Here is a 70,804-nt window from a genome sequence, read left to right as displayed (position 1 = left end):
TTCAAGTATGATTGGTCTAACGAGGTGATTGCACAAATTTATGCTATAGTGTGGTTTGTTCATGCAACAGATACAGATCATCGTTTTGCTCACTTATGAAACCATAGAACTAGTTACCTCAAAGAAACCATTGGAATGGTTGGAACAAAAAATGGACTTAGGAGGATTGAATTGGATCTAAGGAGGTAAACACAAATGATGTCGTGTTTCCTCTACCACCCACATTGTCCTTGGATTTTTTATGTAATCTAATCCCAATTTTATCATGGCTACCTTTTTAAGAGAACACCTTTTTCTATGACTAATGTAACGATCGAGTGTGCATTGTGTTCATAACCATGATCACTATGAGAATTGCAACATAAAACTTCTAATTTATAAGAAAAATCTACGTGTTATGCATTGTTGAACTGTCAAATTTGCGCACTAGTGAACGGCCGGGCAAATGCTTTGTTTGTTGGTCAGAGTGGTGCACCAATGGATGGTCTGGTAGTGACACCGCTGAACAGTTCCCTGGAACACAGTGGCAACTAAGACATGTTGTTTGTGAGGTGTCTCCTCTACACCCTTCAAGGACCATATGTCAACACGAGTAGCATCAGCACCCCCGTCTCGCTCCCTCTCTAGCACATTTATCTTTACACCCCTGTCTGTCTCTCTCTAGCAAGAAAGGAGAAGAACTCTAAGCCTCTCCCAATTACTAGGTTGGAGCTAGTACACTACTACATAATCCATTATCACAACCACACCCTTATCTCCGACATTTTTTTCTAAAACTGACGGTGAAAATATTTCACCGCCGATTTCCGGTCCAAAAGGGCTGCACATAACTTGGGATTGACGAAAAATCTTTTTACCACTGGATCATAATTGATTGTTTTATTGCTAGCGGTGAAAACTATTTTTACCACCAAATTGGTTGATCTAGCCGACGGTGAAGAAATGGCTGGCTAGTGCAAAATTAGATTATGTGTGTCCCACCGTGTGTGGCCGGTGTGGGGCTGGAGGTTTTTGGGCCGGCGTAGGAAAGGGAGGAAGGATGGATTGGTGTCACATGTGGTCTGCTCTCCTTCTTTGACTGCTCCTCATTGGCCTATGAAAATGATGATAATCTTAGACATGTCATTGTTCCTATGAAGCTTCTCAAGTACTAGTAGGATATCCCTCTCTTATGTACATATGCATTCATTCTTGACCCTAGAGCTAAGATGAGAGGTTTGTATAATGTTTTTCAACTGCTTGTTGAGTCTATTGGTACTTATTACAGTTTAGATTATTTTAGTGAAGTTAAGACTGAATTGTGTAAGATGTGTAACAAGTATGAAAAGTGCAGCTTGGTCACGGAGGGCCTCACAACCAACAAGTCTTACATGCAAGAAAAAGAAAGCATGGGGCATAATTTGTGGAGGTCCTGGAACCGGTGTAGTTGCATTGGTCCTTCACCTGTCTCTGTCAATACTTCTTCATCTTCTAGATCTGCATTTGCTTGTGTTGCTTATGTTTCTGAGCTGCTAGTGTACCTTGATAGAGGATGATTTTGACATCCTTCATTGTTGGCTTGAGCACAAATTTACCTACCTCATTCTATCTATGTTGGCTAAAGATGCCATGTTAGTTCCGATTTAAATTATTTCTTTGGAGTTTTGCTTTAGTTTGACTGGCAGGATTATTGAGGAGCGGCAATGGTTCTTGGCCCCTAAAATTGTGGAGATATTGACCTGCATCAAGGACTTCGAGTTTGGAGAATAAATATCACAACATGCCGTTGATTACAAAGAATTTTAAGCATCCTTCAAGAATCTCTACCTTGATCGAGATGAAGCTTCTATTGCTGCTAATGAGTGAGAGACTAAGAATGCAAGTGTGTGTGAGCCTATGAGATGAGACCGACATTGTGTGTGTAAAAGTGAGTGTAAGACTGCGAGTGAGTTTTAGTTTGAGAGATTAAGAGTTTGGTATAATTTGTAAAACACTAAGACTTTGAACAATCAAAATTATGAGTTGGGTTGTACTCTATTTTCTTGTCTAGGATTTTCTCACGAGGTGTGAGTTTTTCTAGAAATATTTTTAATGAGGCAACCACCACTATATAAGTGAACAACTCAATAATGTTTGCTATTTTGGTTTCATTTTGATCTATTGTCTTTTACCATTATGAATTTTGATTATTGAAAGAATGCTTCTGTAGAGATTTTGGACCGGTGAATTTGATTTTGGTAATGGTGAAGTTAAATGAAGGAAAATGAGATGCGACACTATTATTGGGCCCAGGCCGGCCCGACATGCTGGTTGAGGCGGGCTACTTGGTTTGGCCTGGGCCAAAGGCTAGGCCTGTGACCTTGATCAATCGGCATGACCTAGCCCTGTGCTCATGGGCCATGCTTTCACCCGGCCCATGGCTATGCCGGGTGGCCAGTTTGGCCGTCTATAAATAACTCCCTCTAATCCACTACTAACTGCTACTGTGTTTGGTAGGATTCAAAGCAATGCACACACGCATGCATTGATCCATAATATCCATTTCAACTACTGCTACTGTCAAAAAGAGGAGAGAGAAGGAAGGGAGAGACCCAATATATAATAAGTGTATGATGGAAATCTGAGAGGCCTATGTATAATAAAAGGTCCAAACCCGCGAACCACACTTTGCCGCGAGGTGGCTACTTCGTCGAATGGAGGAGGGTGGCGAGCGATGTTTACGACGGCGAGGCAACGCCTTGATCACCAGCGTCTCCAGCGGCGCACAGACCTGTTTGGCAAATTCCGCAGCTAGTACCGCAGGGTCTCGTGCGGCATGCGCCTCCACGACGGCCGGGTTGACCGAGCAATTAAACCCTGGGCTCTAGGCCTCCATAAGCATTGGGCTCGATGGCCTTGTTAGGCTTTCCTACCACTTGGCCATTAGCTCCCAGGCCGGGGTCCAGCTATCTTGCTTTTTTTTATTACCTCTCATCTGGTTACAATTGTAGCATCTGTTCATACATACGCACGCTTACTCAACACACACGCACACTACTTACACCATCCGTGTACAAACAAATATATAGCTACACTCAGATTTGAAGACCGCGTCCTTCTTGAGATCACCGAAATCCACTGACTTCGTAGGCGACGGGCACGTCACGATCCCATTGTGGCATCACGCGAGAGAGGCAAGATGCTACACAGCACACACCTGATTATTTATGGGGAAAAACCCCGGTGAGGCACATGAGCTGATCCCAGGGATCTAACCCACGAGCGGTTGCTCCACCACCGGGAGACTCAACCAACCGGGCTGGCGCTCGGTCCTCATCCAGCTATCTTGCTGCTGGACCGTGCTGTATCCTGCCTCTGGAAATACTAGCAGAAAGTCCGGACCATCCACGGGGTCCACGGACCTGCTACCCGTCCCACCAACGTGCAGCGTGAGATCTTCATACAGGAGTCTCCCGAGGAAACCTAGATTCTCGACGCCCGCAACGCAATGGCCGATGGACGCGGCGTCATCAAGGCACTGTGCACGCGGCAGGTCCACCTTTCCCAACCTGGAAGGTGGTATGGCCTCCTCAATGAGCATTGGGTCCGAATCCCTGCCTAAATCGTCCTGGGATAGCCGGACAAGACAAGCCGAAGGGTCACAGCTGTCCTGCTCCAAGTTTCCGCCGAATTGCAGGTCCTCGATCACCATGACTTCACGGAACCCCGCATGCACGCGCCCGCATGCTCCCGCGCGATCAACCGGATCTTGGAAGCGGGCAGTCCATGGAGCCGACGACTATAGCCTGGCGACGAGGTCTGAAAGTGGGCCCACATCCCCGTCCCTGCAATGGGGCGTCGTCGCCATCTTCGCGAGCCGCACCGACCGCAGGCCCCAAGACGAACGACCACGACCACCATCGAGGCCTGGGTGGTACCTGTTGTAGTTGCTGTCACCGAAGTCGTCATCGTCGTCATCTGCACCTCCCTCGTCGTCAGATGAGACCGGCGGTGTGGTCCAGCCCTAAAACTCCACAACCCGCAGCCGCAGGCGAACAAGGTAGCGCAATCCGGGGAGCTCTGCATAGACAACATCATCGGCACGGAGGTAGAGAGGGTCCTCATGGACGCGAGATCGTGGCTCCGGGATCTTGATGATCTTCACATTAGGAATGAGTCACGGATGGATGCACCAGGCCGCAACTAAGAACTCACTGTCGTCTTCTGTTGGCGTGACCTTCGGCGGAGCTAGCTCGACGCCGGTACACGAGGAGCCAAGAATCAGCTGCGCGACTGTCGAGCTTCGCACATGAAGCGGGACATGCCTCATCCCAATCAGCACCTTGAACCTGAACGCACCCGCGGATGCGATCGATGTCCTCCGCCACAGACACCAGATCAGCGAGAATGGCGAGTTAACAGCCGGGGTACCGAGGACGCGCTCCATGTCCTCTCGGCGACAGAACCTTACGACAAAGTCCTCTAGGTCGTGACGATGGACTTTGGCTGCCTCCATGTTGAGGGTCACTAAGCACCTAATTTGACCATCAACATTCCACCCAAATCAAGGTAAAACAACATCACATGCGTCATATTATGTTTATAATTCACCTAGTTCCACTTGTACTTGAAAAAATTATTTGTATGCAGGAAAAATCACAAAAATGGACAAATATGAAGCATAGGAGGCAATGGGACGTGGCAGGGGGGCCGTGGGCCCATAGGCCATGTCGGCCGACGCCATGTGGCATCGCCCAAAGCCCCACCTGGCCTACCACGTCACTGATCCGCGTGATATGCATGGTGGCACCTCCAGGAGTCATCACCAGGCTTGATCCATGTCGGTTTGATCCAAGGATGGACGTTGAGCTCCCACGGATCGCCGGGTCCACCGTCATACACTTGGAGGCCCAAACTGACCTCCAAACCATCATTCTGACCACGACAACCGACTTACATGTCATGCAACCGCCTCCAAGGGCCAACCATCGTCGTTGGATGGCAAGGCGGTGGGATGGACGGTCGGTCGATGCCCCTTGGCGTCGCCCGACGGCCAAGTCACCCCAAACCGCCTCATCTTCTCCTACAAGTACCCCCATGCCCTCTACACACTATAAAAAGGGGTTGTGGTGCTCGGTGGAGATCATCACTCAGCAGCTCTTAAGCATTCTAAGTGTTCCCAAGCTCTCAGAAGCTCTCCAAGAGTAGTAGCTTAGAAGTAGTAGCTAGCTAGTAGTGATAAGAGTAGAGCGAAGCTCACCTCAGAGTCTAGAAAAGTCTTCTGGTCTGGTATAGCTCCTCTTATAATCTTTCTTTTAGCATTTACTTTATTTAGTACTTTACTTTGTCAAGTACTTTATTCAGTAATATAGCTTTGTTTAGTTCAAGTCCTGTCTTGCTCTTGTATATTATTAGTGAGCCTAGGTGCTTGTCCTTTGTCATTTGCATCATTATTATCTTAGTGATTAGTCCGTTCATCGTTAGTACGTGTTCTACCGTCTGGTTAGGGTGTTTCGATCTTATTTCATCAGAGCTCGGATCGAAACAGCGAGTTTATAGATTAAGCGTGGTGCTTAGGATATATCTTGCCTGTAGGTACGGCTAGATCCCCGGATAGATTGTGGTAGTTGGCAGGTGGTGACAGTCCTGTCCTTCCTCTGTATTCCACCATGTTGGGTCTAGTTATTAAAACGTAGGGCTCGTTGTGCTTCGTGTTCGGTTAAATCCAACGCAAGCACGTCCCTCGTACTAAGGACGATCTCACTATCATTGAGTTACTTTTGTTGCTTTAAGATTACATACTCTACTTCTTACACTCAGCTACACTACACTTCTAGTTACCTCTGTTTGTGTGATCAACCCTTTTTATCTTTTCCCGTCCATCATCCATACTACCCTCATCACCCCCGTGTTGCTAGACATACTTACTTAGTCTACCTAACCACAGTGCCCAAACACGTCCTCCCGCCTTCCTTTGGGAAAATATAAATTTGACACTTGGTACTCACCAAGCGAAGTGCTACACGATAGTTCTGTGCGCTTGCAGAATCCCCTTTCCTATATACACACATACGAACCATCGGCAAACATTTCTAGCGCCGTTGCTAGGGACATAAACCTAGTAGCGACGTTAAGAAGTGTCAACACTCCTCAGGCACACCATAGTGGTCAAGGAGGAGCTGACGGACCATGGCAGGCGACACAGGCGTCGGGGTCCCCACACGACTGCGACCAATGCCAACCGCAGCTCTTCTTCCGCTGCCTCAATCTCCGCTGAACGGGATTTTTAACTTTTTGCCATCCTTACGGATGGCACCCCTCCGATTACCAATTTTGTGTGTGAACCACAGATTTACCATCGTAAACAGTGAAATACCTAAGATTTTGCCACTTTTGCTGAGGTGGCACGGCCAGCACGGCAGGGCCCTTAGGAACCACTACTAGGCATGGGAAAAGACAGTTTTGCCCCTATTGTTTCTCTCCCTCCACTAGCTGCCGCGTGGGCCCCACATGTCAGCTCCTCATTCAATCTCCAGCCATCTCTTGGCGCTCGCGTGGGAGGAGGTCAAGGTCAACCTCTCAGTCCCAGCCATTCGATCGGAGCCATGCAAACGTCTCAACCTCACTGTGCAGTTATTAGTCATCAGCGCTGACAAATACACACATAAAGCCAGCGCCCCCCGTTACCATGGTTCTTAGCAGCCGCAGTGTTGGGTTTTTGGTCGGTTCGATACATTTATTGTAAGCATAGCACCGGGTACCATACACTGCAGGCTGGGTTCGATGGAGGAGCGGCTCCCATACATAGAACCCGCCTCTTTCCCAATAAAAAAATATATCACTGACACACATTGTACACTGAAGAAGAATGGGGAAAGCTTCGATTACGGGAAGAAAACGATCGTCTTTTTTTTTGGGCGCGTGGGTCCCAGCTAAGGAGCGACTCCGGTTCAATATGCTGTGGTGTAAAACAACAGGACGAGTCATGTCATCATGGGGCCCAGGATAGGAGCGACCCCGCTCCTTCACATTGCGGGTGCTCTTATATGGCTGGTCAAAGCAGGGATAACTGCATGGGATGGGACGTGTGTGCCGAAGTCGATCTCCTCCCTTGGTTTGGCGCTCGGCTGGTCCCGGCTCCGCTGTCGTCCGCTACGCGGGGTAGCACGGGGAGAGCTTGTGCAGTCCTGGCCCATGTTTTTCTCCATCCCCGGCAACCTTCTCCAGCTAGCCGCCGTGGGCCGGCGCGAGCGAGCTCCACCGTGCACGAGCGTTTCTTCTTCAGGGGATGGTCGGTGCCATGGCGGGCGCGTCTTCTTCCTCTAGGCCAACGGGCGCTCCACCGGTGAAGTCGGGGTGGACAAGCAGCAGCTCTCTGATGGGCATGCGGGGGCCCTACGCGACGTCACGCTGTGGTCCAGATCTGGCGTGCCGTCCCTTCCCTGACCGGGGCTCCAGCGAGCGTGGCCGGGTCCAGCGGTGGGTGCGACATCATCGGGGTATCGGGCGTCTGACAAGCGGTGTCGGTATGGACTGCATGAGCTCCTCCCCTTCTCTCACTGCGTGGTGACGGCTAGAGGTTGAAGGAGAATCTAACGAGTGGGGCCCACGTATCACTGAGTGGAGGAAGAGAAACAGTAGGGGTAAAACTGTCTTCCCATGCCCAGTAGTGGTTCTCGGGGACGCTACCGCGCTGGCATGCCCTCGTGGCGTGCCACATCAGCAAAAGTGGCAAAATCTTAGACGTTTCACTATTTACGATGACAAATCTGTAGGTGCACGCATAAAACTGGTAATTGGAGAGGTGCCATCTGTAACGATGGCAAAAAGTTAAAAATTCCCCGTTGAACGGGGGATGACGACGAGCTGTGTGAGACACGACTGAGCCAGCTCGCCACTGGGTCCGGCCGTCGTTCCCCGGCCTGCATCAGGCAGAGGAGACCCATCCTGCGGCGGAGGCGACATACTTGGAGGAGCGCAGCACCTTCGAAGGGAGCCCGAGCCTACTGATCAGCAACCGCTACGGCGTCTGGTCCGTCACCCACCACCGCTACATCCGCAAGACGCGCCACCACCGCTTCCATGATCTGAACAAGGAGCTCCACCCCATCAGAAACAAGGTACGCATGGACAAGATGAACTAGTGACTGCAGTACAAGCAAGACGAGGAGCTCAGGTCCCTCCGCCGGAAGCTGGCCGACCTCTATTGGTCCCTCATGCCGGAGGAGGCGAGGAGGACGATCGTGCTCCTCTAGTGTCACCGTCGGCAGCGGCTGTAGTAGGGGCGCCTCATGTGCTTCACTGCCGCGGTGGTGGTGGTGGTGGTGGCTCTCGAAGGTTTTGTGCTGCTCAATCTGGTGCACATGGGATGCTTCAGATGCCGAGGGCTGGCAGAAGGTGTTGGCGCGTGTGCCTTCGGATTGCTCCGTAGGAGAGGGGGCTGCTCCAACGCGTCCAGTGCAGAGGGGGCCGCCCAGGCGTATTCCTGAGGTGCTGCGTGACAAGTGCTTCAACTGCCTCTCATCGTCGCATCGGGTGGCAACCTGCAAGCTGCCATCGCAATGCCTGCGTTGCCGGCGATTTCGCCACCTTGCGCGTGATTGCAGGCGTTCGCGCCCGTTGGCTCGGGGCAGCTCGGCTGCCACTGGCAACGGTGCAATCAGCCTGGCTCCCGACAGGCCACTTCCGGCGTCGCAGTTGGTGGTGTTTTTATGCAGCTATGCCTGTGTCCCTATGACTATGGTGGTTCCGTGCTCGAAGCTTCAGTCCGTGGTCGTCTCCACAGACGTCGGAGGCGCCAGCAGAGACGGAAGCATATGGATTCGCTGGATGCTGGTGGTTCGGCCGAGATTGTCGGTGCCACGACACCAGGCTGCCACGACGAGCCGGGTCGTGTCATTTCTGGGCTCGATCCGTTGACGTTGTCGATGCGCCAAGACGAGGGGCATGACGGTCTAGACATTGCAGATGATCCGATGATGGTGGAGCTAGTTACCTCGCTCCCTATCATCCAGACAGCTGGAGCACTGCCGACTGTGCTTGATGGTACTGCGGAGGACGACGCCCCCTTACTGCCATCTTCGCCTGCACGTAGCTGTGGGTCGCTGCGCCTAGGCGCGGGGCATGTCGGCCGCGATGTGGCAGAGGATCCGATCACGGTGGAGCTCGTTACCTCGCTCCATGTGATCCAGACAGCTGCAGCCCAGACAATGGGGCCTTCGTCTCCCGTGCTTGTTGCGCCCACACGGAGGACGAAGCCCCCAAACTGACACCTTCGCCTGTGCGTAGCTGTGGGCTGGCTTCGGATCCTTCGGCGGACTCCCCATACCTCAGCGAAGCGTAGAGTTTCATCGACGCCATCAAGCTACTTATTATGTCACCGCCTAGGCTCCGCATCACCAAGGACCCAAAGGCTGCTGACGACGACGATATCGTTCCCAAGCGCAGCGCCCGTTTAGCTGCTAAGAGCAAGTTCAAAGCAACGAAACCAGATGCCCAGGCAAGAAAGGTGCTCTTGAAAAAGCTCAGGCTCGAGGTTGATGTCGAGACGGCGAAGCCTTATGAGGCGTCCTTTAAGGAGTTTCAGCAGAGTTTCACCACGCCGCTGACCCCTGGAAGGCGGGAAGCCATGGAGGCCCTCTTTCCGGGGAGAGGTCGGCGTCGACGGACGTCGATTACGCCAAGCGAGGTGACGGACGTCGATTAGGCTAAGCGGCCCCAACGCTTTTGCCTCGTTGTATCCATGGCCGTATAATCCTTTGAGTGTGTTGTACCTGCAGGCTTTTGCTCTAGCTGATCGACGAATCCTGGCTACTTATGCACGCTAGCATCTTGCCTGTGGGCATGAAGCAACCGGAGTTCGTCGATGTTGTAAAACAATTCCTTTCGTCTTAATGAAATATGGGTACATGTACCCGTTCGCGAAAAAAAAGGGTCCGCCTGTTCCCAGGCTTGGGTTACCTTGCTCTGGTGTTGCTGCTAGATAGGGCCGCCGTGGAATATGATCTGTGATCCCGACCCTTTCTAGTCTACAGAATCACATTATATATTGTATTATTGTGTCAGGGATCGTCCAGTGGCTAGCATGTACAGCCCATACAGGCCCATCGCGACAGGGAACAAGCCCAAGGCGGCAGGGGACAAACACTACAAAGGAAGCAAGCTACAACAGTTTAGGGCATGAAACAATTTATCAGAACAGAATACCTTTCCCTTAGTTTACTGTTCTTCTTCCTTCCCAAGTCTACCTTTCTGTACTAGTTCTTCCTTCCTTCACTACTCCGATCTCTCTCTTCTCCTGAGATTTTGTATCCTACTTGCTTGAATCCAGTTATATGTGAGCAATCTAGTCAGGTTGCTAACATATTGTTGGGTGCCATCGGTCGATGTCGCACCTATCTACTGGACTATCAAAATTGAGAACTCTGACAACTTACTCTATATCTTGCCTTATTTAAATCCTTACTATGTGTGAGTAATCAGTCTAGAAAAAGGCAAACTTCTTATTATAATACCCTAGCTGTAAGTTTGCCACCGAATGCATACTTAGTAGCTGTAAGTTTTGTTCTTCAGTGTAACCATACATTATTTGTAAACCATGCCTTAAGACATAGGTTTATGCTTCAAAACTGAAATATGCTTTTAGTGAACGACCCATGAGATCATCTAACAGCTCCCGAAACCTACGACACTACGCGCACATGGGGAACATCACTTTGCTTTCGCACAATCTGGTTTGAAACAAGTGCGCCAGCCAACACTGAAGACAAATAATGCATACAGTTTGCCAGAGGAACAATCTGCAGGCAGAGGTGCACAAAATCTATTAACTTATCAATAACTTCTATTTTATACAGTAGATAGCAAAATCCATAGTATCTATTCTTACCATTTAACAAATAATCACTACGGGATACTGATTAATTACCGAGTGTGATAAACACTCGGCAAATATGGAGAAACACTCGGTAAATTGGTTACCGAGTGCCACACTCGGTAAACATGACTCGGTAAACAACGACTCGGTAAAGTTAGTTTACCGAGTGTCAACTAACGGGGCACTCGGAGAATAAATCTTACCGAGTGCTACGCCGGCACTCGGTAAAAAACTACGACGTGACGGTCGTCAGTACCCAAGCTTGCCGTTAACGGCGTCGTTTACCGAGTGTTAGACATAGCACTCGGTAAACAGATAACCATTTTCATGATTAAAACAATTCCGCAAATATTTTTCCCTAATATAGTTTACCGAGTGTACCAGTAACACTCGGTAAACATGTAACTCGTTAACCGAGTGTTCCACTCGGTAAAAAATGGCACATATATCCGAGTGGGATCGTGGCACTCGGTAAAAAATGGCACCACTCGGCAAAATTAACAGAATCAGAACCAATTTGGTTTTGTTCTCTGTTTTACCGAGTGTAACACTCGGTAAACATGACCATTACCGAGTGTAACACTCGGTAAAACTTCTCCACAGTATTTTTTTTTGTTTGTTTCAGTGCATATCCAGCCACAATTAACAACAATTATAACAGAATATCACAGTTACCAACAGATAGACAATATATATCACATATATGTCCACAAATGTCACATCCACTCATTATAACCAACATATAGCTACAACAAATGTCACAAGCACAATGCAAAGTCCACAAACACCATCAACATGTCCAAAGTCCACAAAGTTCAACCCACTTCTAAGTTCAACATACAAACAAGTGAAACATGGTCCTGTCACATGGTCGGAGCCCTACCGAGAAACGGAGACAAGTCCACGTCTTGATCGTTGTTCGATCCAGCTGTAGAAGGTCCCTGGAATGAGGGAGCAAAAGAAAATAAACATATTTGTCAATTAATCATAAGGTAGTATGCCAAATTCAAATATTCCTTCGAAAGACCAGTTAACAGTGACATCAATATATAGGCATATAATAGATAACACATATCAAGTTAGTTGCTGTTTAGGTCTCCTCTATGTGCAAGATATCGTCACACATGGTCGAGTAGACTGAACATGAATTGGGCAAACACCTATGTACTCATGTAGAACCTAACATGATGCCTTTCAAGGTCTGAACAATATTACTAATAATCTAACTTATACATGTATGTATCCTACTCTCTTCTAGGTTCTAACATGATAGTGTTGACTGTAGCACAATCTGAACTAAAAAAGCCTTTCAAGATGAAGAGTGACTCACAGGAGTGCCGTCGCGCGGAGGTGGAGGCACCAACGGTATCATCGGCGGCGGCGGAGGCGGTGGAGGCTGGCCCATGCTCTGAGAAAAGCTGGCCATGTACTCGTACCAGGCCTTCTACGACTGCTGGAAGGCCTCAAGCTGGGCCTGCACTCGCGCCCTCTCCTGTGCCAACTCGGCCTGGTGCGATAGCTGGAGGGCCTGAAACTGGCTCTGTGAGGCCTGCTGTGACTCCTGCAGGGCTTCAATCTGGGCCTACAATTATTTATCACATAGTTAGAATGCAAATAAAGAACGGGTAGAAAATGAATGGACAACGAATGCAACAGAACTAACCTGGAGTGCTACCACCTGGGGCTGTGAGCGTGGGCGTATGGCCGGGCTCGAACTCGTGCTCCGGGCTCTAATCTGGGCGAGTGTCTGAGTGTTGGCCGTGTCTATGGTGCTGTTGCCCATATAGTACCTCCCGTGTGGCTTACCTGGTCCCAACCTCATGACGATGTCACCCTCGAGGTCAGCGGTGCTCGGATCAAATTCTGGCCCATGGATCTCTCTCGCCATCGCCGTGTACTCGCTGAGGCGACTGTGCACGCTCAGGTTACTGTATGCCTCGGGCGGGTCCTCCGGGTTGTAGACGAGGTCGGGGTCCTTTGCCTTGCCCTTGTGTGCCAAGGCATATGCCTTGAACGAGGCGCACTCCTGGCCGAGGTGGAACCGCGTCTGCAGGAAGAAGCACAACAATAAGATATTATGCATTCAGAAGTTAGCGTAGCAACAACGAAATGAAATCCGCGTACATATCTGGCTGCATATTCCTTGAGGGTAGTGGGCCCTTGTTTGTGCGAGGAACCCTGCATCATCGCACGGCAACGTGAGCGTACGGCGTGATATTGCTCGTACTCCTCACTCAACCACGTGTCCACAATGGCCTCCCAGCAGTTGTCCATCCCCGCACACCAAGCAGGAGGCACCTGCACGTACACGAGCACATGACAAATCATAAATCAATTTCAGTGCAATTAATCACAGACGATGTAATCTTATGTTTACCGTCAAGTATTGCTCCTTAGTTAGGGGCAGGTGCACTGCCTGCGCTCTGGTGACTCTGTTTCCTCTGCGGGCATGGTAAATTCTTCTGCACAGGAGCTTTGTCTCGTAGAAGAGGTCCTGCACTCGGTGAACATAGACTCTGTTCACCACGTCATCTGCGTCCTCCCTACGTACTCCCTCCGCCAAGGTGTAGTAATCCTACAAGCAAATACAATCAGTAATATACAATTAATGTGATGTTATTATCAGCATAGTGCGATGAACACGTACCCACAGCTCTTTCATCACCCGGTCGGCCTTGCTGTTATAACACCTGCCAGCTCGATCAGTCTGATCGCTGGCGGCGTGCCAGTGGGACCACTTCATGGCGGGCTGCACAACACCATCGATCCTCACCATCCCGGGGTAGTTTGCCCTGCACAGAGACCCAGGATCTCGTTTACTCGGCGAGAGTGACTCCCTGGGATCACCATTTCCCAATCCCTGCACAAAGTTATTGAGATTGAATATTAGTTTCTGTTATAACTTAAAAACCTGTGAATTAGTGTTAACATGCAAAAATTACTTACTTAGTTCCGGATGGTCGAATCACTGGCCGTCTCTGTATGGGTAAGTCTGGGAGGCGCGACGACCCTCGCATCCAAACCGTAGGCACCCCATTTTCCTCTGCCACCAAGTCGGCATCCTCCTCGCGCTCAACCCGCTCGGAAGCATCCTCCCTCCGTGCCTCCTCCACCGCCTCCGCTATCTCCTCCCTGGTCTCCTCCTCCTCCTCATCCTCCTCCGTGGCCGCTACGAACTCGTGGTCGTCGTCCTGTGGAGGAGGTGTCGGCTCTCGACGCCCTCGTCGTCGCCGTCCTCCTCCTCCACCCTGGGCTCCTCCTCCATCCTGGGCTCCACCTCCCTGGGCACGCCCTCGTCGTCGTCCTCCTCCTCCTCCCTGGGCACGCCCTCCACCCTCAGTCTGTGCACGCCCTCCTCCTCCACCCTGGCTGGACCCCTCGCCACCAGCCAGTAAGGTCATAACCGACCTAAGCTTCCTGATTCCACCGCCCACCATCAATCACCTGCAACAAAAGGAATAAACTATCAGTACGCATATACAAAAGTAAATGTATCATACATGTATAAAAGAGATGCAAAATAAGTAAATGTATCATACATGTATAAAAGAGATGCAAAATAAGTAAATATATCATACATGTATAAAAGAGATGCAAAATAAGTAAATGTATCATACATGTATAAAATTGCCATAAGTACTACAGATCTTACATGTACTAGAAATAATCATCAAGATCATCGATAGGTGGGCCAAAAATCTCATCATCGCTATTGTCGACGTAATTATGATCGTCTCTCAAAGTCTCATCACTAGCGACACTGCCTGAATGGTGTTGCTCAAGTAATAACAAGTCCTTCGTGTTGTGAACCTCCTCTCCATCATCCCCGTCAACAATGATCGTATCATTGTCTACTTCCATTGCGAGATCTACATCTAAGACAATCTCAAAACTCCCTTCTAATCCTTCTTCTTGAAAGAACTCTCCGTCATATGTGTTTGCATCGATGTTATAATCATCATCGTTTGGGACGGGTACTTTACCATGCGGCGATACCTTGTACACAACATCATACGCCTTAAGACGGTCTTTGGTTTGGCACGGGTATGAGAGATAATAAACTTGCGTGGCCTGTTGGGCCACAATGTACACGTCGTCTCCTAACAAGACGGATGACTTTAGAACTTCGACTAACCCAAGCTCAGGGGTCTTTATCACTTCTTTGGGATCAAACCAATGGCATTTGAATATGACAGGATGAAGAGGTACACAACCAGGAAACTTGAGTTTGTATATTTCTTCAATTATTCCATAGTAGTCCAACCCATCTGTGCCTGGCGTGAAAACACCGGTATTTGTGGTTCTTCGATTCGGCCGACGCTGCTCATGCCGAGTTGTGTGAAAGCGATATCCATTGACATCGTACACATAGAATGACTTGACCCTAAATTCGAATCCATTGGCAACTTGCCTCAACTCGGCACTCATAGACACGTCAGTTTTGGCCTGCTAGTTCAAGTAGGATGATTCGTTATATATTTGTCAAGTTGAGAGTTAAGTACAAACAACAAATGAAATTGAACACTACCTCCTCCTTGAACCAACAAATAAAAGTGGGATTTCGTTCTCCCGCGCCATGTCTTAGAAGGGTTTCAACTTCCGCTTCGGTGGGTTCCCTCCGTGATGGACGATGGTAGAGGAGAACAAATTTGCTGTAACGGCCGTTAACAAGAGGGTTGGATGGGTGCATGCGAAATACTGACAAGAAAAGAAACAAGTTTGTGTAAAACTTACGCAATGTACGGGCCAACCTCTTCAAGGTTCCGCAACACATACAGCTGGATAGAGCGCCACTCTTCTAGGCTCAACATCTTCAAGGTAGGTTCACTTGCACTTCCGAGTTGCCCTCGGAAAAGGCTGAGGGTCGACTGATTGTCGGCAGCATTGTAACGAGGGGGTGGATTATGCACGTTAGGAAGGTTGTCGGCATAGTATCTTGTTGTGAAGTATGACACCTCCTCCACAATGGATGCCTCTGCACAGGAAGCTTCAATTTTGCATTTATTTTTGCATTTTGTTCTAAGAACCTTTAGGCATCGCTCAATTGGATAGCACCAACGGGCATGCACAGGGCCCCCCATTTTTGCCTCATATGGTAGGTGCAAGAGCAAATGTTGCATCGGATTGAAGAAGCCGGGGGGAAAGATCTTCTCCAACTTGCAGAGCAACACCGGGGCCATTCTTTCCATTTCTTCAATCTCGGTCCGAGATATCTCCTTAGCACATAGCTTGCGGAAGAACATGCTCAACTCTGCCATCACTCGCCAGATGTGATCAGGGAAATAGCCACGAACCATCACCGGAAGAAGGCGCTCAATCCATATGTGGTAATCATGACTCTTCAGCCCTGTGATTCGCATGGTACTTAAGTTCACACCCCTCCTCCAATTCGCTGCATACCCGTCAGGGAACATCAACGATTGGAACCATTGAAGAACTTCTTTCTTTTGGGCCCTCGTTAGGACGAAGTCGGCCTTAGGCTTCTTCCATGACTTCCCGCGTAAGGGAGGCAACATGTTTAGCTTTGGTCTATCGCACAGCGTTGCTTGATCCAATCTAGCCTTGACATTGTCCTTTGACTTTTCCCAGTCCATGATTGTGTGAAGGACCGCCTCGGCGAAATTCTTTTCAGTGTGCATTACATCAATGTTATGTGGAAGAAGGAGGTCCTTAAAGTAAGGAAGCTTCCACAAGCACGACTTGTGTGTCCAGGCATGCTCTTTTCCATATCCCACGAAGCCCCCCTTTTCATTGTCGACCACAAGACCATCTAACATCTCAAGAACCTGGGCACCTGTCATCATTTCCGGTGCAGAGTCTTCCACTGTGACACCTTTTCGAAAGTTCTTCTTGTCTCTCCTGAATGGGTGGTCAAGAGGGAGGAATTGTCGATGTTTGTCAAACGAAGAAAACTTGCCCCCCTTCTCCAACCGAAAGAACTCCACAGCTGACTTGCATATCGGGCATGGCATCTTCGTGTGAACACACCAGCCACAAAATAACCCATAAGCCAGGAAGTCATGCATGGAATAATGGTACCAAATATGCATTCTGAAGTTTGTCTTTGTGAATCGGTCGTATGTCACTACCCCTTCGTCCCATGCACGGACCAAATCGTCTATCAAAGGCTCCATGTACACACTCATATTAGCCCCCGGGTGTCCTGGAATTATAAGTGACAAGAAAATATTTTGCCGTTGAAAGGCGACGCCAGGTGGGAGGTTGAGAGGGATGACGAATACGGGCCAACATGTGTATGGTGAAGAACCCATTCCATAAGGATTGAACCCATCAGTTGCCAGTGCAATGCGTACATTACGAGCCTCATCAGCTTTGTCGGTATGCTTCCGATCGAAGCTTTTCCATGATTCACCATCGGACGGATGTATCATCTTGTCAGTGTATCGACGTCCAGTTTTGTGCCACGTCATCTGTTTTGCGGATTCCTCGCTCATGAAAAGCCGTTGGATCCTCGGTATGAAAGGAAGGTACCTCAGGATCTTTGCGCCGACTTTTGTTTGCGTCTTCCGACCATCACCAGATTCTAACTCAATGTACCTAGATGCCTTACACTTCGGACAGTACTTATCGTCAGCATGTTCTCCCCTGAATAAGATGCATCCGTTTGGACAAGCATGTATCTGCTCGTACGACATCTTGAGTGCACGAAGGATTTTATTTGACTCATATGTGTTCTTTGGCAGAACGTGATCATCCGGAAGTAGGGTGCCAACTACTGTCAACAGTTGATCGAAGGATTCTCTACTCCAGCTAAACTGGGACTTCACAGCCATTAGACGTGCAATGGCATCCAGTTTAGAAACATTGGTGCGCCCGTGAAGGGGTTGTTGTGCCGCATCCAACATGGCGTAAAACGCCTTTGCAGTTTGCTCTGGCTCCTGCTCTGCACTTCCTTCATCGAAAGCCATGTCATGGTCATTTAACATTTCTGCCACCCCGGCTTCAGAATCAAACTCCTCGATCCGTTGTCTCACGACCTCTTCTCTCGCACGATGGCGTTCACCATGCATGGTCCACCGGGTATAGTTCTCTACAAATCCATTGTTGACAAGATCTTTACTCATCTCCTCATATGTTTTCATTGCCTTGTTCTTACACTTCCTACAGGGACACCAGGCATGTCGCCGTCCGTTTGCAAATGCCTTCGTCATGAAATCATTGGCCTTCTCAATCCATTCATTTGTGTATTGACCCCTCTTCTGATAGCCCGTGTACATCCACTGACGGTCATCCATCCTAACATATAGACGATATTGCAGTTTAGAGCAATAAAACTGGAAATAAGATCAAGGGACAGCACGAGGTATTTTAGGAAGGTGCTTCTATGCTTCACCCCCTGGGAGTTCCCCTAGGAAGGTATTTTATGCAAGAGATTTGTTATAAATGTACTGTTGCCACATGCTTAATCAGTTAAACCTTACAGGTCTTTACTACTGAACACATGTTACATACTTCATGATCAGCTTTTGTTAGATATGAACATTAGTGTGCCCCTAGCCTCTCTTCCCTAATATGGCAGAGCACACAAGATTGTACTCCAGTGGCCACTAGCCCTTCTACAAATTAAGGTGGCAAGCCATTTTTTCTAGTCTCAAACTCTTATAACAAATTAAGCACGCTTCAGAGAGAGTAGCTTGCTAGGGAGAAAACTATAAGCTGGGAATCCGTACGTAATAATTCAATCACAAGTACAAATGAAATGGTCCAAACATACAATAAATTATTAAGCTTAACATAAGACTGAATGGACGGAACTTATTCTTGGACGGCATTGCATTGTTGGCGGAATATATTCCATATATACTCCACCGACTAAACAGTATTTTCCATATATATGCACAATACGTACGGTTCAGTTGCAACAGCGCTTTATTTCTTTGGCGAAAGCAACAGATAACAACTTTTCGCAGGAGATGCATGCTACGTATAAGAATCTTTGAAAATTTTGGCAAAATGAAGTGAACTAAACTGGCTCTTGGATGCACTTTTTTTTTTGGAAACTTTCTTGGATGCACAGCTGGGACTTCACTTCTCCAGACATGACCTCCTTTACAAGCTAAAGTTAAAGCTTCTGATAGTGTCATACAACAGCTAATGAAACAACGAAATCTATGAATTAGAACAGGACACGCAAGGTTTTTTTCCTCCCTATTTATTGCCTGTACAGTTCAAGTTCCAATCAGGAAGTGTAATAAATCATGAAAATCAAGAAAACTATCCAACAACCTTTGCCCACCATACTTGATCAAACCTATAACGAACTGTTAGTCTTTCCCACCCAAAAAAAGCGGAAAAAGAAGAGGGTGGCAAGCTAGTACAGCTCCAACGGAGCATAGACATCAGCAACTTATTACATTGCAGTTCTCCAGCATGCTTGAAAACCACAACTTCACCTTTCCTAGTTTCATCTTACAATCCAGTTTTTTCTACTAAAAAAATATTACTGTACCAAAAACAAGTCTTGCAGTAACCTGCAATCATTGTGTATACAACATACTGTTTGGCATGAACATACAAGCCTACAACTTTTTCATGTACATGATCTGAAGCAATGACAAAAATACAGAGAACACCCCAACTCTGAATCTCCTCTCACGAATAACCAGATATATCCCCTCAGTAGCACTCATGAAAGTCCAAATGACCATTTCCTTAGGCCAAATATTTTTTTTCTTACAAATACCCCAAAGGTCAATTGTCACCATATGTCCATATTGATATGTCAATTGCCTTAAGCGGTCAATGGATTCGCTTTGTAACAGTTAGATACTAAGATCTTACCATATCAGCTTGTATTAAATGTGTGCCTATACAAAGCTTGCTTTAAGTTTACAGAATTACAGTTATAGCAGTCCAACCAGATTCAGGCATGTATTTGTTGACCTTGAACCATTTTCTTTTGAGAATATCTCACATGCAAGTTACAGTCCTGGGGAGGTGGTGGTCAAGGGTTTGCTTGTGTACTTCAAAGGTTTCAGAAAGTCAATGGCAAATGTCTGAAAATCTGACCAAGGTTTTGGCTAAAGCTTGCTGGGCGGGTTTATGTTTAGAGTTATCGTTAAGATATTGTGAGTTAGACTGCTTTTCCCAGCTTTCAAACGAGTTGTCGGTGAGCTAGATTGATTTTCCCTGCTTTCAAACGAGTTATCTGGTCCTGACTAACTTTACCTGGTTAACTGCAAAGTATGGTTTTAGTCAGAAATATGGGTGCTTCCCAGTAAACTGATTGTGTCCAGGTACTAGTCTTGTTCTAGTTATCCAAACACGTGCTATATAGGTGGGCAACTGGCCACTGTGCTACTTTTGTTTTACATCATAACCACACATGCTTGTAAAAGTGGCCTGGCATGCTAATGTTCCACACTATATAATGCCAATCAATGAATATTATCTACCTTTAACCCAGTTTCATGGCAACTCCACTTTGCTCCTTGCATGCCAGATTTATTCGTCTGCTTTGTGGCTGTTAGTCTGTCATTTTTTTCATTCATAATTTAGCTAACTTCTTTCCATTTCTATACACGCTAGCTTCTTGCTGAGAAAATGCCTGAACTTCTTGATTTTGACAAAGACCTAATTAGTTTGGAAGCAGCTTCCAAGGTATTTCAATCAACTTATCTTTTGCACTTCTGGGTGAATAATGAGCTTTCTACTCATCAAGTATGTTACGAAACAATTGAATTTGTTAATCCCCACAGATCCAGCTGAAATTGCTTGCGGAAGAAATGCAAGCAATAAACAAAGGTCTTGAGAAGGTGGAGCAGGAGCTAGCTGCTTCAGAAAGTGATGGTGCAATTTCAGTTGGCTTTCGTAAGGTATGGTAGGGTTTATCTCTTCTTTTAGGAGTTGCTAGATGACTGAACTTAAATCAGTTTACGTCAATACATCACTTCAAAATGGTTTAGGGTTAATCCATCCATTTCCATTCCATCGCATCACGGCGCCACCAGACGGAGGGGAGAGGTGGGCAACAGGGCAGGTACCTGGCGTCGACGGGAGCAGGCAGGGGTCCCTTGTCGCCACCGGTGCGGCGGGAGCACGTACGGAAGGGGAGGCCGCGGTCAGGGGAGGGGAGAGAGTGCTCGCCGTCGCCGCTGCTGCTGGGGCCCACCCCACCCCACCTCGCGGGAACGGGAGCGAAGGAGGGAGCACGGGGCGGCGTCGGCGGAGGGGATCGTCGTCCGGTGCGCCGGTGCCGCTGTCTCTCTCTCCGTCTCTCTCTCTCTCTCCGTCTCTCCGGTGGCGGCGGCTGTGGGGGACCGCCCGGTGGCGGCGGTGGTGGGGGGGAGGAGTCGGCCGCGGCGGTGGTGGAGGGGAGGAGTCGGCCGCGGCGGTGGGGAGGCGTGTGCGGTGTGTGTGTGTCTGTGAACGATTTGAGGGAGAAACGGCTTGTTGAATGCTTCTGTTTACCGAGTGCCTAGATGTACGGCACTCGGTAAACTCAAGCACCGCAGCCCAATGACATGTGGGCCTGGTACATGTTTACCGAGTGCCCAGATCTACGGCACTCGGTAAACATAAGCATGGCAGCCCACTGTGGCAGACAGGTGGGCCGTGGCTAACCTTTTACCGAGTGTTTGAGGTCACACTCGGTAAAAATATCCATTATTTCATGCAAAACAAAAAAGAAAAAATGCCAATTTAATCCTAAAATTCACCAAACTTTCACATGAACTATTTCATGTCATCTATTTACTATCTAAAAAATTCCAAGTTGAAATCATAATGTTGAATTTCACTCTTAATAGAAATCCTACTCTCATTGTGAATGTTTAGCGTCTCTTTGGGAGATGTACCGGTTCGGCAGCGACGAATGTAAAAATACTTCCAAAACGTTATGAAATTTTTTCTATAACATAGATGTATGCTTCAATGTTAATTCTTCCAATCTTGTGATTTATCGAGTTCGATTTTAATTATTACAATTAAATTCACACAATATGTTCCTAATTTTCATAAAGAATGAAAAATTTGTGAAATATAGTAAATAAATCGAAATAAACACCATATTTTGGAATGGAGTACTAAATATCATATGTGGATAGAGGAAAAAGAATGAAGGGAAAAACAAGAAATTTGGTTGAATTTTACCGAGTGTTGGGACAATACACTCGGTAAAAGATAGTGTTTACCGAGTGTATTTGCCCAACACTCGGTAAAATTTTCATGTTTGCCGAGTGTATGATCATAACACTCGGTAAACATGTCATGCCTTGACGCCGTCTAGGCACGGTTGCTGTCCTAGGTGACGTGGCACGTTAATACCGAGTGACCGTTTTTACCGAGTGCACCCCGTCGGTAAACTTGTAGTTTTACCGAGTGTCTGAATATACCGAGTGTGCTGACTCGGTAAAGCGGTTGACTACCGGGTGTTTATGTTTTCCGAGTGTTGGCACTCGGTAAGTACTTTTTTCCGAGTGCCCCGACTTTTGACACTCGGTAATTGTCGGGGCACTCGGTAAATACACAGTCTCCGGTAGTGAATAGGGAGCTCAGCGGTAGACAGCCGCTGTAGCAAGCTCCTATGAACGAATTTATAGAGGTAGTAAATATGTCCAGTTCCACATCCCACACTATAACAACACATATTATACTATTACTACATTCTGCCGATGCACTTCCTCTGCAGCAGGTGTGCATGGTGCATGGTACATAGAATACTTGAAACAATCAAATAATTGCATTTCCACCACAACTACACATACTGAAATATGCTAAGCAGGTTACTCCATGGGCTGCAGCATCACAAAGAATGCATGTGTCTTTACGAGATGTCCAGTAAGATATCCCAATACACAGAACAAACACATCAATAGCTTTCTCACTAACTTTATTTTGCAAAATAAGAACTAAACTAAAACATTCTCACAACTGCAGTGTTAATGGAAGGTTGTTATATGCTTGTTTTTGTATAATATGTCAATGCAGGCCGAGCAAACAATTCTGGATCCTAACCACTATGTATGTAAATCCACCCCTATGTAATGCAAGTATCAAAACTTAACCATCAAAATGTATATTGCCCAGGGCCGTGCCCATGGGTGTGCAACCCGTACGTCCGTACAGGGCCCCAAAAATTACAGGGCCTCAAAAAATAAGCACAGTAGTAGAAGGCCCTATGTATTCTAGCGAGGCCAGACCAGCAGCACCCAGTTCAAGTCCGCGCACTCGTCTCCTGTCTCCGCAAGTCCGCAGCCCTCGCGGTGACTTCGCGTGTGTGGCGACGGCGCGACGCTTCGTGTTCATATGATCATCTCGTCTCCGGCCGGCGCTCATCTGTTCGTCTTGCAAGCAGTGATGCAGGCACCAACGATAGGAAGAGGTCCGAGGCGGAGGCGCCTGCAGGACTGAAGGTATTGTTTTTTTTCAATTCCATCTGTATTGTACTTGTACTAATTAAATCCTTTGTATGAAAGTCTAGAACTGCTTGTATAATTTTAATTTTATTCTTTTCATCTTTTGAAGTCATGTCTTCTACAAATCGGTTTAGAAAATATGAATCCGGTAACCAAAAGCGTAAGAAGAAACAAAAAAATTGAGGAGTTAACTCAATCTCAGAAAGAGCAATGGATAGATTTATTATAAAAGAATCAAACGTGTTTTCCGGTAATAAGGCAGTTGATCAAGGTCCTGCACTTGATAGTAATATTGAAAATGATCTTAGAGATGGTCAGACAGGGACAGAAAATAATGCTGAGGTTCAGGAAGTTCCTACTAATAACATAAATGTTGAAACTTATAATGATGGTGATAACAGTGAGAATGTTGTGATTCTTTTCAGCCTAATATATTTGATCCAAGATATTGGGATTCACTTAATCCTAAACAGATAGATATTTTAGCACAAAAAGGCCCTAGAAGAGACTTATCAATTCAGAAAGGTCCCAAGGATAGATATTCTAGAAGATTTTCTGCACTATTCTATACTAGAATTCTATCAAATGGAGAGCATTGTGATAGAGATTGGCTTGTCTATTCTAAGGAACTCGATAGAGTATTTTCCTTCAGTTGTAAATTACTTACAAAAGGGCATAGAAAGGGTCAATTGGCAACTGAGGGGTATAATGATTGGATACATCTCGGTAGTAGGCTTAAAGAGCATGAGACAAGTGCAGATCATGTTTTGAATATGACCACTTGGTATGAGTTATGCAGTAGGTTGCAAAGTGATCAAGCTATTGACAAAACTGCTCAGCGACAACTTGAGAAAGAAAAAGACCACCTGGAGAAAAGTATTATTCAGAATTGTTTGCATTGTTAAATTTCTTGCCAAGCACAATCTAGCATTTCGTGGTACTAACAACAAACTATATGAAGATAGCAACGGAAATTTCTTAGGTTTGATAGAGATGTTGGCTGAATTTGACCTAGTTATCCAAGAGCATGTTCGTCGTATTACAAGTGAAGAAACTCTACTTCATTATCTTGATCCAAAGATTCAGAATGAGTTGATCAACTTGCTTGCTTCTACTATTAAGTCTGAAATTGTAAGGAAAATAAAGAGAGCAAAGTATTTCTCTGTCATACTTGATTGTACCCCTGATGCAAGCCACCAAGAACAAATGTCTTTAATTATAAGATATGTGGATTCATCTTCAGATAATATTTCCATAGAAGAATCCTTTCTAGGATTTTTAGATGTAAATGATACAACCGGACAAGGACTTTTTTGTGCTAGAGAATGAACTAAAGTGTCTTGATCTTGATATTGATGATGTGAGAGGCCAAGGTTATGACAATGGGTCAAATATGAAAGGAAAACATCAAGGGGTGCAAAGGAGACTTTTGGATGTAAATCCTAGAGCTTTCTATTCTGCTTGTGGTTGCCACAGCCTTAATTTGACACTTTGTGATATGGCCAAGACTTGTGGTAGAGCTAAGGACTTCTTTGGAATCATCCAACGCATTTATACAACTTTTGCTAATTCCACTAAGAAATGGCAGATTCTGAAAGATAACATAACGGGATTGACTCTCAAGTCAGTGTCAGCTACACGACGGGAGAGTCGTGTTGAAAGTGTTAAAGCTATCAGATTTCAATGCGCCGACATTCGAGAGGCTCTACTTCAAGTATTTGGCATTGACATATTAATAACTATACATTTTCTCTGGCTCTCCTCAAAATTTAACTTATCTTTTTTTCTTCTGAATTTCAGGTATATGATGTTGATAATGATTTAAAAACTAGCAGTGAGGCTAAAGGTTTGGCAAATAATGAACTTGGAGAATTTGAATTTATAGTGGCAATAGTCATTTGGTATGAGGTATTGTATGCTGTTAATTTAGTAAGCAAGCACTTGCAAGCAAAGGATATGCTTATTGATGTTGCTATTGAGAAGGTGCAAGGGCTAATTTCTTTCTTCCAAGGGTACAAAGAAACTGGTTTCTTAGAAGCATGGGAGGCAGCCAAATGAATTGCACTTGAGCTAGATATCGACACAACATTTCGTAAAAAGCGAGAAACTAAAAGAAAGAGACAATTTGATGAGAACCCAGATGACACAAATGTTGCCACACAGTCTCCAGAGGAATTATTAGAACCACCTATTTTATACCTATTGTTGACCAAGCTATTGCCTCGCTTACAAGAAGATTTGAACAATATCAGGAGTACCAAAAGAATTTTGGTTTCTTATTTACTTCCGACTCATTGCAGCCATTGGATAGTAACAACTTGAAATCTTCTTGTGACAATCTTGAAGTAGTCCTTAAAAGAGATGGGAAATCTGATATTGATGCTAATGAACTATATACAGAGTTGAGATTTCTTCAGGATTTCATTCCAAGAGAATATATGGGTTCACTTGAAATCCTTAAGTTTCTAAAGCGGCATGATTGTTTTCCCAATGCAGCTATTGCATATAGAATTTTATTGACCATTCCTGTGACTGTTGCTTCAGCGGAGCGGAGCTTTTCTAAGTTGAAGCTATTGAAGTCATACTTGCATTCTACAATGACACAAGAAAGACTTAATAGTTTGGCTACGATAGCACTTGAGAGTGGATTGCTCCAGAAGATTAACTATGAGCATATTATTGAAGATTTTATTTCAAAGAACACTAAGAGAATGATGTTATTCAAGTAAAGATTGGTTCAAAAGGTACTATTCTTGATATATCACATTTGCTCTACAGTATATATACTATTTTAGCTATATTTAGAACTTTGATTCAGGCCTCACTTAGAGCTTCGAACAGGGCCTGTAAATCTGACGGCACGGCCCTGATATTGCCTACGTATAGTCTTCTTAGATATATGGTTTATCATCTCTAGAAATAAACTTCGTTTTCACATGTTCCAAACCATACCGCAACACGTGCAGGGGCGCACGGCAGCAACTAGTTATTACTACTACTGCAACAGGCTAACACCGACGGTGACATTCACAGATGGGAGCAGGGGTCTTGCAAGAACCGTGGGTGATCTATCTGACGTGGGGGCATGCCGTTGGTGGCGGTGTCTGGCGGGCATCCCATCAGATAGCACCACGGCCGCCGCTGAGGATGTTGAGCGCGGCGAGAGCGGCCTTCTGGACCCTCTCCCGCTCGTCGTGCAGCGCCCGGCCTTTCTCCACCACGGCATCCCTTGCGTGCTCCACCTCCACACCGATCTCACCGTCACACCGCGCGATCTCGCTGCCACCGTCGTCACAAGAGGCATGGCACAACGGGCGTCAGGGCCAAGCCGGATGACTTTCACAAGGATTAATCGAGAATCTGAAATGATGATGCGCAGCACGATGGGTGCTCACCTGCTCATCCTGAGCATGCTGTGGAGACCGCCCTGCACCTGCTGCGACACGTCTGCACAACGCAAAAATAGTTCACGCTCGTGTTAGCATGAGTAATACTGTATCAGGGAATGCACAGGTGCCAACAGTTCTTCTAATGGTTTGCAAAGCAATTGCAGTGTGCACTTGTGAACTATCAGTAGTTTGGGTATATAGAATTTAGTAAGCTATGTACTCTATGGAACACATGTGATTTTGTAGATGAAATTTGTTTGACTTTATATAAAATCTGATAGAAAATGACCTATAGGATCGTAGATCAGGGGATAAACTTGACTTAGATGAGAGACTTGGTGATGTACCTCGCCATACACAGTCACGGACACGGCGCCACCACGACATGGCCACTGGAGTCGTAGTAGGGGAAGCCGTGCAGGCGCCCGCTAGGTCGTCGAACGCAGCAGCAGTGCAGGTGCGGTGCTGTGGCGGCGGCGAAGGCGATGGCGCTTCCCGTCACTCACAGCGCCCCTCTCGATCGGTCTAGGGTTAAAAACTTCGGGATGAGACTGGCAGCTACCGGTGACCTCATGGCTTGTGCCCTAGCCCGCACCATCCTTTTATAGCTCTTGATCTCACCTTATAACTCAAACTCCACTTACTTTATCATTTTCTCATTCCATCATAGATCAGTGCATAGAGCGTGCCTCATCATCACGGTCAGTTACCACTAGATTAAACAGCTATAGTGCACCTCTCTGTTTTGAAACAGATTCTCAACTAGGCCCTTAGTATCCAGAAATCATAGGCTTTCTCATAAACCCATGTCGACTGTGTGTTCTCTGAACGTACTGGGTTAGCCTTTGGTAAGCGGATCCGCAAGTACTTGCTTGGTACTCATAGGCTCAATGCTTTTAAAATAATTCTGGATTTTCTCCTTTACAACATATAACTCAATGTCGATGTGTTTGGCAGCACACTTGACCTGTTGTCTTAGGAGTTAACTACTTTAAATGGTTATTTCTATTGGCTACCCTTGTTAAATCCAGGTACTAATTCCCTTAAACTTCTTTTGCCTGTTCCTGAGGCATCAAGACAAGCTATACTATGGTATGCATCATTGATGACACCACAACTGTTTCATTGGAGCTTTTCCACAATAATACTCCAACTGCGAGTGTTAGCAACTACTGTGGATTTCACTACACATCTCGTCAAAACTTAACATTTGTACCCACAACTATTTGAGAGTACTTGTTCTTTCTAACTCAGCTGAGGCCTTAGATACTTTGTAAAATTGTAAGACATTCTTAACTCCAATCCAGTGATCTATATCTGGACTGGACTTCTACCAAAATATTCCGGATACGTAAACTACGTCAGGGTAAGTTCTTACTTGTACTTGTATACTCATCAAGCTTCCAACAGCTGAAGCATATGAAACCATGTTCATTTGATCAATCTCATATCGGTTCCTGGAACACTTAAAGTTCTCAAATCTATTACCCTTGACTATAGGACCAGGCATAGGTTTACTCACAACAACAACAACAACAACAACAACAAAGCCTTTAAGTCCCAAACAAATTGGGGTAGCCTAGAGTTGAAACCCAGCAGAAGCAATCAAGGTTCAGGCACGTGAATAGCTGTTTTCTAAGCACTCCTATCTAAGGCTAAGTCTTTGGATATATTCCATCCTTTTAAGTCTCCTTTTATTGCCTCTAACCAAGTCAACTTCGGTCTTCCTCTGTCTCTCTTCACATTACTATCCTGGCTTAGGATTCCACTACGCACCGGTGCCTCTGGAGGTCTTCGTTGGACATGTCCAAACCATCACAACCGGTGTTGGACAAGCTTTTCTTCAATTGGCGCTACCCCTAATCTATCACGTATATCATCGTTTTGAACTTGATCCCTTCTTGTATGACTGGAGTAGGTTTACTCGCATGCATATTTTATTTCTTTAGAATCTTTTCTAAGTATGCCTTTGAGATAGTCCTAATACCCCATTTTCTTCTATCTCGGTGAATTTCGATTCCTAAAACCAATGATGCTTCACCAAGATTATTCACATTGAAACTTGAGGACAAAACTTCTTCTTCTTCAATGACAGATTAACATCACTACTAGTGAGTAGAATGCCATCTATTCACAGGATGTGGAAAATAAATTTTCCATTCTTGAACTTCGCGTAAACGCTATCGCCCTTCTCATTTTCTTTAAAACCCAAATTTTCTCTTTATTTCATCAACTTCAAATACTACTGTCTAGAGACTTGTTTTAACCCATAAATGGATTTCTATAGGCGGCATCTCATACGTTCTTTTGCTTCCATGACAAAACTTTTGGATTGTGCCATGTAAACGTTTTCATACAAATCCCCGTTGAGGAATGTCGTCTTTACATCCACCTGATGTAACTCTAAAGCGTAATGTGCCAATAACACCATTTTGATTCTAAAGAATCCTTGCATGAGACTAGAGAGAAAACTCTCATCGTAATTTATTCATCCTCTTTGTGTAAAGCCTTTAGCTACAAGTCATGCTTTATATCTTTCTACATTCTCTTTGGAGTCATGTTTTGTGTTGTAGACCCTTTTACAGCCTACTGTTTTGGCTCCATTAGGAATTTCTTCTAAGTCCCAAACATCGTTGGTATTAATCGAATACATTTCAACTTCCATACCTTCTTACCATTTAAACGAGTAAACGCTTCTCATGGCTTCTTCAAATGAGGTGGGATCACCCTTTATTTGAATTTCTTTACTAACATAGACTTCATAGTCATCAGAAAAACTGGTTTACTAATTCTTTGAGACCTTCTGGGGCCTTAGCTACTAGCACTTTCATATGGGGCTATTGTTGCTCTTCATTGCCAAGAGGCAATTGATTCTCTAGGTTCCTATATTACAAGATCCTTGTTTATATTATTCATCTTTTTCGAAGAGCTAACAGCAGGTTGTATTAGTCATACAACATCAATAGGTATTGAGAAACTTGTTGCTCCTGAGTCTCTCTTCTCTTCAAGTCTTAGGTCTCTACATACCTCTACATACCATGCTCCCCCAGATCATCCCATCTTTTCTAAAGATGGTGTATCTTCAATGGGTTTAATCTGTTAAAACCTCATATGGCGCTTTAAGCACCACCTTAACATCTTTGAGGCTGACTACGCTATCTTCCTGTCGGAACTTTAAAAGGTCCAGGAATTTAGCTATTTCTCTGCTTAGGGGTATCATTGTTGTGACCGACGATCACATTCATCAAAAACTTTATAAAAAAACTTGACCTGCGAGAGGCAAGCCGCCCCCAGGCATTATACGTAAGAAGAAGGCCATCTCACACAGGTCGAGAAAACCCCCGAACCTTAGCCCCGGCCCGACACTAGGAGACGTAACCTGTGAGATAGGTCGTCTCCTTTAAACCAGTGCTTTGGCATCCGGGACTGGCGAGGGGATTTTTTAACCCCTAGCCTGAAATTTGCTCCCACTAGGAGTCAAACTCAGGACCTGGAGGGTGCCGCCGGAGTGACTAGCATATCTCAGTTAACCAACTGGACTAGCCATCCTTTGGCTCAAAAACTTTATCTCACTCTTAATGAAGAGTACACATTCATCAACATCTTTATCTCACTCTTAATGAAGAGTACACATTCATCAACATCTTTATCTCACTCTTAATGAAGAGTAGTTTCTTAATTGATCTTAATTCTTACTCTTAATTCATCTCACAACTCTCTCCCTCGAAATATGGCATGAACTTTACTACCATAATTTTGAGAACTATTCAGAAAAACTGTGAATGAGGAGACACTTATGACTTACTTCATTCACATAATTATGCCATGCAAATAAAGTTATTTCTTGATCCGTATAGGAGTACACTGTCCTCATTCCACTTCAAGAACTCGACGAGGTCTTTTATTAATTGTACTTTTACAAGTCACTCTTGCATCTTTTTCTTGTCCTTTGATTAGTATGACCATGATGGTGCATTTCTATTGTGCCATGGTCAATACTAGGATAGCATAAGAGCTACCCAAACTTCTCTCGCTATGCGGGATATAAAAACATATGAGTCATCACAAAACTTCTCCCGTCATGTAGGATTGACTGGCATAAGTACTATGCCAAACTTCTCCCCATGCAGGATAAATCTATATACAAACACGCATGCTTAATCCAACGTGGGTCAAATTAGACATGCATGTTACTTATTACAACTCTTATTATAAAAACATTCACTTATACTTCATTTTCCATTTAAATCTTCCCATTGGTTCCAATTTAATCAGAAAATTAATAAACTAACAAAAAACAATCATGAACTGGCTTGACTCAAGCCTTTTCCTTCACATAGCCCAACATTACAGCCCATTGGCATACAGTCGAGTGATTTCGTTGGTTAAATAAACAAGGTGCTTCTACATCACCGTTGGGCAGAAAATAGAATTAATGCATAAAACTCATAAATCAACTTGAAATACATATAACTACTCTTCAAAATTAAATTCTCCTATTAGTTCAAATTTAATTAGAAGATAATCAACATCATTACAGCAAAAACTTGATAATAAAATACATTCTTTTAGTTTAGGAGCATTTCTTGGTCCTTATCTACTCTATGAAAAATTGACCACATTGGTGTAAATTTTATCAGAGATTTAAACTTCAAACTTAAATTTATTATAATATTGTTATCATCAACGTTGGTCAGAAAATAACAATATCATAATCTAACATAAACATAATCAGACTACTCCTCTAATTTAAATTTTCCCGTTGGTTCTAATTTAATTAGAGGATAAACATAATCATAATTTACTAAAAGTAATTGCTCTTCAAATTAAATTCTTCCATTGATTTGAATTTAATTAGAATATATTCAGCATTAAACTTTGCAGCGGAAACATGAAAAAATTCTTTATCTACTTTTTAGAAGCATTTCACTGTACTAATCTACTCTCTGAAAAAATTATCTCGTTAGTTCAAATTTTGACAGAGATTTAAACTAGACAAAAATCATCAAAATTTGCTTCTAAAAATGAATAAACATGAAAACTAAAAACTTCATTGTGCATTTGGGCCGAAACCACTCACGCGCTGCGCGCTGTCGTGGCCCAGCAGCGAAAACCGGCCCACGACGGCCGCTCGCGCCGCGCTCCCCTGCGCCCATGTTGCAACCTGGGCCTGGGCCGAGAATTCCCAATCCCGCCTCGGCTCAAAGCAGCCCGAGCAACACCGACTGTCGGATCGCATTGGACAGTTCTTCGCATGTGTCGCTCGAATAAAACCATGTCGTGGCCGCTCTCCTAGAAACCCTAATTTGATTTTCTCTTCTCCCTCACTCTCATCTCCACGCCGCAGTGGAAAAACAAGAGCAACGGAGCGGCGCCGCCGCCGGTCCCCTCGCCGGCGAGCGCGCTCACCCTAGGCTGAGTGCGCCACCGTCGAGCGGTCTGGGCGACGGTGCCCCATTCCCCCATACGCGCTGTGGTGGTGCTCTTCCCTAAACCCTAGCTCCTCCCCTTTCTCCTTACTACAACAGACGTCGGAGAAGAAGAGTGCGGCGTCACCATGGGTCCCCTCACCGGAGCACGTGCTCCCCAATGGGTGAGTGTGCCACTCTCTAGCGGTCCTATGTCGGCACCCTGAGCCCGCACGCCGACAACCCAGCATCGAGCGGTGGCTTAGCCTATTCTGCCCGCGCGACGGCGGGAAAAACCGGGTCGATCCTCCCCTTCTCCGTCCGTCCGCTTTCTAGGGTTAGGGTTAAGGTTAGGGTTAGGCGGTTTCTCCTCGCACTCGTGGCGACTGGGGGTGACTTCCTGCGCGGTGTCGAGGCGACGGCCGGCGGTGGTGACAGTGCGGGCGGTTACCAGGTAGGAAAACCCCTTCCTTTCCTTTCTCTTCTTGTGATCTAGGGTTAGGGTTTGGGAAAACTTGGAAATCTTTCATCTCCTTCTAATCTCTTTTCACATTTCTACCCCAGACTCGATCTAGGAGAACCTAGCTCTGATACCATTGATAGAAAATATGACCTCTAGGATCGTAGATCAAGGGATAAACTTGACTTAGATGGGAGACTTGGTGATGTACCTCGCCATGTGCAGTCATGGCCACGACGCCACCACGACATGGCCACTGGAGTCATAGTAGGGGAAGCCATGCAGGCGCCCGCTAGGTCGTCGAACGCAGCAGCAGTGCAGGTGCGGTGCTATGGCGGCGGCGAAGGCGATGGCGCTTCCTGTATCTCGCAGCGCCCCTCTCGATCAGTCTAGGGTTAGGAACTTCGGGGTGGGGCTGGCGGCTACCGGTGACCTCATGTCTTGTGCCCCAGCCCCCACCATCCTTTTATGGCACTGCACAACGGGGGCCCATTAGCCAGGACAACCAGTTGAGCGCCGCCTATCAGGGCATGGATCAAGAGTCCAATTGACCATTGGGCCAACTGGTGGAGATCATCCTAACAAAATCTAAGATAGAAATTCAAATAGTACGAGTAAACTTATCAAGAGGGAGTTGCCTTAAATGTCACATCAAATTAGAACGGGATGCAGAAACAAACAAATGGACACGATATGGTATGGATCAAAAGGGTAACCCTGACTTCGACGGCAGAGACGCAGAGTAATAGAACCCCATTTCCAAAGTCACTCTAGTAGCGTCCATTCGAGTAGATACAAATCGAGCTAGCAATTTACAAGCATATTTCTATAGCTGGCTAGCATATTTCTAAGTAGACCACATGCTCGTGCAAAACCTAGCAACGAGACACCACGGGGGATTCAATCCCCACACCCTAGCACCAAATATTCCTGGAAGGAAGCATGAATCTGGAAATTCTGCATCAGCAACCACAAATCTAGGTCGAATAATCGCTTCGAACCCAGCATCGCGGATGCTGAGTGTCGGTGTTTCGAATTGCCACCGGCTAGTAAATTTGTATATTGTGCATCTGACCCAGATGGTGTCCTAAGAGGACATAAGGATTATACTAGTTCGGGTCGAATGTCCCTACATCCAGTTTGGGGTTGCTCGTGTTACCAGCACTGAGTTTGTAGTAGGGGGTTACAAACTGGCGAGAGAGGAAGGAGCTCCCAAGTCTCTATGGTTTGATTGCTTGATGCTTCTACTACTCGATCTATCGGTCGATCGATCTCTCTCTGAACGGTGCCCTGCCTTCCCTTTTATAGACCAAGGGGAGAGAATAGGATACCAGAGACCGAGAGAAGGGAAGAGGGAAAAAAGAAAGAGAAATAAGGCTCCCGAGGGTGTGCCGTCCTCCTCTTCGTGTGGATCCCACTGACCCTGTAGATCGTGGTGGCAGCGGTGTCGCACCGGGGTCCTATTGGCCGCTACAACATATGTGCGGGCGTCATGCGCCGTTCTTATCTTCTATCCCATCCGAGCAGATGGAATGGTCAAAGGGTCCCTTGACAGAGGCCATACGAGGGGCTAGTGGTATAGTGCCAGTCAACTAATGCCGGTTGACTAATGTTGGATGGTGGTCAGGTAGGGAATTGGCAGCATAGTGTTGTCCTGTTGATGCGGTGGGTGATGTGAGTCTCCCAGCATGGCCCGATGCGACTGCCAGTCGCATCAGGACACGCTTGAGACATGCTCACGGGCATGTGCCTCCATGCCGTAGTGGTTGAAGCGGTTCGGGTCCCACCCTAGGGCCATTGCTTTTGTCCGGTAGCAAATCCAACCCCCTAGGAATGGGCAAGGTAGAAACCTCGCCCTGGGGGACGGGCAAGACGGAATCTAACCATCGGGGGTCGGACGAGGCAGAGTTGTCCCCATGGGACCAGGCGAGTCGGAGCCCACGCCCTGGGGTCAGAAGAATTGGATCCCACACCTTGGGATTAGACGAGGCAGAAACCTCATCTTCAGAGTCAGAGCCCACGCCTTGGGGTTAGACGAGGCGGAAACCTCATCCTCGGAATCGGACAAGGCGTGGCCCGACTCCTGGGGGTCGGACGAGGCCACAGTTGCGCCCTTAACCATTAGATGAGGTGACGTGACGCTCATTAATCCTTTGGATCGGATACTCAGGTATAGATATTCGATAGTAGCCCTCGAGCCTTTCGAGGAGTGTCACTCTCCTACAAAGGCTTTTTGCGATCTATCGCTTGAGGGCGCACGGGAGTACTGTTCATTATTGTCGCTTTGCAGGATGGTGAGATACGTATGAGCCTCTAGGGGCCGGTTGGCTGGTTTCTTGCGTCACTCCATCTGCGGTTTCCGCAACTAGAGGTGACTCATCGTTTGTTTGTGACCACGTGTTCAGTCTCTTTGCGATGCTGAGCCCCCGAGCCCCCGCGTGTAGTAGGTGTCTGGTCAGGGGGTCGGTTCATCTTGTGATTGTCATCCCACACGCGTCCATTCCCTAGAACGGAGGGGCTGAGCTACGTCGAGCTTTCCTCACTAGACGGAGCACGGTGCTCGGTGAGTTGTTAATGGGCTTGTTCGAGTGGAGAGCCGGCATCCCCTTTGCGGGGGCCTAGTTCGAGATCAGCTGGTGACTGACTCTAGATTCTTGGTGGCCGGTCCATATAGTTCTCAGATCTATTCGACCGATCCGAGGGCTCGATGCCTTTCTTCAGGAAAAACCATGGACCTTGCATCATCCAAGACTCAAAATGAGGGTTGAGATGCCTGTGGCGCTTCACGCGCTTTGGGTATTGGCCGCTAGCGGGCCTGTCCTTAACCTCCCCTCACTCTAGGGTGCCCTAGAGCGGCTGTGAACCCACTAGTGGGCCAGCCTTCAAACTCTTGGGTGTTAATGGGCCGTCAGAGCGTTTTCAGCTTCGTATCACACTTACCTGTGGTGTCCCATAGCCTTTGAAGGCGAACCATCGCCTGGCGGATCCTTCATGGGGAAGATTTGGATAGGCATGTGCTCGTCTCTCGAGGCAGCGATGCGACTGATGTGGCATGGAACAATGAGGGCATGACCCCAAAGGAAATAGATCTGGCGAGGCATGGGACATGTTAATTTAGGCAGATGGTTCGCCCCTCACCCGTTCCACCCTTACCTTATAAACAGACCCGTTTCTCCCCAGCCTCTATACACGTAGCCGCATCCTTGCCCCTCCTGTCTTTCTGCCTTTCGCTCTTGAGTTCCGTCCTTCGCTCCCCTGTTCCACTCCACCGCCGGTGAAGCTCTTGCTCTCTAGCCCTACGCCACCGCCAGATCTTTTGCATCACCATCCTTGTTCCTCGATGGAGTCATGGACTCATTTCGATGTTCTCCACGCGCGCATGGAGGCTCTAGTTAAGAAAGGCCTTCTCCACATAAGGATCACGGCAATGGAGTGGATTGTACCTAGTGGTGAGGATGAGCTATCGTCGCCTGATGGCTATGTTGTCTCCTTCGTCCCCTTCCACGAGCGTGGGCTCGCAAGTCCTCCCCACCGATTCCTCCAAGGGCTGCTGCACTACTACGAGCTTGAGCTGCAGCACCTAAATCCCAATGGGATTCAGCACATCTTGGCCTTCATTGCGTTGTGCGAGGGGTATCTAGGGATCAAGCCCCACTTTGAGCTGTGGAAGTACTTCTTCGCCGTTGAGCTGCAGAAGGAGAGGAAGAAGCTAGACCTAGCGGTGCTGATGGGATGTGCGAGCATCCGTCTTTGAGGCAGCCGGTTGTTGAAGTACATGTCCATCCTATTGTCGAAGTCCAACAAGGGGTGGCATAAGCTCTGGTTCTACCTGAGGAACGATGCCGCCCCCTACCGATCTTCATCGACCGCCTGATCGAGGAGCCGCCGGACACGTGGAGGTACGGGCCCATCGTGAAGGAGCAGAAGAGGCTCGACGACCTTCTCAAAGCCATCGTGACTCTAAAGGGCCACGGTCTTCATAGGACCGGCATCATCAGAGTGTACCATGTCAGGAGGCTGGCACCGCTGATAGCGCATGCCCTTCCGATGTACAAGATGATGCCGGATTCCATGCCCAAAGGGACAGTGATGGTCGTCGGTGAGGCCCTCAGCATTGGCAAAATGGCACAATGCATCAAGGAGGCCATGGAGTGCCTAGCGGATCCATCGGTGGATCTCGCCCCGGTGTACCCGGTCCCAGGGCATCCTGCGATGCAGCCAGACGCGGGTTTCATCAAACTGGTAAGCCTTCTTCGAGTTTCTTTCTTTGGTCAACCCTCCTCTGTTCTCATATTCTAAGCGTTGAAATTTGTAGACTGGCCTCTTCGCCCATGAGTCCGACCCGCCACTGCCAGAAGACGCGGCTAGGAGGGCGGCGAACGGTGCCGTGGCTAAGGCGGTGAAGGCGAAGTAGGACCAGAAGAAGGCGAAGAAGGAGCGAGCGAAGCTACAGCGTGGAAAGCGCCGACAAGGCTCGGAGGAGAGCGACGGCGACGAGGAGGAAAAGGAGGAAGAGGAGGATGAGTCTGACCCAACATCCCATGGGGCGTGCTTGCGCGCGTGGATGAGCAGGCTGGCGTAGGGTAGGCCAACTTGACCCCAATTCCATAGCACGCCCCAGCACAAACCGAAGAGGATGCGCCTCCAAGATCAGCATGCGAGGACGTGCCCCCGAGGTCAGAGGAGCAAGTCTACCCTGCTCCGACCGACCCCACCGGGGGATCAAAGCGGCCAATTGCCGTCATGGTAGACTCGGAGTTGAGCGACCAGACACCGAAACTTTCTTAGATAATGGCATTGGGGTGTGTTAATGACTTCTTCACCCTTTCGTTGTGTTCTCGGATTTCGTCGTGTGACGTTGGTGCTTTCCGTAGGACCATCCCCAGCAACTTCCTAGCATTGGCGCCATAGAAGATCCTGGCACGTTGGCCAATCCCCCAGGAGCCGACTGGCATGGTGCCGAGGTGAAGGGTCGAGATGGCAGACTAGAGGGGGGTGAATAGTCTTTTCTAAAATTAATCGCGTCGGCTAACCGAAACAAGTGCGGAATTAAGACGATCGGTCTAGCCAAGACTACACCCCTCTATCTATGTTCTCTAGCACCTTCCAAAGATACTAATCAAGTAACAAAGGTGTCGGGCTAGCTAGAGCTCACCTAACCAATTCTAGGAGCAAGGTCACACAAACCTATGCCACTAGTACTTTAATCAACAAGGGAGCTCCTACACATGCTAGTAAGCAAAAGCACAAAGCGAACTAAGCTCACTAGCAATGCTCAATAACAAGGCAACCAATGCCAAATTAGAGAGCGCAAATACTTAGCTACACAAACTAAGTAATGTGACTAACAAGGTTACACAAACCAAATTAGCCACGCAAGGGAGCTACTTCTATGCTACACAAGCAAGAAGGTAATTAGCAAGCTACACAAGCTATCTAATTACAAGAGCAACTACACAAGCTTAATATGTATAAAAGTAATTGCAAGCTTGTGTAATAGGGATGCAAACCAACGGGAAGAACAAGGTTGACACGATTGATTTTTACTCCCGAGGTTCACGTGTTTGCCAACACGCTAGTCCCCGTTGTGTCGACCACTCACTTGGTGGTTCGGCGGCTAATTAGCATCACCCGCTAAGCCCGCACGTCAGGCGCCGCAAGAACCCACCCCGATAGTGAGGGTAGCTCAATGACACGCTTTACTAAAGTTGCTCTTTGCGACTCCCACGGGACGAGCACAATGCCCCTCACAAGCACTTCTCCGAAGCGCCGCACAAGCTTCTTGCGGGCTTCCATGGAGACCACCACCAAGCCGTCTAGGAGGTGGCAACCTCCAAGAGTAACAAGCACCACCGGCTTGCAACTCGATCACCTAGTGCCACTCGATGCAACCTCATGATGCAATCGCACTAGAATCGCTCACTCACACAATCGGATGATCACTATCAAGTATGTGTGAGATGGAGGGCTCCTAAGCACTCTCAAGCATGGACACAAAGTCCCCTAAGGTGCTCAGCACCAGCCATGGCCGAAGGCCACTTCTATTTATAGCCCCTAGGGCTAAACTAGCCATTACCCCTTCACTGGGCAACTGTCGGGTCGACCGGACGCTCCGGTCGTGTTGACCGGACGCTGGACCTCAGCGTCCGATCGCCCGATGACAGCCACATGTCACCTGCGTTCAATGGCATTCTTCTGATCTCAACGGTCATCTTCTGATCAGACGCAGCAGCTTCAACTGACCGGACGCTGGACCCTCAGCGTCCGGTCGTTTATAGTAAGGTACCGACCTTGACCGGACGCGTCCGGTCGCACGTTATCGGACGCAGCCCAGCGTCCGGTCATACTCCAGCTCCTACATCACCATGCGTCAGTCTGACCAGACGCGCCCTGCCAGCATCCGGTCACTTCTAGTGCCAGCGTCCGATGCACTCAGTGAGACTCTGTCTTTTCTGTGTAGGGCGCCGTTGGCACCGTCGGACTGTCCGCCGGTGGAATTTCTTCACCAAGTTGATCCACATAAACTCCAACTCCATCTCCATTGTAAATGTGCCAACACCACTAAGTGTACACCACCATGTGTATGTATGTTAGCTTTTCACAATCATTTCCCAAAGGATGTTAGCCACTCAACTTGCCACGCCACTCGATCCTAGCGACGATGCAAAGTTAGATCACTCGAGTGGCACTAGATGACCGATATGCAAACAAGTTTGCTCCTCTTGATAGTATGGCCATCTATCCTAAACCCGGTCATAAACTTCTCTACACACCTATGACCGGTGAAATGAAATGCCCTAGGTTATACCTTTGCCTTGCGCATTCCATTCCATCTCCTTCAATGTCGATGCAACACATGCACCAACACGATCAACAATGATATGATCCACTTCATATCATCACGTGATCATATTGGTTCATCAATCTTGACTTCACTTGCTCTTCACCGTTGCCATCGTCCATCGACGCCAAGTCTTGCTAAAGCTTCACCGCCACACGGTCCATCACTCCAAAGCCTTCGACTTGCCCTTCACGCTTGCAACCGGTCCATCAAGCCAAGTCTTGTCTTGATCTTCTCCACCTTGATCACATGACTCAATGTCATGTCTCATGTGCATTTAAGCTCCTTCATCTTCACATGTGTGAGCTTTGTAACATCTCCTAGCCATTTTCACCTTCATGGCATATGTTGCTCACACACATGTACCTGTGGACTAATTACATGTGTATCTCACATAAACACAATTAGTCCACCTAGGTTGTCACTCAATTACCAAAATCAAACAAGGACCTTTCAATCTTCCCCTTTTTGGTAATTGATGACAACTCTACAAAGATATGGAAATTAAGCTCTTTTGGATTCATGTTGCTTGCCCAAGCAATTTTACCATGTGAAAATGATTTTGGACAAGTACCACAAACCTGAAATGGTAGTATTAGCTCCCCCTGCATATGTGCTAGAGTATTTAATTTGAAGCTTGCACATATGCATAGATTGAAATTGTGGGAGAGTAATTACTACAAAATGAAGCTAAGGTGTATAGAATAAACCTTTGAAGCGTGTACCAATCGGAGTTGCACCTTTAAGTTCATCCTTAGCACCATGGTTAGCTAGATATCACTTGGACATAAAAGCACTAGATACCTCATGAGATCAACATTAAAAGCAAGGTACTAGCATTATTTTGAAAAGCATACCAAGTGTCTATCTATCATCCTATGCATGCTAGTTATCAAATCATCATTCAAGTTCTACAACTAGCATACACCACACAAGCATGCATATTGAATTTTAAAAGTTTATGCAATGCAAGCAAGCACATGAATATGCACATATCAAATGCAATCAATCAAAGTTCATGAGCTTGCTCCCCCTACTTGTGTGCTTCTCTTGTCCAAGAATTTTGATCCATCTTTTTTCTTCAATGTTGCTCCCTCTTTATCCAGATTCATGTCCAACCTCTTAAGCTTTCATATCTTATCTCTCCCCCTTTGTCATCAATTTCCATAAAAGGTGAGCGTCTCATTGATGCAAAAGTATACGTTTGGGGTAGATGGTTGAGGCTTGAGTCTTGTATTTTTTATGGACATCACTTGATTGTTGGAATGACACTATTTGTAGATACCACTTGTAACTTGTGTAGGGCTTCTTGAGATACCACACTTAGATTCTTTGATCTTGTTATCAATTTGTGTGACAACTCCCCTTTGTGATAGCATGGGTCATCCAATTGATACACTTGAGCTCTTGTAGTTGAGGGATGCATTCTTCATTTGATGATCACTTAAAGTTGAGGATCACTTGTGGAACCATCGTCTTGCATGATTAATACTATGTATAGATACCACTTGTAGGAAGTGAATACCATTTGAAAGAATCTTCTAGTATGGAACCACTTTTTGGATTTATCAATAAGAACCATTTCTTGAACATTTTCTATCTTCATGAGTACCACTTATAGGATATCACTTGTGAGTTGATCTAGACATTATTTGTAGATTCTTGATAAAATACTTGAGTCTAGACATCATTTGAAACATACAAACTAGATATCTATTTGCATTGTTGTCTTGTGCTTGTACTCTTATCACTATCATGAGCTTCTATGATTGACTTGAACTAAATTGATTTGCCTAAGCTTCCAAGTCCGGTTTGAACCAATGACAAGCTTCTTCACACCTCTTGCAAGGGTTATCTTGCCAATATTGTACTTGCCACTTGTTAGCAATCCAAATTAGATCAAGTACTTGGGATCACTAGCTCATGAACAAATTCATATACTAACCACTAGATCAAGTAATCATTCAAACAATAGTGGTAGGCTATGAATTTAAACATTTCATTTGTTATGCATGATCCTATGAAGCATGTACTATATGCACTAACCGCATACTAGTAAGGGATGAAATGATCATGCACATTACAATGATACCTTTGCTATGTTGGAGTAGAGGATAGTCACATAGATTCCAATTCATTACTCCAATAGCAATGTGAAGTCCAATTATAAGCTTGGTGAAGACCAATAGATACCATGTTGAATTCCATTCTTCACCCATATGAAATAAATACCACTTATAATCAAGTGCACTTTCTTGTTGTGGTTGACTTGCTTTATCTTTTCATCTTTGCTTGCATGAGAGCATCAATTTGAGAATACCACTTGAAATATCATGACTAGCTCTCTTTTGGGTGTTGCTTGCTTTTCTTGATCAACCCTTTTGATTGCTTCAACTAAGCATCTCAAATGTTCCTCGGATCACCACTTCCATGTTAGCCTTCCAAGTACCATACTTGGTTCACCTACAAATAGGCGGCAAGCCCCTACACTAGGGAGAAGTGACCTTTCTCCAAGAACCATTGTTGACACTCACTTGAAATAACTTGATTGATTGATCCAAGTGATGGACTTAACTTGATGAGTAACCTTGATTCCTTCTTTAAGTCCTTTTCTTTCTTCTTGTTTAAGTTCTTTTCTTTCTACCAAATGATTTCCAATTGTCACTAGAACTTAAACTTTAACTTCATCTTGAGTTTGATCTTGATCTTTCAATTTGAGTACCGAATGTGTGCAAAGTACACTCCACAATCAAATAGCCTTGTACGCTTTGCTTGTCATGCTTTTAGATTATCTCAAAACCAAACTTAGGTACCTTAAACACTTATAAACATGTTTCCAACTTGAGGACCTTTCAATCAAAGTGACTCTAGATCAATCCAATATTTATCACTTTTCTGACAGATTTTGTACCCTTCAAAGAAATAAGCATATCTCTCAAAGTACAAATCCAAATACCACGAGATTTGGTGGAGATGTTCTTTACTAAGTTATCTAGCAGCTGTAAAAATTTGAGCTTCATTGGACTTCTATATTGCTGCCATATATCAATTCTTCCACCACTGCTACATGCTGAAAAACTGCTGCACTATAGCTGACAAGAACCACTCCAAAACCGAAGCATTTCTTATCCAATTTTCATGAAATTTCTACATCATCTTATACCATAAGTCTAGAGCATGTACACCAATTTTCATGCCAATCCAATAAGTTTTGTTCACTCAAACATGGCTAGGATCACAGCTAGCTCTGATTTTGCAATATAGGACAGATTTCAACAATTGAGCTATACTTCATCAAATATGAATCAAACTTTCGTGTGAACTGTGTGCCGTTGTCGGTTATGATGGAGTTTGGGACCCCAAATCAGTGGATGATGTTCGTGAAGAACAACATGGTCTGCTTGGATTTGATCATGGTGATCGGCCGAGCCTCTATCCACTTCGTAAACTTATCCACGACGACAAGTAAGTGTGTAAAGCCCCTGGGCGCCCTCTTGAGGGCCCCTACTAGGTCAAGCCCCCAGGCCATGAACGGCCACATGATGGGGATTGTCTGGAGCCCTTGGGCTGGCAGGTGAGTTTGCCGAGCATATTATTGGCATCCTTTACAGGTGCGTACGACTTGCTCGGCGTCGGCCACCGCGGTTGGCTAGTAGAAACCTTGCTGGAATGTGTTTTCGACCAAGGTTCTAGGTGTGGCGTGATGTTCGTAGACCCCTCCATGGATGTCTTCCGATAGGTCCTTCCCCTGCTCGATGGGGATGCAACGCTGTTGGATTCCGATGTGGCTACGCTTGTAGAGCTCTCCTTTGATGACGACAAAGGACTTGGCACGACGCGTGAGCTATCGGGCCTTCGTCTTGTCGGCAGAGAGCACCTCGTGGAGGAGGCAATCGAGATAAGGTGTTCTCTAGTTGGTTGGAGGGTCGGGCTCCACCACTGGGTCTTTGATGAGTTCCATGACATCAGGGTCGGATGGAACTGAGGGTCGATCAACCCCCGAGCCCAGAACTGGCGGCTCGTTGCTGGTCTGTTCTGGTTCCTCATATCGAACCGAGGGTTTGTGCAGGTTGCTAGCGAAGATGCCGGTGGGGACCGGCTCTTGGCTCGATGCCATCTTTGCTAACATGTCGGCTGCTTCGTTGAGCCACCTTGGGATATGGTTGAGCTCAAGGCCGTCAAACTTGTCCTCCAACTGTCGGACCTCATGACAATACGTAGCCATCTTGGTGTTGTGATAGCTTGACTCCTTCATGACCTGGTCGATGACCAGTTGCGAGTTGCCTCGGACGTCAAGCCGTCGGATGCCCAACTCAATGGAGAACTCTACAAGTGCAAGCCATTGACGAGTGCCTCGTACTCAGCCACATTATTTGAAACCAGGAAGTCGATGCGAATTGCGTACCTCATGAGCACCCCATGGGGGGAAACAAAAACTAGCCTGGCCCCAGCGCCCTTCTTCATCAGTGATCCGTTGAAGTACATCGTCCAGTACTCCTGATCGACAGCCGCCGGTGGCATCTGGATCTCGGTCCATTCGGCCACAAAGTCAGCCAGTTCCTGAGACTTGATGGCCGTTCGTGGGGCGTACATGACATCCTGATCCATCAGCTCGAGCGCCCATTTTATGATTCTCCCCATGGCCTCCCGGTTCTAGATAACCTTGCCAAGGGGGAAAGATGACACGATGGTCACCTGGTGTGATTCAAAGTAGTGGCGCAACTTCCTCTTGTGATAAAGATGGCGTATAGGAGCTTCTGGATCTGGGGGTAGCGTGTCTTGGTGTCGGACAAGACTTCGCTAACGAAGTACACGGGTGTCGGGTACCATAAAACGGGGTACCCTGAGCGTATACCGAAAGAACCACTTAGACCCCATCAAAAACAAAGCCAAAAGGCAAACCATTGGTTAACCCCTGGCCTTGTCCGAGCCCACCGGCTCTCCGCCTCGCTCGAGGCCTCGCACGGGAGGCCTCGATGGGGAACCAATTCTCCGTCTCGCCTGAGGCCCCACGCGTGAAGCCTCGGACAAGATGTCGATTCTCCGTATCGTTCGAGGCCAGCTCGGCAATAACCCGTCGCTTCTGCCTCGACCGGTCTCCCCGACAGAGCGTCACGTCCCATTAATGCGCCAACCACTCCTGCGATATCAGCCGGACAACGGCTCGACACTGCAGAGTGGCCGACGAGACGGGAAGTCACATCAACGCCATATCGTCCGGGACAGGACGGGGCAGGGATTACCGGCCACTATGCTCTGGTGCTGTGCCCACGACCAGCGTTCGCACTACACTGTGCCACCTAACCCCTGCCCATAGAACAACGCGGCGTGGGGAGTCAAGTTCGGGTCACCATAGCCTCGAAATCAGCGTACAAGACCAACTGCTCCCTCCAAGCCTCGGCAATCTACTTCAGGGTCTCGGCAACCTCGGGATTCACGCCCGTCGAGCCTCCCACGATGGCTCGGCCTCGGCACCTACTGAGCCTCGACTTCTCACGCAGTCAACACATAGTGACCGGCACGTCGACCGCCACGCCCCGCTTCAAGCTAACACTAGAGCTCCCACGACGCATAGGATCGGATGTGACCGGCGCGTCGCCCCAGTGCGTCAAGGATAGGACCACTCCATCGACCACGCCGCCACAGTAACAAGCTACAGGGCTCGGACTTGCCGCCTCCGTTCGCACGACACCGCGTAGCTAACACATGTATCACCCTTATCCCCCCTTCAACTATAAAAGGGAGGGACCAGGGCCGTTTCTAGGGGGATCGGACGCTTACGATTAGGCCTACGCCCACGCGACGAACTCACGCATAAACACACGGACGAACACACGAGCTTCTTCACCGCTTGAGACCAACATCTCAAGCAATCCACGCCGCTCCGCACAGAGACCTGGGACTAGCTCCCTCTCTCACCCTACTTGTAACCCCCTACTACAAGCATTTAGGTGCAAGGAATACAAGATCGATCTCTCAGACTGGACGTAGGGCACCTATTGCCTGAACCAGTATAAACCTTGTGTCTCTTTGCATCACCATCCGGGATTGGGAACACGTAGTACAAATTTACTAGTTGGTTGAGGGCTCGCCGGTCCAAAACACCGACAACGGGGCGCTGTACCTTGAGGGCATGTCCCTCTTCTCCCCATTCTACAACCAAGGCAGTGCTGACCACCTGAGTCATAGCTGCGACGTAGAGTAGGAGCGGTTCTCCCTCAGCCAGCGGGACCAGAATTGGGGCCTTCGTTAGGAGCACTTTGAGCTTGTCAAGCGCCTCTTGAGCCTCAGGCCTCCACGTGAATCGGTCGGTTTTCTTCAGGAGCCGATAAAGGGGGAGCCCCCGTTCACCGAGGCGTGAAATGAAGAGACTAAGCGCTGCGAGGCACCCAATAACCTTCTGAACTCCCTTTAGGTTCGAAATAGGGCCCATCTTCGTGATGGCTGAGATTTTTGTCGGGTTGGCTTCGATGCCACGCTCAGAGACGATGAATTCGAGCAGCATGCCCCTTGGGACCCCAAAGACACATTTCTTGAGGTTGAGCTTGATGCCATTCTCCCAGAGCTTCTTGAAGGACTGCTCTAGGTCGGCCATGAGCTGGTCGGTCTGCTTGGACTTGACTACGATGTCATCCATGTAAGCCTCAATGGTCCGGCCGATGAGGTCTCCAAAGCATTTGGTCATGCAACGCTGGTACGTAGCCCCAGCGTTCTTGAGTTCGAACGACATCGTAACGTAGCAGAACGATCCAAATAGGGTGATGAAAGAGGTCACGAGCTGGTCGGACTCTTTCATCGTGATTTGATGGTACCCGGAGTATGCATTAAGGAAGCATAGGGTTTCGCACCCTTAGGTCGAGTCAACTACCTGATCTATGCGTGGCAAAGGAAATGAATCCTTCGAGCATGCCTTATTGAGGCTCGTGTAGTCAACACACATTCTCCATTTCCCACTTTTCTTTTTTACCAGAACGGGATTGGACAACCACTCTGGGTGGAATAACTCCATGATGAAACCGACCACCAAGAGCTTAGAGATTTCCTCGCCGATGAGCCTCAGCTTCTCCTCGTTGAAGCGGCGCAGGCATTGTTTGATCGGCCTAGAACCCAGCCTGATCTTCAAGGCATGCTCAGTGACTTCCCTCGGAATTCCCAACATATCCGAGGGTTTCCACGCAAAGATGTCTCGATTGGCGTGGAGGAAGTCGATGAGCGCGCCTTCCTACTTGGGGGAGTTGTCAGGGTCGACGAGGACCTTCTTGATGTTCAAAGGATCCGGCCGCCCGCTTCGCGTCAGGCGCTCCTTCAGTGATGTCCTTCCCGATGGCTACGAGCTCCTCGGAAGCAAGGGTTGCCGAAGCAAGCTCGTAGCTCTCGACCTCGCACTCGTAGGCCCTCTGGAAAGAAGTGCCAACGGTGATGACCCCGCGCGAGCCTGACATCTTGAGCTTGAGGTAGGTGTAGTTAGGGACGGCCATGAACTTCGCGTAACATGGTCGCCCCAAAATGGCATGGTAGACCGAGGGGAACCCAACTACCTCGAAGGTGAGGGTCTCTGTCCTATAGTTGGACGGATTCCCAAAGGTGACGGGCAGGTCGATCTGTCCGATCGGTATGGCCTGCTTTCCTGGCACGATGCCGTGGAAAGGCACCCTGGTCGGCCGGATGCGCGATCGGTCGATGCCCATGGCATCAAGTGTCTCTGTGTGCATGATGTTGAGGCCACTGTCCCGTCCATCAGTACCTTGGTGAACCGCTTTATGCCGACGATAGGGTCGACCACGAGCGGGTACCTGCCTGGGTGTGTGACGCTATCCGAGTGGTCGGATCGATCGAATGTTATGGGAGACCCTGACCATTTGAGGAAAGCGGGCATGGCGGGCTCGGCGTGCGAGCTTCTATCGACACTTGGAGCCGTATGCCTCTGGCCCACCAAAGATCATGAGGTAGCCATCCGGCGACGGAAAGCCGCCGTCCTTCTCTCCGGTGTCATCGGCTTCTGCCTCGGGCTTCTTCTTCGGCTCCCATTTCTTGGAGCCGTCGGTGAAGAAACGCTTCATGAGGGAGCAGTCCTTGTACATGTGTTTGATGGGGAAGGCATGGTTTGGGCATGGCCCCTCGAGCAGCTTGTTGAAGTGATCGGGGGTGCCCTCGGCCGGCGCTCGACCAGCTTTTCGCTCGGCGATGGCCACGAGCGAGTCCCCACGCCCTTTCCGATTCTTCTTCTTATTCGAGCAGTCGGAGGGGCCTTCGTCGGCATCCTCATCCCGCTTCGTCTTGCCTCTGGAGCGATAAAAAATTGCTCCAACCACCTCCTCGCCGGAAGCGTGGCTGGTCGCGATGTCAAGGAGTTCCTTAGTAGTCCGTGGGCCCTTACATCCTAACTTATGGACCAGGGACTCGCAGATGGTCCCTAATAGGAAGGCTCCGATGACGTCGGCATCGGCGACATTGGGGAGCTCGTTGCACTGTCGGAAGAAGCGTCGGATGTACTTGTGGAGAGTCTCTCCCAACTTCTGTCGAGAGTTCTTCAAGTCCTAGAGGTTCCCACGGCACGCGTAAGTGCCCTAGAAGTTCCCCACGAAGATTTGTTTCAGGTCCGCCCAACTCTGAATGCAGTTGGGTGGAAGGTGCTCTAGCCATGTTCGTGCCGAGTCGGCCAGGAACAAGGGGAGATTGCGGATGACGAAGTCGTCACTGATCGCACCGCCGGCCCAGTAGGTGAGCCAGTAGTCCTTGAACCACAAGCCGGGGTTCGCTTCCCCGAAGTATTTTGAGATGTTAGTCGGCGAGCGATATCGGGGCGGGAGCACCGCCTTGAGGATATGCCAACCGAAGGCCTGGGGCCCTGTTAGTTTAGGGCTATGACTCCGGTCCTCCTCGCGGTCGTAGCATCCGCCCCATCGACGGTGGTAACCGTGGCTGGCCCCCTCCCCCGCATCGCTGCGGGTACGCCGGCGGGCGTCGAGGGTGTTGCGCGCTTCACGGTTGTGGCCGAGATGCTCCTGCACCGGAACCATGATGCGTGGCCTACCATCGTGCGGCGCTAGGTGGACTGAGGCGTCCTTGTTGGGTCGCACTGAGGGCGTGCGCTGGCTAGCATTGAACTCCCATCGCTAAGACAGCGAGCTCTCAACCTGCTGCGCAGCCGCACGCTCGAGCAGCGTGCGAATCTCGCGGTGGACCCATCGATCCTCAGGCATCGTAGGCCTCGAAAGCCCCCTGAGCAAGGTTGCCATAGCAGCGATGTTCTAGCTTGCTCGGGCGAAGTGCAGGAGCGCTTGATCGTCCTCGACGATCCTCCGGTTCACGTCACGGGCCATGGCACGTGCGCGCCCCCCGTCTTTGTTGCGCTTGATCTCACGATCGAGCTCCGCACGTTCCTACTTGAGCTGGAGTCACGCTTCCTCAAGCTCTAGGTGTCAAGCCTTCAGCTGCTCCACCCATAGGTGGGGTGGGGCTCCTGCATCCCCCTCGACCTCATCATTGAGGTCATTCGTCGGGGTAGCCTCCTCCTCGTGGATGTTTTCGACGTGTCCCTTGGGGGTACCTGTCATGAAGCATTCACGAGAGGGGTGATGGCTCCCCCTGTTGGAGTCAGAGCCAGAGGGCGACTCTAGCTTCTCTATGAGGTCATGGAAAGATTCCACGACGTGTTCGATCACCCCCACAAACTCGTCGTTCGTGGGGGATGGAATCATGCGTTGCGCCACAAGGTGGCCAACGGTCGCTATGGCGTTTTGGAGACCGAACAGGAGAACTGTCAGGGTGCTCCAGATGAGGTATTCCGAGGAGAGTGGCTCTCTCCCGGTAAGCTGCGCCATGACGTTGGTGAACGAAAAGGTGAGGTGACGCAGGCCCTCCTAGGACGGCTGGGGTCCCAGGAAGATGCCAAGCTGATGCTCCAACCTCCCGTAGTCAAAGTCGAGGAGCTGGCCGCTCCTGGGGCCGCGGGCCTCCGGCGCACGCAGCCGTAGCTCCTCAAGCACCTCGGTGATTGCGTCAAGGCCGGTGGAGTGGAGGGGTTGAACGATGATGGGCGGCCGCGCCAGCTCTCCCTCCACCGTGACAATGAAGTCTAGGTCCCCGAAGCGCACGTGTGCTCCCAGGACCCAGCTGATGTCGTGACTAGCCATCCGAGGCCTGGTGTTGACGTCGAGACGCACAAAAGTACCCCTACCTGGCGCACCAACTATCGGTGTTTCGAATTGCCACCGACTAGTAAATTTGTATATTGTACTGGTTCGGGCCGAATGTCCCTACGTCCAGTTTCAAGCTGCTCATGTTACCAGCAGTGAGTTTGTAGTAGGGGATTACAAACTGGCGAGAGAGGGAGGAGCTCCCAAGTCTCTATGGTTCCATTGCTCAATGCTTCTACTGCTCGATCTATCGGTCGATCGATCTCTCTCTCTGAATGGTGCCCTGCCTTCCCTTTTATAGACCAAGGGGAGAGAACAGGATACCGGAGACCGAGAGAAGGGAAGAGGGAAAAAAGAAAGAGAAATAAGGCTCCCGGGGGTGTGCCGTCCTCCTCTTCACGTGGGTCCCGCTGACCCTGTAGATCGTGGTGGCAGCGGCGTCGCACCGGGGTCCTGTTGGCCGCTGCAGCATATGTGCGGGTGTCATGCGCCGTTCTTGTCTTCCATCCCATCCGAGCGGATGGAATGGTCAAAGGGTCCTTTAACAGAGGCCATACGGGGGGCTGGTGGTACAGTGTTAGTCAACTGACGTCGGTTGACTGACGTTGGACGGTGGTCAGGCAGGGAGTTGGCAACACAGTGTTGGCCTGTTGACGCGGTGGGCGACATGAGTCTCCTAGCATGGCACGATGCGACCGCCAGTCGCATCAGGACGCGCCCGAGACGTGCTCACGGGCGTGCGCCTCCATGCCGTAGTGGTTGAAGCGGTTTGGGTCCCACCTTGGGGCCACTACTTTTGTCCGGTAGCAAATCCGACCCCTTGGGAACGAGCGAGGCGGAAACCTCGCCCTAGAGAGGCGAGCGAGACGGAATCCGACCCTCGGGGGTCGGACGAGGCGGAGCCCTCCCCGTGGGACCAGGCGAGTCGGAGCCCACGCCCTGGAGTCGGAGGAATCGGAACCCACGCCTTGGGGTCGGACGAGGCGGAAACCTCGTCCTCAGAGTCGGAGCCTACGCCTTGGGGTCGGACGAGACAGAAACCTCATCCTCGGAGTTGGACGAGGCGTGGCCTAGCTCCTGGGGGTCGAACAAGGCCGCAGTTGCGTCCTTAACCATCGGATGAGGCGACGTGACGCTCATTAATCCTTTGGCTCGGATACCTAGGTATAGATATCCGACACTGAGCAGAAGGGGGGAGGGCGATCGCACTAAGTAAACAGCAGAAGCGGACCGCGAGTGAGCAAGTAAGATGACGAGAGGTCTAGGGTTCTATGCGGATGTGGTCGTACCGGAGAGGAGCGTGGAGAGCTTGGAGTCGCCACCGTCATCCGCCGCCGCGTCGGTGAAGGCCTCGTCCCCGGTCGACGCCACCGCCGCGCACGATCCCGGCGACGAGTGGGCCATGTCTTTCCCGTTCACGCGCGTGCGCTGCTGCACCGACGAAGGGTCGGGGCTGGCTAGCTGTGGGTTTTGTTCAAGGGGCACTCAACAGCACCCGTCGATCTGCATCCTACACCCGTGTCTGCTATCACCTTAAGCTGGGCCGGCGGGACAAAATGGCCCAAAGGCCACTTTGCCTGCCTAGACCCAGGTTAGGAAGATGCAAGCCAGTACGGCCATGCTCTATAAGAAAAACGTAGGGAGTATGTATATCCTTCAAAAACAAAATTCAAGCTTGGCTATAAACATTACAGTGAGTCAGGGAAAAAACACATAGGGAGTATATGTATAGCCTTTAAAACAAAATTCAAGCTTAGCTATAAACATTCCAGTGAGTCAGGGCAAAAAACCTGACCTTTGAATACTATTCGCCAAGAGGTTAGAGGTGTAAAGGTATTTCGTTTAATGTTCACTGCAAAGAGTCTACAAGTTCTAAGACAGCAGATCTCTTGCTGATGAATTGATTTGCCCAGGCGAAAGATGGAAGGAGCCACACTATATAGTGATTTCAACAGACCAGATCCTTCGTGATTCCAGCACAATAACACAGCACCATCCATCCGAGTCAAACATGTGCGGCAAATTAAGCATAATATCTGATTATCTGAGGGCACCGTCACCCATACAGCTCGCGCCAGGGCTCCTGATCAATTGGTGATTTTTCGATCCCTCTCTTGATAACAGTTTCTCTGGAGAACTCCAAAGCCATGTGCTTGGTCAAGTGCTCTCCTAAGCATTGCAGAACCTGACAATTGGAAGAAATTGGATGAGCTAAGACTCAACAAACTTCACATTTATACATGTATAAATTATAAAACCCTTTTTTCACAATTCTTCAGAACTGAACTGGACGATCATAGCATGCAGGCTTTTAATGCTAGCTATGTGTGGTTATGCACACTACATCATATTACAATATGATAAATTCAGAAGTCAAAACTTTTAACATTGCAGTACTAAATAGACAGCTCAAGAACACCAAGAACCAGACAATATGACCATAGCAAAAACATGGTGTATTGCTTTTCTTTTCTTTTCTTTTTTACAGAAGAGAACTAGAAAACAATGTTATCTGCTGTCTGCATAAATCTTTTAGAGAGTTGAATTGTATTTGCATCCTTATAGGCTACTATGGTACCAAGGTCACAGGCTAACGCATTTTAACATTGCCACTACCTAGCATGCCTATTGTTTTGCTGATGTTTCCCATTTGATCAGAACAATTCTAAAAAATTTCAGGACCACAAAGTCTGCAGAGCTTTCCACCAAAAGGGGGCCAAACAGAAGCAAAGGAAAGCAGAAATAGACCATTATTATCCATGGCAAGAGCCTTGAGCACTTGAATAAAAGAAAATAATGTTTTCACTTAAATCAATACAAAAGTCAAAATATACCTCAAGATCAGAAACTGTAGAGCTCTTGCCTTGCTGCTGCCCACCAGAAGTGACAAGAAGAACTGTAGGCATCTTCAACACGCGCACCATTTCCAGCAAACATAATATTGATTCACTACGTATTTGCAAGGATGTAGGAGGTTTAGTGGTCCCACCAACAATCGAGTGAGTATAGTCAGTTGTTGCCCCTATTTCAGCACCATGAAGTACAGGCGATGCTTTTGTTGCATGTTCCATTCCACGATGATAGCTTGAAGATCTTGTGTTGAATGGGACAATTAGAACTCGCTCAGTGGAGGTAGCTTCAGAAGAAATCAGTTCCAAGACCTCATTTACAACACATGCTGCAAGAGGGGGCTTATAGTCTGGCAGAATAAAAATGGACACCTGGCAATAAACAACATAGCTTAAGAAATACAACAATTTCCTTATGGAATGAGGAAGGAAAGACAGTGTATATCCAATATTAGCCATCAGAAACATAATTGATGTTTCATGTCATAGAAAAATATAGCCAATTTTTCACTAGTGATGATCATCAAAGTAGACTAACAGCTCGACAGCCAACAGCCCATGGGTCGTGTAATTTGGAAGTCACGTTAGCTTACTGACAGCTGGACATCAGTTTCAACTTGCAAGAAGACCACATTGACAAAGAATAGAACACTGTTAGCAGAAACAAGATGAAACCAATTGCATATAGAGCACATATTAAAATTCACAAAATGTTGTCCATTTCCTTACTCTATCTAATAAAACTCAAGCAAGAAAAAACAAGAAATGTGAACCCCAGTAGGAAAGTATCCTTTTTTCCATTGGCATAGCGCATAGGTTCCACAATCAGTACTGTGCAGTATCATTTTAATTCTGTCCAAATATGATAAGTTGATTGGGATTTAAGAATGAAATCCACGAAAACGTCATTATCATGTTATACTTGCTAAACCATATTTAGTGTTGATGCATCAGGTAGACTATTGCAAGTAAAGAGGTAAACAGGACGACAGCAACAAAAACAAGGGTGGCATTCACAGAGATTTCAATGGGATCAAGCCAGTTATAAAAAAAAATTGGATCAGCCAGGATGAAAGCCCACAAAAACAAACAGCCGCCACCTAGCTTCAGTTTATTAGTAATATGTTCTAAATCATGACAAGTTGATAATGAGATATGCGAAACAAATCTTCATCTCTTTTCGACCGATGAAGGTTTCTGCCTACACTCAGTAGTCAGAACTACCAAACCCCGAGGAGTGGAAAGTTTCTGAACCCTGGAGCTTCCATGAAGTTACATTTTGCAGGGAAGTTCAACAAAATGGCAGTGACAGGGAGACTTTTCGTGTCCTGGAAGTGCTCACAGGTTTGTAACCACAACTATGTTTCCATATGAGAAGGGACTTTCAACCTTCAAGGCGAAATAAAAATGTCCTAGCAAAATCCTTAAAGGATACTCCCTCCGTTCCAAATTATAAGTCGTTTTGACTTTTTAGTACATCTATTTTGCTATGCTAAATAAATAATATGTCTAGATACATGGCAAAATGGATGAACCAAAAATGTCAAAGTGACTTATAATTTGGAACGGAGGGAGTACTAATCTTCCAGTTTTAAGCAGCAAATCTGTTGTGCCCCAAGTTCATTTTGTTACAGAATTACAGTTAGCTTGTGTAGTACCTTGCAGCCATTTATCCAACCATATAAGCAACAAATTTCCGTTCATTTTGCTACATTTCAACTGGCAGAACACGAATCAAATCGAATAAATGAGACACCTAGAAATCCTCTGGTGCCCTTACCTGTGGAGAGCCACCGGAATCGGAAAAGCTCAGGAGCTCGCCGGACGCCTTCTCTCCGTCGAGGCCGTACTTGCCGAGGGGGAGCTCGAAGGGCGAGGACTCCCTGCCAGAAACATCCAGCGGCAGTGAGCGGATGCTACGTGCGTTGGAAAGTTATAGGTTAGGGTTTTGGGTGGGAGCGAAAACCTCGTTAGCCCGGGCCGCGGACGGAGCGCGTCGGCGAGGGCCGCGCCGTATCCCGCGGCGTCGCGGACGAGGAAGAGCACCCTGGGTGCCACCCGCATGGCCGCTGGTCGCCGGCGCCGCCGCAGGCGAGTCGATCGGAGGAAGTGCCGCCGGAGGGGAGAGAGACTGCCGATTTCGATCGACAGAGAAAAATAGTACAACACCGCAAGCCGCAGCTACGAGGAATCCGCCCTTCGAATAGTGGGCCTTCCCATTTCATGGGCCTCCTCGAGTCCTCAAGCCCGTTTAAATAATGATGGGCCTCATAGTTCGTCAGGCCCTTTCGGCTCCTTGCCGTCCTTTTCAGCCTTGCGTCGCCAAGTGTATTTTTTTTTATTTTTTTCATATAACTAACGTTGTATAATGGCGCCAAGTTTCTTCGATGACGATGAAGGATGCTGTCAGTCTTGCATCGGAGGTTACGTCAGGGACCGGGCATTCAACTCGTGCACATTACTAGTACCTGACAGGAGCATAGCATGCAGAATGCATCAGCGATGCTGTTTGCCATGTCAACGGGCCGCCAAATTTCTCGGTGGCCCACCTCACGAGCAGGAAAATTTTGCTTCTTGAAACCGACATGGATCGTACTGCTCCTACTCCAGTATACTGTAGTAGTTAGAAGATCTAGAGGCAGTTGATTGAAGTGGCAGCTAAGGGACAAAACCCCGTGACTTGACCTCACCAATGGAGAGCCACGGCCTCACTGAAGAGCACTGAGTTTAAAAATTCCACGTAGAACACACCTGCTAGCTAGATTTGGCACATCATCATCAGCGGATTTAAAATATCCAGTTTGCGTGGCTAACTAAGTAACTGGGATGGCCTGCTACTGCTGATTATATATTTTTATTTCGATTTGGAAGAAGCCCGGTTCAGTTGCGCGCACTTGGAGCGACAGCTAGCATTTTCATGAAGCCAGAAAGAGAATGGTTGACAAACAGTTACTGGTTAGTTTATTGCAGTGGAGTGAGTGACTGCGCGTGATTATTCGTTAATTCGCTCCACTGATCGGATGGTATAGAGAGTTTATTGCACGGTTACGAAACCTCGTCGATTGCCCATCCTGGTCCATTGAGTAGTTAGGATGGGCTCTATTATTTACGTCTCTCTCAACTGCTAATTATTCTAATCAACTGTCACTAGTAGAGAAACGATTTTTGATCCACTTCGAAATTTGATTTTAGTCCCGGTATTTTTCGCGCTCGAGACTAGAGAAAACTTTAGTTCCGGTTGGTAGCTCCAACCGGGACTAAAGGTCCCTGCACAACGGTTACCAAGGTGTGTCGGAGGCACGTCAGTGCGAGAATCTTTAGTCCCGGTTTGAGACATGAACCCGGACTAAAAGTGTGACTTTTAATCCTGATTTGAGACACGAATCTGGACTAAAGGTACCTTTAGTCCCGGTTTATGTCTCAAACCCGGACTAAAGGTGTCTCCAAACTGAATTTAAAAGGAAAGCGTATCTTATCTAAGTTAGATGTATGGTGGTAGGTGAGATGATAACGCGTGCAAGAGCTGAAATAGGAGGTCGTAGGTTCGAATCTCCACTCTTTTTTTACCCAATAAACACCTCTACTCCCGGTTGTAGGAACCGGGACAAAAAATCAAGACATTTAGTCCCGATTGCATAGTCCCGATTCAAAAAAACGGGATTAAAGGTGGTTGAGAACCAAGACTATAGCTAGGTTCTCTACTGGTGTCTAGAAAAATGTTATTTGATGGGAGTTAAAAGAAACCGTTTTGTAGGAACACAGTAGTGAGTGAGTGACGGCTTGTGATTAGTCATACTACTATATTCAGCGTCTCTAGTTTTGGACAAACTCTTGACTACGATGCATGAAGCATGATTGATGGCAGCAGCAAAGTTCAGAGATGTCAGATGCTTATGCACCAAAGCTCAAAGGTGCCGTTTTGAAAAATACCAGTGAAGTGCAACGGTGAGGCCAGTAAAAATACAGGTTCAGTCCCATTTGGATTGCAGTTTTTTTTTTAATCTAGCATTTTTCATGTCAAATTAAACTGATTCGTGGGAAATTTCTATATAAATCCTATGAAATTCATACGTTCCATAGCCTTCAAAGGTGCCAAAGGACTTCTAAGATTTTTAGGACAGCTAAAGCAGAGAGAGGGAAAACACATGTACCCCTCATTCAAGCATCTATAAATCACATTGACGCAATCAAATCTTGCCTGTTTTAGATAACGATACCATAAATGACAATGTTGAATTATGGCTATTCAAATGGATTAGGTTAATTTGGAAACCCAAAAGTTATTAACAGAACAGAAGTGGTAGTGTCTAGTGTACAAAAGCATCTTTGGTAGTTAACTCCTAAATGCATAGTTGCATACATGTAGTAATTTTACAGGTCGACTAATTCCACTTGGACCCATCCACAGAAATATGTACAAGTGCCTTGTTCGCTTGGCTGATAAGTTATGGCCGAAAGTACTGTTGGCTAATTTGTTATAAGAGAAAAATAATATTCGTTGACTGAAAAAGTACGACTTATAAGCCAAGCGAACAGAGCGAAGATCGACAACCTTCGTCCACGCCTAATCCAAACCCGAACAAAACCTAAAACACAACAAATCCACACATGGAGGAGTAACTAACCACACGGTTTCCAGCTCCTGAGAAGGCATCAAGATTCAAGCAGCAGCCAGCAGTTCAGCTTCAGCAGCAAGGCTTTGCAGATTGCTAGGCCGCGGCTGCAACGGCGTCGACTTGGCACACAGGCACTAGAGTATGGTGCAGCTGTTGGTGCCGCTGCCATGGCGCGGCACCGCCATAGTCTCCCTCCGCTTCCCGGAGGAGGAAGAGGAGGAGTGTTCCATGGGCTGGTAGTCGTGCCTCTCCACCATCGGCGAGTAATTGGCCGGATGGCTGCGCGCCACGGCCCGCGAGTAGCTGCTGACCGCGGCGCCGCCGGCACCGTAACCGTAGCCATAGCCGTAGCCGCCCACCGGCGACGGGTAGTAGTGGTAGGAGTACGGGCTGGTGGGCGCCGCGGCGTAGCTGTGCTGCCACTGCTGGTGCTGGTTGTTGTAGGGCGACCGCGCCGCCGCCATCGCCATCATCGCCGCCAGCTCCTGCTTGGTCCCCGGGAGCGGGAGCGCCGCCGCCTCGAACGTGTCGTGCGTCCTCAACTCCACGATCTCTGCCTCGCCCACCTTCTTCTTGAGCTTCTTCAGGAGCTTGTTCGAGTCCACGCCGTCGCCGATCACCAGCAACAGGCTCTTGTCGCCGCCGGCCAGCGTCACGGACTCCACTCCTGCTCCAACCAAGAGGGGGGAAAATGATTTGCTGTCGCTGATATGAATGATAAGAACGATGTGATTGCTTCTGAATTCTCATCAGAAACAAGAACAGAGCACGCATTATGCATACCGCTGCCGGCTGCTGCCACCTTCATGGCCTTGGCCTGGCACTTGTCGGATTTCACATGAATCCGGATTATGATCTCCTTCTGAAAAAACAAATGACAGGTGCATAAATATTTCTGAATATGCTCAAGAAAGAAAATCTGAAATACAGTACAAGACTACGAGAGAAGCACAAAATTAAAGGAAGCTGGGGAGGAGATATTTACCCTCATGGTTCTGCTTTGCTGCTCTGTTTTGTGACTGAGCTAGTGAGCTCCAAAGGTAGCAAGCGAGGAGCCGCTTTGTGGGGATGCTGGGAGAGGAAACAGGAAAAAGAAGCGTGTGGTTTCTCTCTAGTACTGACAGACAGGAACAGGACGAATGGTAAATCTGCAAGTAGCAGCCACTTGTGAGAAGGGCCTTGTTTCATTAGTCGGCACTGCTACTTGGAAGGCAAGCAAGCGTAATGATCGATCGATAGATAAAGCTCTCATTGGCGAGATATTTAGACGATGACTTTGACCCAAGAGTCTTTGCCGGTGGTTTTTAACTCTATCTCCCGAATTGGCGGTTTTTATGTTCGATCAATCATTGAGGCCCAACTAACATCATGTAATTAGCAAGGCCCACACACTGCTTCTCTTGGCGGAGGCACAAAAAGGCCCACCAAATTAAACTCTATTTTAGCCAAACTACAACGTTCTTCGTATATATATAGGCGTGCACAAAATGTTGAGATGGTTGTCTGTAAAACGACCCGTGCGATGCGAAAAGAACTTCAAAAGACAACTTTTCAATTCATTGGCTTTTGATAGTACCGTTCAATATTAAATGAAAGATAAAAACAATGAGCGTTGTTTCATGTGATGAAAAGATATTCTTGACAATTGAGTTTTGCTTGATTGGTTAATTCCTTGTGGAGCGCCACCCAAACATGAAGTACTGGTCTTGTCTTAGCATTAGTGCTCACATTTTTCTAAATTATTTATTCAACAAAAATGGCACTATTTAATTAGTGGTGGGTAATGTGATAATTACGGTGAAACACGTTGTAAGGAAAATGGACCATAGGTTCATTAACTTTAGATTTTGGTGTTTGATGACCAACACAATTAAATTGGACTAATAAATTTATTTTATAGTTTAATAGGGTGCAAACGTGACTTGGACAAAGGCGACAAGATGATCCCACAATCAATACCATAAGCAAGACCCTACAAGCACAAGAGACGACCCAAGATATCAAGCAAAGTCAAGCACGAAGATGGGAACCACGTCGGACGCAAGATCGCGAAGAAACGAGCTCGCTGAGGTGACCGGAAGCGGCCCTATAAGGACCGGACGCGTCCGATCAGTTGCTCGGCAACAGCAGGCGTCAGCAGCAGTAACCGGACACTGAGCGAGGCAGTGACCGGACGCACGGACTTCACTGTTCATCGTCGCGGCAACAACTCAGTAAGGACCGGACGTAGCGGCACTGGATGACTGGACGCACAAAGTGCAACGTCCGATCATGTCCAGAGAGGTTCAGAACGGCGCAAATGCGACCGGACGCGTCCGGTCGATGATGACCGGACTCGGCAGTGCGTACGATCTCTATGAGCGCGCTCAACGGTCGGGACGACCGGACGCGTCTGGTCAGGACGACAGCAGCGTCCGGTCAGTAGCAGAAAGCTAGGTTTTACCCCCAACGGCTACTTTCTTTATGTGGCTTATAAATAGACCCCCAACAGGCCATTTGAGATGTGGAGAGTTGAGGAAACATACCAAGGGTGTTGATACACCATTTTAGTGATCTCTACTTGCATAGTTCTTAGTGATTCATTAGGTGATTAGCGTATGTGCTTTGCGAAGTGCTTAGGTTGATTAGACCACCGCTTATACGCTTGCTCTAGGTTTAGGCCTAGTGTTTAGTGAGGTTTGCACACCTCTTACCACTCGGTGCTTATGCGCACCATTGTTGTACATCGGAGGGCCTTGTAGTCTTACGAGATCACACCAACCGTGTTTGTGATGCGGCCACCACCGTGTACCAAAGGGAACATGGTCCACGGTGGTTTGGCTGGAAGCTTGATAGTGAAGACGATAGGGAGCGGTCCTGAAGAGGCTTGCCGGAAGGCACACCAGAGACTCACTTCCGTGTGGGGAAGGCTCGGGGCTATCCACGGAGTTACCCGACCAGAAGCTTGGCCCTTACGAGGGATTCCTTGCGAGGGGCTCCAACGAGGACTAGGGAAAAGCTTGTACGCTTCTCGATACCTCGATAAAAATACTAGAGTCGTCGATGGGAGTTTGCATATCTCTACCTTACTCTTTAACTTTCGCATTTACATTGTAATCTTGGTTTATGCTTTACTTTTCTAGCTTAGTGATAGGCTAGTTGATAGGTTTGGAACCTAAGTTGCATAACTTCTTTTTGCGGTAGAGATAACAACACACTAGTAAAACAGTAGTTACACATTTAGATAGTTTATCTTTTACATAGGTTTTTGCTAGGGATAGAAAAAGAGGTCATAGTTTAGAGTTAGAGTTTTAAGTTGCCTAATTCACCCCCTCTTAGGCGTCACGGTCCCTTACAAGTGGTATCAGAGCCAGGTTGGCTCAATTTGGACATTTAGCTTCACCGCCATTGAGCCAACGCTATTTAGAGTGGCTGGGATGGATACATCTAGACCTCCGCACTTTGACGGTACTAACTTTCCCTACTATAAAGCTAGAATGGCTTGTCACCTTGAGGCGGTAGATTTGGCTGTTTGGAGAGTCACTCGTGATGGAATGAAACCCATTAAGAATCCCAATAAACCCACAAAGAGTGAAGAAAAAGAAATTTATTTCAATGCTAGAGCTAAAAATTGCTTGTTTAAATCTTTTAGCTTGGATGTGTTTGACCGAGTGTTCACTTTAAATATGGCACATGAAATTTAGTTAAAACTCCAAGAGCTCCATGATGGCACAACTAATGTTCGTGAGCAAAAATATTGTCTAGCTAAACAAAATTATGATTCCTTTAAAATGAATGATGATGAGCTTGTTCGTAATATGTATTCTCATTTGAATCTAATTATCAATGAGCTCCATTCAATAGGATTAACAAAGCTAGATGATGCGCACATCGTGAGGAAGATCATCTCCGTGCTACCACAAAAGAAATATGCAAGCATCATCACCATCCTTCATAACATGGAGGACTTGAGCACCATGACCCCTGCCATAGTCATTGGCAAGATAGTGGCATTTGAAATGTCATAGAAGATGGGTCAAGAAGAAGCCTCATCATCAAGCAAAGGCAAAGCTCTTGCATGTAGTGAGAAAAAGAAGATGAAGGGCAAGCAAGTTGAGACAAGCTCAACCTCAAGCTCCTCAAGTGAAGATGAAGAAGAAGATGAGGAGGACGACGATGATGATGATGATGTAGATTCAAGTGATGATGATCAATCTTCCTCCTCCACCTCCGACCTTGATGAAGAATTAATCAAACTTATGAACAAGGTGGAGAAGATGATCCAAAGGCTCAATATCAAGGGTGTGCCCATCCAAATTCAACATTTTATCTTCACCAATCAAAGAAATGAGCAAAGAAAGAAAGGATGCTATGGATGTAATGAGTTGGGGCACTTTGTGGAAGTTTATCCAAACAAGCCCACACCCAAGACAAAGAAGAAGGCGTGCAAGGACAAAACCTTCACATCAATAAGGTCATAGGATGATTCTTCAAGTGAAGAAGAAAACCATCACAAGAGGCGAAGCCACAAGCACTCATCATCAAGCTCTTCTCGTGTGTGCCTTATGGCATGAGGTAATGAAAGCTCATCCTCTAGTGAGAGTGATAGTGATGATAAAATGCCTATTCTTAATGAACTTGCGAAGAAAATCTTAAATATGTTAAGGCTTGCACTAGCCAACAAAAGAAGTTAAAAATATTGCAAAAAAAGCTAGATAGTTCACCAGAAGCATATAAAACCTTACTTGAACAATATGAGACATTTGCTAATCTCAATATTGAACTATCTACTAAAATTGAGCAACTTGAGGCTAGTGCAACAACAAATGCATGCACAATCAATGATGAGCAACTTGTAAAGAAAAATGAAAAATTAAAAGAAAAATTAGCTAGCTCACAAGATGCTTATAAAAGTTTGCTTGGTAAAATGGAAACCATGTGCAAATATTGTGATGAGCTAACTAATAAAGTTGCTAATCTTGAAGCTGTCGGTACAACCCTCACCAAGGCACCTAAAAAGAAAAGTTCTATCTTTGACATGCCTAAAAAGGATGCTTCTACTTCTTGCAATGATTTATGTTTACACTCACCCTTGTGCAACCAAGTTTGTGTTGAGAAAGCTGTTGTAGATACATGCACACAAAAGGTCGCAATGGAGAATGAGCAACTCAAGCAAGAAGTGGCTCGCCTTACCAAGGACTTGACTCAAGTAAAAGGCAAAATGGAGCAAGCCCAACATCATCAAGATAACACCATTAAAGGAGTGAAGAAGCTTGATGAAGGACAAACCGTGGTTTGCTACGTGTGCCACAAGGAAGACCATAAGTCCTATGAGTGCAAGCTGAAGAATAGGAGAGGAACTAAGAAGAAAGAGAAAAACAAAAAGGAAACAAGCAAGCTCTCCAACACCTACACCAACAAGGTGGGCAAAAAGGCCTCCACACCTTATCTCTTAAAGAAGAAGAAAAATGACAAGGTGGTGGCCATCAAGGTGAACAAGCAAGCCAACAATGGGGCCAAACACATTTGGATGCCAAAGGTGATCATTTCCAACATGAAGAGCAACAAGAAGGTTTGGATCCCGAAAGGGAAGTGAGAAGTCCGATGGACTTCGGGGAATTTGGAGACTTGGCAAAGTATGGGTGCATTTCATGGGGTGCATCATTATGGACAAGGTAATTGCCAAGTGGGTTAGTGAATACTATAGACCTAAATTCCCCTTCCCATGTTATGTAACTAGATTTAATTTCTTGCAATTTTAATTAGCATCTAGTTCCTTTTTATATCTAGGTTTGCATTTGCATGTTTAATCATTTGTCTTGCATATACTAGGTATATTTTATGGTAGGCATGTTCGGTTTCACTCTTCACCCTTGGAGCAAACCTACATGGTTTAAATTGTTTAGAAGCACGTCACATAGCTTATTTTACAATTGTTCATCTAATATGTGCCAAAGTCCAAATTGTAAATAACTTCTCCCGTATATCACTTTTGAAAATGATTCTCACATTCATGTGATGTCATCTTTCAAGTGGTATTTTTTATTCTAAAATCAATGTGCATGTCTTCTATAAGTATTCCATTCTTGTGTGCACAAATTTAGGGGGAGGTTACTCTATAAGTTGGATGCTTTGGGACTAACATCTTTTCAAGCTTATCATGTGTGTAGTAGTCTCATTGCAAGGAAAATGGAGTCTCCGGAGTTAAGCATCATACTTCAAATATCCACCACCTATTGCAAGTGGTATAAATCAAATTGGTTTCCACATGTGGTATTTCTAAACCGATATCATCATGTTAATTTCACTTTGGTATTTATATGCTTTCTCCATGCATTATATAGATTAAACTCCCTTGAGCATTAATTTGCCAATTATGCATAAACTATATTCTTCATCATATGTATGCATATATTTAGGGGGAGCTTAGTCTATGTAATGTGAGAGTCATATTTGGTGACCTATTTCACTCTACATACAAAGGATCACAAAGTTTGACCCTCCCTTGTGCTACTAATGTCTTCCTTTTTGGTGTTTGATTCCAAAGGGGGAGAATTTGTAGGACCAAAAGCAAGCCCGATCATAATAATTTATAAGTGGTAATGGTCCGAGAAAGAGAGGATAGTGAATTATGGAGTTAGAGGCAGGCTTAAATCCATAATGCCACATGGGGACATTTGCAAGGGCAAGATAACTTTCCAAAGATGTTTACATGTGGTAACTTTTAGCATCATATAACCTTGCCCTTTGCATTGTCCCTAGCAAGTAAATAGTTTTTAAATTCCAAAATTTTATTATTTGCTTGCTTTGGTCGTGTTGTCATCAATCACCAAAAGGGGGGAGATTATAAGGAAAATGTACCCTAGGCCCATTGACTTTAGATTTTGGTGTTTGATGACCAACACAACCAAATTGGACTAATGAATTTGCAAGTAATTATTTTGTAGTTTAATAGGGTGCAAACGTGACTTGGATGAAGGCGACATGATGATCCCACGATCAACACCATAAGTAAGACCCTAGAAGCACAAGAGAAGACCCAAGATATCAAGCAAAGTCCAAGCATAAAGATGGGAACCAAGCCGGACGCAAGATCGTGAAGAAACGAGCTCGGCTGAGGTGATCGGACGCGACCCTATGAGGACCGGACGCGTCCGATCAGTTGCTCGGCAACATCAGGCGTCAGCAGCAGCAACCGAACGCATGGACTTCACTGTTCATCGTCGCGGCAACAACTCAGTGAGGACCGGATGCAGCGGCACTGGATGATCGGACGCACAAAGTGCAGCGTCCGATCATTTCCAGAGAAGTTCTAGAGCGGCGCAAATGCGACCGGATGCGTCCGGTCGATGATGACCAGACTCGGCAGTGCGTCCGATCTCTACGCACGCGCTCAACGGTCGGGACGACCAGACGTGCCCGGTCAGGACGACAGCAGCGTCCAGTCAGTAGCAGAAAGCTGGGTTTCGCCCCCAATGGCTACGTTCTCTATGTGGCTTATAAATAGACTCTCCAACCGGCCATTTGAGGTGTGGAGAGTTGAGGAAACATACCAAGGGTGTTGATACACCATTTTAGTAATCTCTACTTGCATAGTGCCTAGTGATTCATTAAATGATTAGCATAGGTGTTTTGCGAAGTGCTTAGGTTGATTAGACCACCACTTATGCGCTTGATCTAGGTTTAGGCCTAATGTTTATTGAGGTTTGCACACCTTTTACCACTCGGTGCTTGCGTGCACCATTGTTGTACATCGGAGGGCCTTATAGTCATGCGAGATCACACCAACCGCATTTGTGGTGTGGCTGCCACCGTGTACCAAAGGAAACAAGGCCCGCGGCGTTTTGGCTGGAAGCTTGATAGTGAAGACGACGGGGAGCGGTCTGGGAGAGGCTTGCCAGAAGGCACATCGGAGACCCACTTCCGTGTGGGGAAGCCTCAGGGCTATCCACGGAGTTACCCGACCAGAAGCTTGTCCTTACGAGGGATTCCTTGCGAGGGGCTCCAACGAGGACTAGGGAAAAGCTTGTGCGCTTCTCGATACCTCGGTAAAAATACCGGAGTCGTCGACGGGAGTTTGCATATCTCTACCTTACTCTTTAGCTTCCGTATTTATATTGCAATCTTGGTTTGTGCTTTACTTTCCTAGCTTAGTGATAGGCTAGTTGATATGTTTGGAACCTAGGTTACATAACTCTTTTTTACGGTAGAGATAGCAACATACTAGCAAAATCATAGTTGTACATTTAGATAGTTTATCTTTTGCATAGGTTTTTGCTAAGGAGAGAAAAAGATATCATAGTTTAGAGTTAGAGTTTTAAGTTGCCTAATTTACCCCTCTCTTAGACGTCACGGTCCCTTACACACGTCTGGCAAATTGGCGACACTATATCAAAAGTCAAAACAGCATAAGGAAGGCATCCAATTTAGTGACGTGGAAACAAAATGTGTCTCAATATGAAATAGAGATGTGACTCTAATGTGTTGGTCCTTAAAAAGGAGATCTTCTGAGAGCATATATCATAGATGTGGCTCAATAAAACATGTCTAGATGTGCAGTTGAGACGCGTCCAACAAATATGAAGTAGCGCTTAGGCCCCGTTCGCTTCGTTGAAAAAACAAGTCGAAACACTGTTCCGGCTGATTTATTTGAGAGAACAGCACTGTTCCGACTGAAAAAATAAGCTGAAAAGTACAGATTATAAAAAAAGCGTAATGATGAAGATTTCGTGGATCCCTTTGGACAGAGACCGATAGGAAAAATTGCAAACAGCTACTAGAAGCTATTCATCAGTTTGTTAGTTAATCGGCGAGAGCTGTTTCGATAGCAACTCATAAATTTACTTGCAACTGCACAAGCTGCACTGTCAGTAGGTGTGTATAGCTGCTGTTTCATATACATGAAACGACGACGTCAAATATGACGACGACAATGCTCATGATATCGACACATTTGTTTGAAACGATAATTCAGGATGGGAAGTGGCCATACAAAGATAGAGATGAGTGGCCACATCGTCATCGGGCAACCAGGCGATGGAGCCCGGCAAACAGTGACATACACTATGTCAGATATGATTTCTAGGGGCGGTTAATGGGCATTTGTAGGGGCGGTTCGGCCGGCCGCTCCTACCATACCGTCTCTATAAATCATGTATTTGTAGGGGCGGTTCCTAGACTGTTTCTACAAATCAATTTGTAGAGGCGGCTGTAGTACCAGCCGTCCTATAACACCTGTTTGTAGGGGCGGTTCAATCTAGAACCGCCCTTACAATACATTTTTCTGTAAAAAAAAAAATTCAAATTTACAATTCAAATTCGAGCAGAACACATATACATACATACATATATATATATATATATAGAACTATTATATATATATATATATATATGTATATATATATATATATATATGTATATATAATTCAAATTTAACCAGAACATATATAATTCAAATCTGACCACAAGCGCAAGAGCACAATGTGTTGGTACTAAGGATTTCTACCTAAGTGAACGTTACAAATATGTATACAAACATCTATTGCTTCTCAAGCTGCTCAAGCTCTTTGATACCAAGTGACCCCAGATCTTCCCCAAGTAAATTCCTGTAATTGCCAATAAAGCCAAAATCAATTGTCTCCATCTTAGCTAAGCATTACACATTCACATTAAGAAACTTATTTTAACTTCAATGCAATTACATTATGGTTTCTTCATTTAGCCTCCATAAATTGATATCTAATTCAGAGGGTTATGACTTATGAGAATTCTGAAAACTCCTTTCAGACTTGCCTCTGAGTCCTTTGTAAATTATCCACCCTTGTTTTTAGTTTAAGGTACTCATTGCGACTGCTCTGGACTAACTGCAAAATAAGAGGTACTTCAGTACAAAAGATATCGAAAAAAACAAGTAAGCATTAAGTGCTTTTGGAGCAAATAGTGGCTGGGCACTAGGGATGAAAATGGAAGATCAGTTCACACACACACTAGATCATAGTTTGCAGCCATGTTCATGTTCACCAAGATATCCAATTGACTATTTAGCCGAAGGTTCCTTCATTGCCAAAGGCTTAGGTGATTGCACATATACAAAAGATTTCCCTATATAGCTCCTGTCTGCTTACATGTCTGGTGGATTTCACCGCGGACAAGCTAAGCTATGGAGGCCCATCAGTTGAAGGGAACACAACATCAGTGGTCAGAAGACCACGTCTGTTGGCTCTTGATATGAGGTGGAAGCCTGTGATACAAGAAAGTATCAGCCGATTAGAACAATACATAGAAAAATAGGAGGAGGAAATTTCAAAACTAATAATCAATACACTATAAAAGGTCAAAACAAAGAAAATTTTGGTTCTAAATTAATATAACAACTAAAGGCTGCTATCATCTCATTTCGACAAACCCTGGCCATGTAGCTTCTTTGTAATATTTAAGGAAACAATTCAAGTGTACTCAGAACTACTTTTGTCTTTTCAATTCACACAGAAAACAACTGATTAGCAACTACTATTAGTAGGGCAACCATCAATAGTCCAGCCTTTCAGATCATAGGGTACAGACAATTATTACATATGTATGTGGAGGAAGAGCTAGCTTGCATGTGACGGGAGTAAAAGACAACGAAAAATAAATGATACTGAACAGGAGAGGATGGATTTGAGATTGGATTGCTTGTCTGTTGGTATGGACAACCAGTACATGCTAATGTCCACTGAACACATTGGCGGATTTGGGCCCCGGGCTGCCCGGGCTGCAGCCCGGGGCGAGGCCCATGAGCAATGGAAAATTGTTTTATAAAAATGGCACAAAAAGGGCTTTCAGCCCGTTAGCCCACTCCGAGCAGGCCGTCGCAGCAGCCAGCAGGCCAGCAGCGGCTCCCGTCTCACGTTTTGGCCTTCCAGCTCCTTGGCCGCCGCCGTCCTCGCCTGCATTACTGCTCGCCTGGCAGGACTCCAGCCTCCAGCCTCGGAGCCCGCTGCCTCCACGGCTCCACGGCAGCCGCCACCCGCCACTCCGCCAGGACTGCTCCCCGCGACGGCCATCCGACGGCGCTAGCGCGACCTGCCGAGTGCCGACCTCCGTCCGCGTCCCGGCTGCGCCTCCGCTGGCCGCGCGCCGCGCCTCCCGGCCTCCCCTCTCCCGTGTGGCCGTGTCCGCCTCCCTGTGCCACGGCGACGCCGGCCGCGCGCCGCGCCCGCACGGCCGCACCAGCTGGCCGCTGGCCCCCTGGCGGCCTGGCCCCCTGGCCCCGTGGCCCCTGCAGCCCTGCTGGCTGCTGGACTGCTGCTGCCCACCCCCACCCGGCCACCCCCTTGCTGGCTGGCGGCTGCTGTGATGTCTGCTGTCTGCTGGATGACTGGATCCATGAAAATATGAAATAGGTTGATTTCTACTCTTTAGTTTCATTTCTTTTTGAAAATTGCTCCATGATTGCTACCTTTTACATTGCAAAGTCATGAATATTTCATTTCATTGAGCAGGTCTGTCATTGAACATTTCATACCTTATAATTGAGTCTTACTTTTCAATTGCAACATTTCATACCTTATAATGGAGAAATACTATGCCAAAAAAGATGCGTCAAAGAGTAGTGTCGAAACCATAGAGAGCCGGGTTGAGCAAAAAAGACCACGGATTGAACTTGATATGAGAGATATAGTTGCCGATCCAGGAGAAAGGAAGCCAATTGATGATTTTCATCATGACATTAGGGATGAGGCAAGGAGAGCATATCTACAAATAGGTCCATATAGGCCAGCTGGTCATAAGTTTCCAAAAACTAAAAAAGATGGTAAAGGCCAATCAAGAGGATTTGTTGGATCATGGTTTGATCAATTTGATTGGTTAGAGTACAGTGTAGCCAAGGATGCAGCTTATTGCTTTTATTGCTATCTCTTTAAGCCACAACAAGCTGGGTTTCATAGTAATGATACATTCACCAAAGTTGGGTTTAGAAATTGGAAGAATGCAAAGGATTCTTTCAAGGAGCATGCTCAATCAATTGATGGCTTTCATAATAATGCAAGAAAGCGTGCACTTGATTTCAAAAATCAGCGGCAAAGTGTTGAACATGTGTGGACTGTTACAAGTGCAGCAGAAGAGGAGGCATATAAAGCTCGTTTAACTATCATGTTAGGCATTGCTAGATTCCTCCTTTTGCAAGCTCTAGCCTTTCGTGGACATGATGAGTCTAAAACATCAAGAAATAAAGGGAACTTTATGGAGATGCTTGAATGGTACAGAAAGAAGGATCCTAAGGCTGCACTTGTGACCGGTGAAAATGCTCCAGGAAATAATCAAATGAGTTATCCAATGGTTCAGAAAGATTTGGCTAGGGCTTGTGCAGAGGAGACAAGTGAGTTAATTAAAAGTGAAATAGGAGATCGTTGGTTTGCGGTGCTTGTTGATGAGGCTCGTGATGCATCTATTAAGGAACAAATGGCTGTGGTTGTGAGGTATATACCTCCTCTCCATTTGGTTATTTCGTTGGTTTTGTTTTGTTGCTTTCAAGTAACACTATTTTCTCTTTTCTCTTGTAGGTTTGTCAATGATAAAGGAAGTGTGATTGAGAGGTTTCTTGGCATTGAACATGTTTCTGACACCACATCAACCTCACTAAAAAAAGCATTGGATACTATGCTTAGAAGATATGGTCTATCTATTTCCAAGATTAGAGGGCAAGGATATGATGGAGCTTCAAATATGAGAGGACAATTTCATGGGTTACAAAGACTGGTATTGAACGAAAACCCATATGCCTTTTACATCCACTGTTTTGCTCATCAATTGCAGCTTGTGGTAGTTTCTGTAGCCAAGTGTTGTGGCTCAACTTTTGATTTCTTTAATTATGTCACTTCAATCGTCAATGTTGTTAGTGCTTCTTGCAAGAGGAAAGATCAACTCCTTCAAAGTCACCATGATAAGCTTGTTGAGCAGTTAGATAGTGGTACTATTTTTTCTGGGAGAGGGAAAAACCAAGAAATTAGTCTTGCTAGGCCTGGTGATACACGGTGGGGTACACATCATAAAACATTGGCACGTCTTATGATCATGTGGTCCTCTGTATTGGAGGTGTTGGAGAATATTAGTGAAGATGGAACTGATGGGGAAAAAAAAACTACAGCCTCTGGATTGATTCAAAGAATGGAGTCATTTGAATTTGTGTTCATATTACATCTTATGATCAGAGTATTGGGGATGACTCAAGACCTGTCACAATGTTTGCAAAAAAAAATCAAAACATTGTTCGTGCAATAGGATTAATTGGCTCTGTGATGAGAAATATGAATGAAATGAGGGAAAATGGTTGGGAAGCTCTTTTTGAAGAGGTAAAGGAGTTTTGCCTCCTCAACAACATAGAAATTCCTAATATGGAAGATATGATACCAGTTAGAGGTCGTTCGAGATGTCGTGGTGCTAAATTAGTGAGTTACTACCATCATTTTCATCATGGAATTTTCAATGTTGTGATTGATCAAGTTTATTGTGAGTTAAACAATCGATTTCCAGAAAGATCAACTCAACTCTTGAGATGTGTTGCTTGTCTTGATCCGAGGGATTCTTTTGCCAACTTTGAGGTACAAAAGTTAGTTGAGCTTGCTAAAATTTATAAAGATGACTTCTGTGATTATGACTGCATAAAGCTTGCGGGTGACCTTCGTATATTCATTGATGAAGTCAGAAATGATGATAATTTTGACAATTGTACTGATCTTGGTAACCTTGCTGAGAAGATGGTTCAGACTGAAAGAGATACAACTTTTCCTTTGGTGTATCGTCTCATTGAACTTGCATTGATTTTGCCGGTGGCAACAGCAACAGTTGAAAGAGCCTTCTCTGCTATGAATATTATCAAGACCGAGCGAAGAAATAAAATGAATGATGATTGGCTGAATAGTAGCATGATTTG

General features: G+C 46.7%; 4 protein-coding genes, 1 long non-coding RNA gene and 2 pseudogenes across 7 annotated transcripts; 2 read left to right on the top strand and 5 right to left on the bottom strand.

Moving 5' to 3' along the window:
• Positions 1 to 12,868: 12,868 nt before the first annotated feature.
• On the bottom strand, positions 12,869 to 13,344 carry LOC136474072 (uncharacterized). The gene is made up of 3 exons (XR_010762832.1): positions 13,212 to 13,344; positions 12,959 to 13,132; positions 12,869 to 12,881 (listed from the first exon to the last, which is right to left on the bottom strand). It is a non-coding gene; the product is annotated as an uncharacterized lncRNA (long non-coding RNA).
• A 462-nt stretch (positions 13,345 to 13,806) lies between these two features.
• On the bottom strand, positions 13,807 to 16,599 carry LOC136474071 (uncharacterized). Its single transcript, XM_066471685.1, has 3 exons — positions 15,569 to 16,599; positions 15,363 to 15,486; positions 13,807 to 14,278 (listed from the first exon to the last, which is right to left on the bottom strand). Exons 1-3 carry the CDS (start codon positions 16,471 to 16,473, stop codon positions 14,243 to 14,245), a joined length of 1,065 nt encoding a protein of 354 aa, XP_066327782.1. The 5' UTR covers positions 16,474 to 16,599; the 3' UTR covers positions 13,807 to 14,242.
• A 6,822-nt stretch (positions 16,600 to 23,421) lies between these two features.
• LOC136470209 (uncharacterized) lies at positions 23,422 to 25,940 on the top strand (annotated as a pseudogene).
• Positions 25,941 to 26,321: 381 nt separating this feature from the next.
• LOC136474070 (uncharacterized) lies at positions 26,322 to 50,852 on the bottom strand. Its single transcript, XM_066471684.1, has 3 exons — positions 50,738 to 50,852; positions 26,607 to 26,658; positions 26,322 to 26,490 (listed from the first exon to the last, which is right to left on the bottom strand). Exons 1-3 carry the CDS (start codon positions 50,850 to 50,852, stop codon positions 26,331 to 26,333), a joined length of 327 nt encoding a protein of 108 aa, XP_066327781.1. The 3' UTR covers positions 26,322 to 26,330.
• Positions 50,853 to 51,149: 297 nt separating this feature from the next.
• On the bottom strand, positions 51,150 to 54,501 carry LOC136477567 (uncharacterized). Its single transcript, XM_066475771.1, has 4 exons — positions 54,264 to 54,501; positions 54,078 to 54,180; positions 52,283 to 52,669; positions 51,150 to 51,633 (listed from the first exon to the last, which is right to left on the bottom strand). The coding sequence occupies exons 1-4, from the start codon at positions 54,359 to 54,361 to the stop codon at positions 51,505 to 51,507; spliced, it is 717 nt and encodes a 238-aa protein (XP_066331868.1). The 5' UTR covers positions 54,362 to 54,501; the 3' UTR covers positions 51,150 to 51,504.
• On the bottom strand, positions 52,604 to 58,102 carry LOC136477568 (heavy metal-associated isoprenylated plant protein 16-like). 3 transcript variants are annotated; one of them, XR_010764046.1, is made up of 4 exons: positions 57,899 to 58,102; positions 57,697 to 57,775; positions 56,923 to 57,580; positions 52,604 to 52,913 (listed from the first exon to the last, which is right to left on the bottom strand). XR_010764046.1 is itself a non-coding variant. In XM_066475772.1 (3 exons), exons 1-3 carry the CDS (start codon positions 57,902 to 57,904, stop codon positions 57,048 to 57,050), a joined length of 618 nt encoding a protein of 205 aa, XP_066331869.1. In that variant the 5' UTR covers positions 57,905 to 58,102; the 3' UTR covers positions 56,558 to 57,047. The 3 variants fall into 3 exon arrangements, 1 of the variants encoding a protein (XP_066331869.1); XR_010764045.1 differs by lacking the exon at positions 52,604 to 52,913 and adding an exon at positions 54,631 to 54,765; XM_066475772.1 differs by lacking the exon at positions 52,604 to 52,913 and having other exon boundaries at positions 56,558 to 57,580.
• A 9,737-nt stretch (positions 58,103 to 67,839) lies between these two features.
• Positions 67,840 to 70,804, top strand: part of LOC136474069 (uncharacterized) — a 3,379-nt pseudogene continuing 414 nt past the window's right edge.

This window comes from Miscanthus floridulus, chromosome 8 (genome assembly GCF_019320115.1).
Source record: "Miscanthus floridulus cultivar M001 chromosome 8, ASM1932011v1, whole genome shotgun sequence".
Classification (NCBI taxonomy): Eukaryota; Viridiplantae; Streptophyta; class Magnoliopsida; order Poales; family Poaceae; genus Miscanthus; species Miscanthus floridulus.
Note: the sequence above shows the minus strand (reverse complement) of the source record. Positions and strands in the feature narration are given on the sequence as shown.

Bases quoted from the DNA above. Each gene is read 5' to 3' on its own strand.
- LOC136474071 (XM_066471685.1), bottom strand. From the start codon at position 16,473: ATGCACACTGAAAAGAATTTCGCCGAGGCGGTCCTTCACACAATCATG. The intron at 15,487-15,568 runs GTAAGTTTTACA...CGGCCGTTACAG, and splicing joins GAGGTTGGCCCGTACATTGC to CAAATTTGTTCTCCTCTACC. The intron at 14,279-15,362 runs GTAGTGTTCAAT...CTTTTGTTGCAG, and splicing joins TTTGTTGGTTCAAGGAGGAG to GTGATTGATGGTGGGCGGTG.
- LOC136474070 (XM_066471684.1), bottom strand. From the start codon at position 50,852: ATGGCCCACTCGTCGCCGGGATCGTGCGCGGCGGTGGCGTCGACCGGG. The intron at 26,659-50,737 runs GTACGACCACAT...TGCGTTGTGCAG, and splicing joins GCTCTCCACGCTCCTCTCCG to ACGTGTCGCAGCAGGTGCAG. The intron at 26,491-26,606 runs GTGAGCACCCAT...CGACGGTGGCAG, and splicing joins AGCATGCTCAGGATGAGCAG to CGAGATCGCGCGGTGTGACG.
- LOC136477567 (XM_066475771.1), bottom strand. From the start codon at position 54,361: ATGCGGGTGGCACCCAGGGTGCTCTTCCTCGTCCGCGACGCCGCGGGA. The intron at 54,181-54,263 runs GTTTTCGCTCCC...TGTTTCTGGCAG, and splicing joins CCGCGGCCCGGGCTAACGAG to GGAGTCCTCGCCCTTCGAGC. The intron at 52,670-54,077 runs GTAAGGGCACCA...GTTTATTGCCAG, and splicing joins ATTCCGGTGGCTCTCCACAG to GTGTCCATTTTTATTCTGCC.
- LOC136477568 (XM_066475772.1), bottom strand. The intron at 57,581-57,696 runs GTATGCATAATG...TGGTTGGAGCAG, and splicing joins GGTGGCAGCAGCCGGCAGCG to GAGTGGAGTCCGTGACGCTG.